General features: G+C 36.9%; 1 long non-coding RNA gene across 1 annotated transcript; it reads right to left on the reverse strand.

Moving 5' to 3' along the window:
• Positions 1 to 35303: 35303 nt before the first annotated feature.
• LOC137220897 (uncharacterized) lies at positions 35304 to 43041 on the reverse strand. Its single transcript, XR_010941837.1, has 3 exons — positions 42941 to 43041; positions 37022 to 37191; positions 35304 to 35762 (listed from the first exon to the last, which is right to left on the reverse strand). It is a non-coding gene; the product is annotated as an uncharacterized lncRNA (long non-coding RNA).
• Positions 43042 to 72089: the final 29048 nt, after the last annotated feature.

The raw sequence follows: 72089 nt of genomic DNA on the forward strand, positions 1-72089 counted from the left end.
AGCTGCTCATAGAATCTTATTTAGAGAAGCAATTCTTTTGCAGTGATTCTTAACCACACAGGTTTCTGTATTCCATGCGTGGACATGTAAATAAACCCATATTAATAACTTTTGACTTATATGTTCAAATACTCATAAATTCAATTTTCCATGAGAGGATATAAAGGAATTTTTAGTTGATTAGAATGTTCAAATGAGTATTAAAATCTTCAAATTCATATTCCTTTATTCTTTCAATATTTATTTACTGAACACTTATGAATTTCGAGGTAGTGTACTAAGTGCAGAAGGTATTGAATAGTATAGAGTTACGAATAGTAATGAATAAGATTAACTCTCACCCACCCCTTAAATGGATTTAGTATTATAGTGGAGAGACATGCACATTTAAGTAAAATTGTATTGAGCACTGCAGAGAGATGGAGGGTGCCAAAAGTTATACAGCAAAGGATTCTGGAGAATTAGGACAATGTATATGAGCTATTTATTGTATTTACTGGGAGAAGGGATGGAAATGGGAGGAAGGAGAAAGAATTGTGAAAGTGATACCATGATTCAGGTTTGCACAACTGTGTATAGATGGTGGTAATTTACTGAGCTGGGTGACAGTGGAAGAATGCCATATTTCTGTGGCAAAATGGAGAAAATGTTAAGGAGAGATGTGTACATATTGAGTTTAGGATGTCTTTAAGATATCCAAGTGACAATATAAGTAGCCTTTTGGAGTTCCATGATCTAGAGCATAGAGAAGGGGACTGGGATATATAAATGCATAGGTAGTCAACATGAAGTGACAGAAGGAGAAAAGCTCACAGAAGGGCAGAATACTGAGTGATTAAAGTCAAAATCTTCAGACTAAGCCTTCAGGAATTCCAGAATTAAAAAGCCTGATGGAAGAGGAAGATCCAGGAAAAGAGATTGAAGGAATACACATAGAAGTAGGAAGATGAACATGAAAGGATGGTATTGTGATACACAACGGAAGAATTTTTCAAGATGGTGGAAATTTTCTACTATGTTGAAGTTCTGAGAGTTAAGAAAACGAGAACTGAAAAGTAGAGTAGCAGTTCCTCAGTGATCTTTGTAAGAGCCCTGTGGCTTAGGGGCTGAAAACAAAGCCAAACTGCAATAAGTTGATGAGTGAGTAGCAAGTGAGGAAAGCAGGAAGATACAGAAATCCAGAGTGCAGATGGAATGATTTGCTTTAGATATAAGAGACACGTTCTTTTTTGTAGGAGGAAAAGTTGAGGAGAGATGCCAGATTCATTTTCAGTAATTTGTAAGTATGGGATCAAAAAGAAAATTTCCTGTCTGATGGCTTCTACTTTCTCTGTGTAGAAGGATATGTGATTTTTCTGAGAGTGATGGTGTATTATCAGATAGCTATTGCTGAGTAGCAAACAATCTCAAATCTTTGGGGCTTAAAATGGCAACCATTTATTATTCTTCATGAGTCTATGGAACCTAGCTGATCTGGCTAGGTCCCATTGATTTTGTCTGGGCTTGATCATGTGGCTGCAGTCAATTGCCAGGTTGGCTGCAGGCTAGTTGATCTAGGATGACTTTAGCTGAGACAATTCATTTCCCCTCCATGTTCTCTGATCCTACAGAAGGTTGGTCCAGGCTGTTCTAATGGTGGTAGCAGCATTCTAGGAAAGCATATTGTTATGCACTAAATGTATGTGTCCCCCCAACTCTCTTGGAATTTGTACGTTGGATCCCTAACCCCCAGTGTGACTGTCTTTGCAGATTATAGACATAATTAAGGTTAAATGAGGTCATAAGGTTAGACTATGATATCATAGGATTATAGTGTCCTTATAAGAAAAGATATCAGAGAACTTCTTCTCTCTTTCTTCACTATGTGAAGACACAGCAAAAAGGTGGCTGTCTTCAAGCCAGGAAGAGAGAACCTGAACCTGATCATGCTGGCACCCTGCTTTCAGACTTCCAGCCTCTAGTACTGTGAGAAAATAAAATTTCTTTTGTTTAAGCCACTCAGTCTATGGTATTTTGTTATAGCAACCCAAGCAGTCTAATATAAAAACAAAAAACCCACATATATCCTTTTGCAAGCCTCTGTTTGCTACTACCCCATTGGCCAAAGCAAGTTGTATGCCCACCTCCAGATTCCAAGTGGGAAAGATCCTCAAAATTACAGAGAGGACATTCATTGGAGCCATTATACAACAGATCCAACAGAGAGGGAAAAATGGATATAGATGTTTGAGTAGAATGGGCAGCGTTTAATTCATTCATTGTGGATCACAGAAAAACTTACTGATAAGAGGTATACATTAGTAATTTTTAGTTTGTAATGAGTCATACTAATCAAATTTGTGGTATGACTTTTTTTTTTCCAGGAATGCTTAATGACCCAGGTATATTAGTCAGATGGAGCTGCCATTTAAAAAATACCATAAACTAGGTGGCTTAAGCAACAGAAATTTATTTTCTCACAGTTCTGGAGGCTGGAAGTCAGAGATCAGAATGCCAGTGTGATCGAACTCTGGTGAGATCTTTGTCCTAGCTTTCAGACAGCCACCTTCTCATTGTGCGTTCACATGACCTTTCCTCAGTGTATGCACATGGAGAGAGAGAATGTCTCTCTTCCTCTTCTTATTATGCCAGTCCTGTTGGATAAGGACCCCATGCTTATAACCTCATTTAACCCTAATTGCCTCCTAAAAGCTCCATCTCTAAATGCAATCATGTTGGGGTTAAGGCTTCACCATATGAATTTGGAGGGGAAATGATACAGTCCATAACATCAGAGTACAGAAAATAGAAGACATGTTGTTGTTTATTGTGGGTTTTTTGTTTTTTTCCCAAGGGTTTTTTTCTATGATGTTGAAAGTACAGAGGTACAATGGAATTAATGTTATTGATTAGAGAACATTTAAAATACAAACTGAAAATGGAGGCAGTGGTGGATTAATCAAGCTGAAAAGACCTACAATAGGCTATTAGAATTAATGATTTGAGAAGTAGAGTGGTTTCAGGGATGACAAGACTCAGGGTATATTCATGGACATGGATCATGGAGGAGTTGAGAAAATACTGGAGATGAGGAGGTAATGGAACTGAGAAGCAAGTATGTGGAAAGGTTGTACATGTGTGTACAGAGATGTACATGTACAGGGTATCATACACCCTGATGGCAGGGACCTGGTGGGAGAAAGCCCATGAGGGATATCATTGTCTTTAATAAATAAAAGAAATGACTCGTAGGGATGTGGATAACACTGACTAGGACATTTCCCACACCTTAATTTTTCTAGATAATCAATCATGAGATGAACATACTATCTTAAAAATTATTTATGTGAATAATTATCTTACAATTTATAGGGTACAGCTCCCATAGTAGTATCTGTACAATGCAGCAGAGACAAAATACAAAGGCAGCTCAGTTAGACACTTTGGGTCCTAATTGTTTTCTGAGTAAATGTTTGATTTTAGAAGTACTCAGAGAAAAGAGATATATCAGCTCTTACCTCCAAATTTAAAGCCACATTCAGATAATCAACCAAAGGAAAAGACAAGATTCAGGTTGCTTGTCTTGCTATTATATCGTTTTTTATAACCTTTCAGCTGACAGATGGCCCCTGAATTTCTTTCCCCCCCCCCCACCCTTCTGCTTTGCTAAGTCGGTCTTCCATTCTCACATCCCTGAGATCTGGAGGGGCTCAGCTGTCTGAGTTATTTTTTGTGTGTTTATATGGCACCTCTCACTGCAGTCTTTTGGAAGAAGGTTAACCATCTTCAAGAAAGATGTCCTCAGTTTCTTCCCCGGCTGAAAAATGCTAAATACAGGAGCAGCCAAGGATAAGGGTAAAATCCTCTGGCCAGACCTTACCCTACACCCTCTCTATCTTTCTTTTCATATTTTTCAGTTGGAAATTATAGGACTTTTAAGTGACATGGTTTCTGATGGAACTTTCAAGATATTCTACCTCTTTTTATTTCTTTATCTACAGTTGCACAAAGAAGAAAAAGAGGCTGAGGTTCTGGTTACAACATAACATTTCTCTATTTGGGAGGACTTTTCAAAAGGCCTTGGGCAGAAATCAGTGTACCTTCTCCCCATTAATAAAACCATTATGAGGACCTCTGTATAACTCACTGTGTCATACCTGTTTCCTCTACTAGACTATGAGCCCTTTTGGGCAGAGTGCTAATCTTCTTAATCTTGAAATGACCCACAGTGGCCCAGTACTTGGCAACTCATAATAGTAGGCATTTATCGAATGTTATTATGTTCCAAAAACTATCTAAATACTATTATTCATTCATTTAACTCTCTCTAAAAACAAAAAGATAGGTACTATATCTCAGTTTTACCAATGCCAAATTTAAGGCATATTGAGGTAGAACTAACTAATCCACGTGGCACAGCCTTTAAGAGGTAGGACCAGAACTCAAACCCAAAGAGTCTAATTCCAGAATCTGTTCTATTCACTACACTATCATTCAACAAATATTTATTTAGCATGAGCCATGTTCTATGTCCTGTGCTAATCACTGAAAATCTTCCAGAATCTTGTGATACTTGTACTTATGGGGTTAGACGTACAAAGTGATTTATGTAAAAGAAAGTACAGATTGATATTGGGAGAGATGATGAATTAGGACTTTTTTTTCTAGCTGCAAACAATGAGACATCAAATTGACACTAGCTTAATTCCTAAGGATATTTACTGTTTACTTAAGAAGAAATTCAGAAGTAGGTGGTGTCAAGGTTACTTTTTTGGCACAGAGTGTCATCAGTGACCCAGTCTCCTTTGATCTTTCTATTCTGCCTCCCTTGGTGCAACTGTGATTTTCCTTTCATCGTTTTAAGATGGCACCTCAGCTTTGAATAAACATCACAACTGCAATTAAATTCACAGCCAGAAACTAGGAAGGATATCTTTTTTGTCATTTCCAGCTAATGTTTCCTTTATGTCTCATTAGTTTGGCAGGTGATAAAGGGGCTAGCACTTCTGTGATTAGATTAGATAGATCATGATAGGTATCTACAGCAAAACATGGTTGTCTTAATTAGAAAGAAAGGGGAGGGTGGTTGTTGAATAGATTCAATCATATCTACCATTGAAAAACCCCAAAACCCTAGTTGGATTTAACAATTATTGGAGAGTTGGGAATAGCTTCCTTTGAAAGAAATGACATCTCTCTAAGGTCGTAGAAACTGTTCAGTAAGAATACATGTTGAGGGAGAGAATTCTAGGCAAAAGGATTGTGTAAAAAGCCCAGAGTCAAGAGAAAGCTTAGCATTCTTGAGAGTATTGAGAAGTCTGGAGGTATTAAGAATGCCTGGACTAAAAACAATTAGAGAGAAGTCATAGGGAAGAGCCTCCATTTGCAGTCAGGTGTCATACTCTAGAGGACCTTATAAGTCACTTTAGGATTGGGAATTTTATATTAAACAGAATGGAAAGCCATTTAGAGTCTCAGAAAATAATTACTGAATAAATGTTGCATAAGTAACTAAAGACAATATTAGTAATATTTATAGTATTTTTTGAGGCATATCATAAGAGATTTCAGTATCTGTATTACTATTTTTTTTTCAAAACACGTATTTCTACCAGCCCTCTTAAAACACAGTTTATTCTGTGGCCCTTATGTAATATGGTATGATAAACAGTTATAATTTGTAGGGAAATTGTAAAGGAAATTTGTGGAGGAAAGAGACCAAGGCTACTTTAAAGGTAGGTCTCTCTCATTTTTTTTTCTGATTTCCTGCTAAAATCCAGTAGTAAAACCTTAATTCATTGGAAAGTTAGAGGGAAAAGGAGCTCTGATGTGGCCCATGCAAGTCAGCCTGCTGGGACAGAGAGCAGGATGGGAAGGATGGGACAGAACTGGAGCTAGATTGAGGACTTGAGACAAATGTGCCTTAAAACACTTGTGCTCTAGGTGCTTTTCTGATCCCATTCTTGTCCTAGCCCTGGGATTTGAGGGCAAATCTGGATTTTTAGCTACTTGTAGCCAGAAATGTCCTCACTAATGGAAACCATTTAGCATACTTGAGTTTGAATAGTTTATAGTTACATGCCTTCAGTTAAGTTACTCCACCCCCCTATACCTTACTGTCCTCTTGGATAAAATGCAGTTGCTCTGAAGGGTCATATGGAACAACTTAGGTAAAATGCTTTGGATGGTAGGTAGGTAGAACGCTATCGCTGTAATGCTCAGAAAATAGTACAGAGTATTAGCATTATGCTGATGATGGATTGGAATTCAAGTTTTACTCACACTTGCTATGTCTTTGTCTTCCTTGAAACTTGATGTCTTTCCAAGGGGTGTAGGTCACAATGGGAATTTTAAGCCACTAAAGCAAGTAGTGAGGAGAGATACTTTGGAATTGAGACGATGTTGTATGGGTTTTCATCAGTATTGCCTTGAGATATGACATATCCAGTTTCAGTCAGTAATGTATGGAAGCAGTGTTCTGGTTACTTAGAATGATTCAAAGAATATGAACATATTTTCCATCATTGGGAGCTTACAGGCAAATTATAAACACTAAGAATATTATCCTATGAAATAAAGCTGCATTCTCGGAATTTAAATTTTCTTTGAATTCTTCACAAGGCCAAAATGAGGAGTTTTAAAGCATAAAATGATTAATGTCAGCGTACACCAAAATCAAAGTTCAAGATTTAAAACATTTTCCAAATGAATAGGAGAATCTGGGGTTATTTAATGCACAATATAAGATGCAGCCTGTTAAACAATTTTAGAAAAGAAATTAAAGGCTGTACTATAATATACATAAAAATTCCATAATGATCTATCACAGTGCTTTGGCATCAGAAAGAAATCCATGATACTTAAGTTAGCTAAGAGTGCAGAGTTGGTGGAAAATGAACACTGTTACCATGGCAACGAGATTTGAGATTCACAAGGTGGGTTTTAACCTAAGGCTCCTGTCTTCAGAATGAATACATGCAAGTAATTAGATACCTAAATTGCTGAGACAGCATGTGAGAAACACAAGCATATTTAAGGAAAAATATCTCTCCCAAATATAAATCATCATCAGTTGTAAACAGAATCAGAATAATACCAGACTGCACTGAGCAGTGACTTCCATTTTATACTGTTCCATGTTGAGGTGTGGGTTCTTTCTTTTTATCTAGAGCAAAAATATTCCTTTTTGAAATTGTTATTGAACTGCATAAAATGTGACCATACAGAGAGTTTCCTTATCTATATAGTGAAAGCCTTAGAATATATGATGTTTCAGTGTCCTAATTAGAGGGATGCTGTTGGTTTAGAATTCCAGACTTTTTAGCAGTAGTTTGAAGAGGCCTCTTTCATTCTTCCTCAGTAGATTTAAATGTTCTTCCCTCAGTTGTTTGGCATGTGTCTTAGGCGTGGGATAACTTGGGGCAAGTGTGAAATACCTGTTCAAACTAGATTAAGCTAGGAAATAAAATAAACTTATTAGAAGAATTCAGCTGTTAGCATATGGATTTCAAGGCAAGGAAGTTCTGTCACATCTTAATTATGGCTGGGATTAGAACTGGAAAGTCATCTGCAACTTTGCAGTCTCTCTCTCTTACCATTATCATGTCTCTTCTCTACTTTCCTCTCTACGTTTGCTTTATTCTTTTCTCTCTGTTGCCAACTTTTCTTTTTCTGCTCTATATGCATATGAGGCCAACATGGTTGTCCCATACTGAGATCTGCACTACACCCCAATTCAGGTACCCAGTAGATGTTGTCTTGGGCAATGATTTCCAAATATTTCTTTGTGAGATCTGGAGCTATGATTTCCCTGCGTGAGGCCAGACAGCCACAGATAAAAAGAGTTAACCGATCAGCTCTCTTTGTTGCTAGTATACTTGGGCTCCAGGAACCAGCAAAGCACCTCACATACTCCTTAGGCCCGGTGCTGCAGACAAGGCATGCATGTGGCCATTCACTCCTGCTTAGAACACTGGCTACTCTTGCTTGTGGCCACTGCATGTTAAAACAAAATAGAATGACCTGTGGTCAGTGAATTCTATTGATGCAGATCATTCCAGGAACTCCCTAAAAGGATACTGAAATGTAAAAGTGATCTCCTAAGATCCCACTCTGCCAAAATAGAAGTCATAGCTGTGTTCAAGAATGGGCAATAAGCTCACCTCCACCCCAGGTTAAGAAAATTATTGACACCCATGATGCTCAACAGTTGTAACTCCATCAGTGAGCTGTTGTGCCTGTAGCTGCATTTAATGAGAACAATTATAAGAATGGAAATAATCAACTCCTGAAAACATCTAGACTATTTTGAATATTTTTTACTATTATTACAGATTTTCTGTGGGGTTTCAGGAGTCAAATGAAACTGCTACTGATAAGCTCAACTGTGTACAGCTCTAAGGAGGGTGCTTCACTGGAGAATATCTACAAGACTGTGTATCTGACCTTTATGGCTGGAGAAGGGGGCTCCCCCTTTTCTGTTGTCATGTGGGTCTCATGGGAGTGTCTCTTATTGACAAATATTAAACCAGAGCCCTATTGGCAAGTAGATCTGAACCACAGGCCCATGCAACTACTCATGCCCTAAGGACCTAATTAAACTGCATTTTAAATATTCCACTTCAACTGGGTGTTACAGTGCTGCTGTGAATTTCTGCCCTATGGCTTATTGATTATGATAGGCAGCTCAGATTGCAGAGTCACGTGATGTTCCACAGTTATAGGTTCACACTATCAAAGTCCAAGAGCAAACCAGAAGCTTTTTTTTTTTGCAAAAGGAAAATAGAAATTTGCAGAACTCATGACTTTGCCTCAATACCTACCAGTGTGTACTGTGTTGTTCTTATTAGAACTTGCCAGAGGGTCTATAGAGCATACACGGTTGTCACCTACACTTGTGGCATCATTGCATTTACTGAGTCTTACAGACAAAGGTGAAGAGCAACTCGTTCTGTAGAGCAGGCCAGCTGCAGGGTCTTTGTTAAAACAAACATGAAAAGAATCACAGGCAAATATGATCAAAAACTAATGTTATTCTAGTGCATTTAAAATTTTAACAAAATGCTTAATTTCCTAGAAAATTTTATAATTTACCAAAACTTACTTCAGAAGTAGAAAACCCAAAGTAGACCCATTTTAATTAAAGCAATAGAATTATTTGTTTAAAAACAATTTAAGAATATTGAAAAACAAATCAGGTCTATGTCCAGAGGTTTTATAGGTGATCATCTTCTAAATCATTTTCATCTTTTAAAAAATTAATCTATTCAAAGGAGTATTCTAGTTCATTTGTGAAATTATAATATTCTTTATATGAAAACTAGATAAGCATGGCATGATAGAGAAAAGTTATATGGCAATGTCAGATAACATATTGAGAAACACAAAAGCAAAACACTAATAAACAGAATTTAGTAGTGTATTAAAATACACTGGGTAAAGTGATGATTATCCCATAAAAATTTATTAGTAAATTCACTTCATGTGGAACGGCTTCAAGATGTCTTTTCAAATCTGGTCTTTCTTCTATTGACTTGAATTTGTACCTGGGATGTAGCAACTTACCTAGCAACTACATTTCCCAGCCTTCTTGCACTTAAGTGGTCAGTGTTTGCCAGTAGATTATGGGCTGATATGATTGGTCCAAGGCCTGTAGCAAAGTCATAGGGGATGCTGGAGCAAACTTGATTTCAAGAAATCAATGTGTGCAGATGGTTTTGCTAGTCTGGACTGCTTAACTTGGACTATTGCATGATGGAGGAAAATTACTAGTATTGATATGTATGTGACTAGGCACATACACACATATATACATGTATTTACTAAAATAACTTTAAATTATTTAAATCTTAACATATAAGTTTAAGATTTTTTTTCACATTTTTTTTTTAAAATTTTTAACGTCTTTATTGCAGTATAATTGCTTTACAATGGTGTGTTAGTTTCTGCTATACAACAAAGTGAATCAGCTATACATATACATACATGCCCATATCTCCTCCCTCTTCCATCTCCCTCACACCCTCCCTATGCCACCACTCTAGGTGGTCACATAGCGCTGAGCTGATCTCCCTGTGCTATGCAGCTGCTTCCTACTAGCTATCTGTTTTACATCTGGTAGTGTATATATGTCCATGCCACTCTCTCACTTCGTCCCAGCTTACCCTTCCCCCTCCCCGTGTCCTCAAGTCCATTCTCTATGTCTGCGTCTTTATTCCTGTCCTGCCCCTGGGATCTTTGGAACCTTTTTTTTCTTTTTTTTTTTAGATTCCATATATATGTGTTAGCATACGTATTTGTTTTTCTCTTTCTGACTTACTTCATTCTGTATGACAGTCTCTAGGTCCATCCACCTCACTACAAATAACTCAATTTCATTTCTTTTTATGGCTGAGTAATATTCCATTGTATATATGTGCCACATCATCTTTATCCATTCATCTGCCAATGGACACTTAGATTGCTGCTATGTCCTGGCTGCAATGAATATTTTGGTACATGACACTTTTTGAATGATGGTTTTCTCAGGGTATATGCCCAGTAGTGGTATTGCTGGGTCATATGGTAGTTCTATTTGTAGTTTTTTAAGGAACCTCCATACTGTTTTCCATAGTGGCTATATCAATTTACATTCCCACCAACAGGGCAAGAGTGATCTCTTTTCTCCACACCCTCTCCAGCATTTATTGTTTATAGATTTTTTGATGATGGCCATTCTGACTGGTGTGAGGTGATGCCTCATTGTAGTTTTGATTTGCATTTCAATAATGACTAGCGATGTTGGGCATCCTTTCATGTATTTGTTGGCAATCTGTATATCTTCTTTGGAGAAATGTCTATTTAGGTCTTCTGCCCATTTTTGGATTGGGTTGTTTGTTTTTTTGATATTGAGCTGTATGAGCTGCTTGTATATTTTGGTTATTAACCCTTTATCAGTTGCTTCATTTGCAAATATTTTCTCCCATTCTCAGGGTTTTCTTTTCGTCTTTTGGTTTCCTTTGCTGTGCAAAATCTTTTAAGTTTCATTAGGTCCCATTTGTTTATTTTTGTTTTTATTTCCATTTCTCTAGGACATGGGTCACAAAGGATCTTGCTGTGATTTATGTCAAAGAGTGTTCTGCCTGTTTTCCTTTAAAAGTTTTATAGTGTCTGGCCTTACATTTAAGTCTTTAATCCATTTTGAGTTTATTTTTGTGTATGGTGTTAGGGAGTGTTCTCATTTCATTCTTTTACATGTAGCTCTCCAGTTTTTGCAACACCACTTCTTGAAGAGGCTGTCTTTTCTCCATTGTATATTCGTGCCTCCATTATCGAAAATAAAGTGACCATAGGTGTGTGGGTTTACCTCTGGGCTTTCTATCTTGTTCCACTGATCTGTGTTTCTCTTTTTCTGCCGTACCATACTGTATTGATTACTGTAGCTTTGTAGTATAATCTGAAGTCAGGGAGCCTGATTCCTCCAGCTCTGTTTTTCTTTCTCAAGATTGCTTTGGCTATTCGAGGTCTTTTGTGTTTCCATACAAATTGTGAAATTTTTTGTTCTAGTTCTGTGAAAAATGCCATTGGTAGTTTGATAGGGATTGCATTGAATCTGTAGATTGCTTTGGGTAGTATAGTCATTTTCACAATGTTGATTCTTCCAATACAAGAACATGGTGTATCTCTCCATCTGTTTGTATCATCTTTAATTTCTTTTATCACTGTCTTATAGTTGCCCACATACAGTTCTTTTGTCTCCTTAGGCAGGTTTATTCCTAGGTATTTTATTCTTTTTGTTGCAGTGGTAAACGGGAGTGTTTCCTTAATTTCTCTTTCAGATTTTTCATCATTAGTGTATAGGAATGCAAGAGATGTCTGTGCATTAATTTGGTATCCTGCTACTGTACCAAATTCATTGATTAGCTCTAGTAGTTTTCTGGTAGCATCTTTGGGATTCTCTATGTATAGTGTCATGTCATCTGCAAACAGTGACAGTTTTACTTCTTCTTTTCCGATTTGGGTACCTTTTATTTATTTTTCTTCTCTGATTGCTGTCACTAAAACTTCCAAAACTATGTTTAATAATAGTGGTGAGAGTGGGCAACCTTGTCTTGTTCCTGATCTTACTGGAAATGGTTTCAGGTTTTCACCACTGAGGACAATGTTGGCTGTGCGTTTGTCATATATGGCCTTTATTATGTTGAGGAAAGTTCCCTCTGTGCCTACTTTCTGGAGGGTTTTTATCATAAATGGGTGTTGAATTTTGTCAAAAACTTTTTCTGCACCTATTGAGATGATCATATGGTTTTTCTCCTTCAGTTTGTTACTGTGGTTTATCACATTGATTGATGTGCATATATTGAGGAATCCTTGCATTCCTGGGATAAACCCCACTTGATCATGGTGTATGATCCTTTTAATGTGCTGTTGGATTCCTTTTGCTAGAATTTTGTTGAGAATTTTTACATCTATGTTCCTCAGTGATATTGGCTTGTAGTTTTCTTTTTTGCTGACATCTTTGTCTGGTTTTGGTATCAGGGTGATGGTGGCCTCATAGAATGAGTTTGGGAGTGTTTCTCCCTCTGCTATATTTTGGAAGAGTTCGAGAAGGATAGGTGTTAGCTCTTCTCTAAATGTTTGATAGAATTCACCTGTGAAGCCATCTGGTCCTGGGCTTTTGTTTGTTGGAAGATTTTTAATCAGTTACAATTTCAGTGCTTGTGATTGGTCTCTTTATATTTTCTGTTTCTTCCTGGTTCAGTCTCAGAAGGTTGTGGTTTTCTCAGAATTTGTCCATTTCTTCCAGGTTGTCCATTTTATTGGCATATACTTGCTTGTCATAATCTCTCATGATCCTATGTATTTCTGCAGTGTCAGTTGGTACTTCTCCTTTTTCATTTCTAATTCTATTGATTTGAGTCTTCCTTTTTTTCTTGATGAGTCTGGCTAAAGGTTTTCAATTTTGTTTATCTTTTCAAAGAACCAGCTTTTATTTTTATTGATTTTTGCTATCGTTTCCTTCATTTCCTTTTCATTATTTCTGATCTGATCTTTATGATTTCTCCTAACTTCAGGGGATTTTTTGTTCTTCTTTCTCTAGTTGCCTTAGGTTTATGGTTAGGTTGTTTATCTGAGATTTTTCTTCTTTCTTGAGGTAGGATTGTATTGCTATAATCTTCCCTCTTAGAACTGGTTTTGCTGCATCCCATAGGTTTTGGGTCGTCGTGTTTTCATTGTCGTTTGTTTCTTGGTATTTTTTGATTTCCTCTGATTTCTTCAGTGATCTCTTGGTATTTACTTGTGTATTGTTTAGCCTCCATGTGTTGCTGATTTTTACAGATTTTTTCCTGTAATTGATGTCTAATCTCATAGCGTTGTGGTCAGAAAAGATACTTGATATGATTTCAGTTTTCTTAAATTTACCAAGGCTTGATTTGTGACCCAAGATATGATCTATCCTGGAGAATGTTCCATGAGCAGTTGAGAAGAAAGTGTAATCTGCTGTTTTTGGATGGAATGTGCTATAAATATCAGTTAAGTCCATCTTGTTTAATGTGTCATTTAAAGTTTGTGTTTCCATACTTATTTTCATTTTGGATGATCTGTCCATTGGTGATAGTGGGGTGTTAAAGTCCCCTACTGGGATTGTGTTACTGTCCATTTCCCCTTTTATGGCTGTTAGCATTTGCCTTATGTATTGGGGTGCTCCTATGTTGGGTGAATAAATATTTACAATTGTTATATCTTCTTCTTGGATCGATCCCTTGATCATTATGTAGTGTCCTTCTTTGTCTCTTGTAATAGTCTTTATTTTAAAGTCTATTTTGTCTGATATGAGAATTGCTACTCCAGCTTTCTTTTGATTTCCATTTGCATGGAATATCTTTTTCCATCACCTCACTTTCAGTTTGTATGTATCCCTAGGTCTGAAGTGGGTCTGTTGTAGACAGCATGTATACGGGTCTTGTTTTTGTATCCATTCAGCCAGTCTGTGTCTTTTGGTTTGAGCATTTAATCCATTTACATTTAAGGTAATTATCGATATGTATGTTCCTATTCCCATTTTCTTAATTTTTTGGGGTTTGTTATTGTAGGTCTTTTCCTTCTCTTGTGTTTCCTGCCTAGAGAAGTTCTTTTAGCATTTGTTGTAGAGCTGGTTTTGTGGTACTGAATTCTCTTTGCTTTTGCTTTTCTGTAAAGGTTTTAATTTCTCCATTGAATCTAAAAGAGATCCTTGCTGGGTAGAGTAATCTTGGTTGTAGGTTTTTGCCTTTCATCACTTTAAATATGTCCTGCCAGTCCCTTCTGGCTTGCAGAGTTTCTGCTGAAAGATCAGCTGTTAACCTTATGGGGATTCCCTTGTATGTTAATTGTTGCTTTTCCCTTGCTGCTTTTAATATTTTTTTCTTTGTATTTAATTTTTGATAGTTTGATTAATATGTGTCTTGGCATGTTTCTCCTTGGATTTATCCTGTATGTAACTCTCTGCACTTCCTGGACTTTATTGACTATTTCTTAACCCATATTAGGGAAATTTTCAACTATAATCTCTTCACATATTTTCTCAGTCCCTTTTTTTTTCTGGGACCCCTGTAATTCGAATGTTGGTGCATCTAATGTTGTCTCAGAGGTCTCTGAGATTTTCCTCATTTCTTTACATTCTTTTTTGTTTATTCTGCTGTGTGGTACTTATTTATACTATTTTATCTTCCAGGTCACGTATCCGTTCTTCTTCCTCAGTTATTCTGCTATTTTTAATTTCATTTATTGTGTTGTCCATCCTTGTTTGTTTGCTCTTTAGTTCTTCTAGGTCCTTGTTTAAAGTTTCTTGTATTTTCTCCATTCTATTTCCAAGATTTTGGATTACCCTTTACTATCATTACTCTGAATTCTTTTTCAGGTAGACTGCCTATTTCCTCTTCATTTGTTTGTTCAGGTGGATTTTTACCTTGTTCCTTCATCTGCTTTGTATTTTTCTGTCTTCTCATTTTGCTTAATTTACTGTGTTTGGGGTTTCTGTTTCACAGGCTTCAGGTTCGTATTTCCCATTGTTTTTGGTGTCTGCTCCCAGTGGGTACGATTGGTTCAGTGGCTTGTGTAGGCTTCCTGTTGAGGGGACTGGTGCCTGTGTTCTGGTGGATGAGGCTGGTTCTTGTCTTTCTGGTGGGCAGGACCACGTCCGCTGGTGTGTTTTGGGGTGTCTGTGACCTTTTTATGATTTTAGGCAGCCTCTCTGCTAATGGGTGGGGTTGTGCTCCTGTCTTGCTAGTTGTTTGGCATAGAGTGTCTAGTGCTGTAGCTTGCTGGTCATTGAGTGGAGCTGGGTCTTAGCGTTGAGATGAAGAATTCTGGGAGAGATTTCGCCATTTGATATTACGTGCAGCCAGGAGATCTCTGGTGAACCAATGTCCTGAACTCAGCTCTCCCACCTCAGAGGGAGAAACACTTAACACAGAGGTAGTTACGGAAAAGTGATAGTCAACAGACCTTTTCAGAAAGATCACCTTTACCAAAGGTCCACATTCAGAAGTTGAGAATCTGGGTATGTATTTTCTCAAAATCATACATGCCTGTATATCCCCTACAAGTCTGTGTATCCTCAGGGGCAACTTCCCCTATTTGAAGATTGACTTCTAGACTAGGGCAGTGCTTCGGGTATTGTGATGTGTAGATCATGTACCCTAGAAATACCTAGGATGTTTGTTAAAAGTGAAGATATTGGAGATCTAGCTCCAAATTCCATCCATTAATTGTAGAGCTGAGGCCATAGAATCAAGTTTAATGCTGTCCAGGTAATCCTGATACCGGTGGTCTCTTCTAGTCCAAACACAAAAAACCAATATACAAAGAAACCACAATCTCTTTCCTACCTCTCAATACACATAAAAGGAAATTCAGTTCATAACTCCCAGCAATATTTCTCAAACATTCCATTCTTTCTTCCCAACTCCCTCATACTCAGACTAACTCTGTTACTTTTATTCACCACTGACATCTTCCGCCACCCAGCAATTTCACCAAACAATAAACATACCGGCCCCACCCACCTCCCATTCCTGGTTATGTGGATTGACCTCGCAGTGTCCTTCTCTTTCTCCTCTCAACTCTCTCCATTTTCATCTCTCATTTCTATGATAGTGCATCACAAATGCCCAAGACTCATGAGGACAAAAGTACATTTGCCTCCATGGGCAGACAACATGCAGTCTTTCTGATGCAGAGTGTAGTAGATTTGATGCCTTTCTGCCAGCTCCAGAAACCTCAGTGACTGAGAACAGCGTCGTGGAAGAAACCGTTCACAGATTCTAAGAGTGACATGAACCAAAAAATTAATATATGAAAATTCACAGGATCACTGTACCTTTCTAACTGCCCTGTATAAGTTAACTCCATGAACTTATGAGAGAGGTGTTTTTTGTTGCTCAAGTTACAAGACTTTCTTCTTTTTGATCAGAGCAATGTGCAGAGAGAAATAAAGGAAATTCAGTTTGGAAAACTGGGTTCATTTCTATGTGAATTGACAGAGCTTTCTCCTGAAGAGGAAAATAGACACGCAACGTCTTGCAGACTGTGTTCTCTAGATTCCATATCTAGTGTGAGAGGTTTATTTGGTCAAAGCCATGAAAGGAAAGGGGAGAAAGCAGGACGGGGCAAAGGGAGAAAACTAATTCCATGCAGGTCTGACAAGGCCTCAAGGAACCCCACTGGGATGAATCTCTAGGGTATATGTGGACAGAGTTATCCCACTGTGAGATGAAATGTCTGGGGCAGGTCTTTTATATCCCCACTTCTCTCAAACACCAGATGTGAGCTGCCCTGGGAAAGGTGAGAGCTGGGAAGAAGAGATTGCTCTCTAAAGCTGAGGAGTCCCCCGAAAGAGCCTACAGCTGAAGACTGCCCGCTGACTACCCTCCCCCAACTTGTCGGCAAGCACTTCCATGAAGGGGGATTTGGTCTGTGTGTCTCCAGCTTCATCTTGAAAAGGATCTGTAGAATGAAAGGAGAGGGACAGAGAGAAAGCCTGGAGTGGTTCTGAAAATGGAGATATGGGAGCAATTTTGAAAAGGGCATGAGAAAAGGAAAAAGTAGCAGTTATGCTGGAATGCCTTTGATTTAGGAAAGATAGATGGTAAAACCGAATGCTGGGATCTTGTGTACTCTATTCGATTTAATCGCCCATCAGCATTTTTTTTTTTTTAGAGAGACTTAAGCAAACATTTAAATTCCTTTCAGTTCCTTTTGGATCTGTGATAATGAGCATAGGCTAAATTCTAGCTTTCTATTGGTAACAAATGGATTGTCACTCCCTTGCTTAAAACTCTTCAGTGACTTTTCATGACCCTCATAATGTAATCCCTCCTTCCTAAAATGCCAAACAAGGTCTGTAGTTTTCACCTTCTGTCAGTTTTTACAATCCCTACTTCCTTCTCCTTCTCTGTCCTCTGTAGCCATAATGAACGCTTAGCTCGCATTCTCTCTTCCTCCTAGCTTTGCACACATGCGTTTTTTTCAGTTTGAGTCACTTCTTCTCACTTAGTTTCCTCATCTTCCAGGTTTCAACTTAAATCCCACCTCCTCAGGGAGCCTTTCCTGACCCCCAACACCCCAATTATACTCTCCATCACAGCTATATTTTGTCTTCCAAAACATTCATAATACTCCAAAGTATTTATTTATCTCAGTTCCTACTTTCTCTGAGCAGCTGAAAATTTTGTGAGGGCAGGGAGGCATCTCTTTTGCTTCTCACTTTATCTTAAGTGCTTTATGTGAGAAAGGATGTTTTTTAATGTTAGGGTTTTTAATCATAAGCAAGTGCACATGGTAGAGGATTCTAAAAAGAACTGCCGGAAGTATTGAAACAGAACTAAATTGTTGGTACTTTAGGTTGGACTGGAATATGAGTAATTACTATTATAATAACTGTGATCATAGTTAACACTTCAGTGATGCTTACTCCATGTTAGGTATTATTTTAATTCTCACAACAATCTGAGAGAGTCTGGTTATGTGAAATGATTATAACAATTCATTACATCTATATTTCGTCAGATGCAGGAACTAAACAACAGATGTTTTAATTTCACACACTGTGTAAGTATTACAGGCCAAAGATATGAACCCCGGCTCCCAACCCAATGCTCTTAAGTAATATTCCATTATACCATTTTATATTTGAGTTTGCCGTACATAATAACAAGAGAAGGGGACCATATTTTCTCCCTATCAGGATTGTTTTAGTTAAGAAACTAGAGGGTATATATTTCTGTGTTGTTTCCTGCTGAAAAATGGACTCCCCTCTTCATTTGCTCTTATATCAGATATCTGAATGTGCATTGAACAGTTACCCTGGTCAGCTGTTAGCTGACCTCCTCTTATTCACAAAGAGAATCTGCAGAGAGTATGGATGATTTAACAATGGCTTTTGAAGTTAGATACTGCCGAGATTGAATGCATGGGCTATAGCAGAGATTGACCTGGGTTCAGCTGTCATCTACTTTTGGGCACAATCTTTTGAACATATTTTCTCAGTTGTAAATAAAGATAATAATAATAGTACTATCACACTTTCAAGGTTACTTGAAGAATAAATAAACATAGTACTTGTCATTTACTTCAAATGGCAGAGAGAAAAAGCCTGTTTTATTTCTCTACTATCATCCAAAACGTTTCCATGCTACCTGTTGTAACAGCTTCAAACTGCTTGTTATAATCTAACGGTAGCTAGTTTTATTTATGTATACTCATCTGGATAATGGAATTTGAGCAAAATTTATCTGACTGATCATTTCTATGGTTCTAGTGACTTATAAGTTTATGGTTCAAGATGATGGTAACTAACCAGCGCAGTTGCTAATACTTTCATGCCCAAGGTAAAAGTAACCAGGGTCATCATAACCCTGCTTGATATTCATACCTAGCTGGATGTAAATTCAGTGTGGAACTTTGGGGTTTCACCAGGTCCTGATTAGTGTTTTTAAAATACTTCTGGTATTTTTCTGCTGTAAGCCCTGTGTTGTTTCCTTAGTGCTGATCTAGCCTAAGGCCAGCCAATCTCCAGTCAGAGCCCACAGCACACACTGCTCATCATCAAGTTTCTCTTTCCAGCTGAGCCTTAATGGCTCCTCCAAATCCTCCCAAGCAGCCAAACAACTGATTGGAGTTGGCCAGGAAACTACCTATCATCCCAGGAATGGGAATTCAGAGAAGTGATGTTAGTAAAGGCTAGAAGAATTAGATGAGGCTTATGATGGAGATCAGACTTCAGGCTTGAATTTTGAAGACAAGGGATAACGGAAGAATTCATTTCAGTATTCTGATCCTAGTCTGTACCACCATATAACATTTATGTTTTAAAATACGCCATTCTATTTTCTGGATGCCGATCCACATCTCCAGCAGCAAGTGCGTAAGACGTGTTTTATACTAAATTATTATTCGTGTGTTCTCACCCTAGCCAATTCAATTTTATTTTTCATCCCGACCACAGATGGGTTTGCTCATTACCAAGGATGAGAAAAAGAGGGAACGTACATGGCTTGTTCCTACTAATTTCTAGTGGTCTTTCAAGCAGCCAGCTCATATTTGCAACACTTGGGAAAAACAGATAAGAGCAGCAAATAAAGAAGTAGACAACATAAGGGACATTGGGAGTGATTAATATTGGAGATTTTAATTCTGTGCTTCTTAATATTTTAAGGGTCTCATTTCTTTTGGAAATGTTCATGAAGGCTATTGATTCTCATGCCAAGAAAGACATGCCTATTAAGACATTTAAAGTGTGTATATGATCTCACAGACCACTAGGGGCATCCATGAATCACAGCATAATAACCTCTGTGTTAGATTGTGGCTTCCCAGAATAAGACATCCTATTACTACTCGCCAGCAGTTGAACAAGGGCGTGATTTTTCCGGAAACATAGCACCTTGTAATGCAGAGGCCCCCAACCCCTGGACCATGGACCTGTACTGGTCCACAGCCTTTTAGGAACCAGGCCTCACATCAGGAGATGAGTGGCCGGCAAGTGAGCAAAGCTTCGTCTGCCGCTCTCCATCGCTTGCATTACCGCCTGAAACATCTCTCCCCCAACGCTCCCCCACGCTACTGTCCATGAAAAACTTGTCTTCCACAAAACCAGTTCCTGCTGCCAAAAATGTGGGGGACCGCTGTTGTAATGCATGTTGGATGTTACGTGAGCCAGAGCTTCCTCAAACTTCTATTCATCATTTTAGAGCACTGTTCTCCCATTTCAGCTACTTGCATTCTACTTTCATGATTTTACATATATCTGTATAAAATGAAAATTTTAAATAGTTTGTTTAGTATTTTTCTTTAAATTAATTTTCTAACAAATTATTTTCTATAAACTTTATATTCCTACAGTGAATGTAAAGTAGATATAACGTCCATATAGATTTTCATTCCCATAATGATCTTAAGAGAAATTATTATCACTGTTTTATAGATGTGGATACTGAGGTCAGAACATTGAAGCAACTTGGCTAATAAGTGGAACAAGTAAGATTCAGGTACAGATCTAACTGGCTTTAAAGCCTCTCTCTCAGCCACTGAGTTTATTACTTCTTTTGTTTTCAGTAGGCTATAAGATGAGATGTATAAATGAAGACATTTAAGGAATCTGGACAGATTGCACTAATAATTTGGCTATAAATTGACTTTCCCTCATAAAAAAGTTAGCAAAAGATCTCATAAGCATTTATATAAACACCTGAGCTTACGTAATTTTTACTCTTTCTTGCTTTCCTTTCTTATTACAAGAAAAATACTTGTATTGCAAGAAATTTAAAAACCACCCTCCAAAATATTATCTGGAGATAACCACTAATAACGTTTTTGTTTCATTGAGTTTTTTTTCCATCCATAGAGGGAGCTGCTATAATCCTATTTCATAAATTTGAAGTTCAAATTAAAGTCAAAATGCTTTTTTATTCACGTTATAATTATTCTTAGCATTATGCTGTATGACTCCTGCAATCACAAAGGGAAGTTCCATTGCTAAAATGTAAATACATAACTAAGAAGAAAATATACGTAGAGGAATGACATCAGCGAGATGGCAGTATGAGAATTTGTAGAGCTCATCCCCTCTCAGAAACATCAATTTGGACAACTATCCATGCATGAAGATACCTGTATAAGAGCTAAGGGTTCCAGGTGAGAGATTACAGCATCTAGATGGAGCACAGAAATAGGAAAAGATGCACTGAAGAAGGTAGGAAAGACAGTTTCATATCACCCCTGTTACCCCTCCCACAAGCCTGGACAGCCCAGTATAGAGAGAGACACCTCCTCCATGGGGGAGAGTGAAGTAAGCACCTGACCTCATTGGGGATCCCACACCAGGTCCACGGCAACATCACGCAGACTTGTTGCAGTCCCAGGATCTCAGTCTACCACAGTACTAGGTTGGCTTTCATGGTGCCTCGCATGGCCCAGGTTCCTGGTGGGGTCCCATGAGCCTAAGATTTCAGCCCAGCACAGCACCAAAGCAGCCCCCCAAACCTAGGCTCCAGGTAGGTTATTTGGAACCAAGCTCCTGGTCCAACCTAGCACCAGGCCAGTTTTTCCATGAGCTTAGCTTCCCAGCCAGATCACATGTACCTAGACCTACAGATAAAAAGATGTTCAGCATCACTAATGATCAGAGAAATGCAAACCAAAACCACAATGAAACATCACCTCGTATTTGTTAAAATGAGTGGGGCTTCCCTGGTGGTGCAGTGGTTAAGAATCGCCTGCCAAGGCAGGGGATACGGGTTCGAGCCCTGGTCCGGGAAGATCCCACATGCCGCAGAGTAACTAAGCCCGTGCACCACAACTACTGAGCCTGCGCTCTAGAGCCCGCAAGCCACAATACTGAAGCCTGCATGCCTAGAGCCCATGCTCCGCAACAAAAGAAGCCACTGCAATGAGAAGCCCGTGCACCGCAGCGAAGACCCAACACAGCCAAAAATAAATAAAAGTTTTAAAAAAATGCTATTATCAAAAAGACAAGCCATGACAAATGTCAGTGAGGAGTGGAGAAAAAGGAACTCTTGTACAGTGTTGATGGGAATGTAAATTGGTGCAGACACTATGGAAGACAATATGGAGGTTCCTCAAAAAAAATCAAAAATAGAACTAACATGTAATCCAGAAATTTCACTTCTGGGTATACATCCAAATAAATGAAATCACCACCCTCTTGAAGAGATATGTACACTCCCATGTTCATCGCAACATTATTCACAATAACCAAGACATGAAAACCACCTAAGTATCCATCAGTGGGTAAAGAAGATGTGGTATATGCATACAATGAAATATTATTCAGCCATAAAAATGAAGGAACTTCTGCCTTTTACAACAACATGCATGGACCTTGAGTGCACTGTAGTAAGTAAAGTAGGTTATACAGAGAAAGACAAATACTGTATGATCTCGCTTACATGTAGAAGCCAAAAAAAGAGCTGAATTCATAGAAACAGAGTAGAATGGTGGTTGCCATGTGCTGGGGGGAGGGGTGAGAAAACTGGAGAGATGTTGGGACAAACAAAGGGTATAAACATCCAGTAATAAGATGAAAAGTTCTGCAGATCTAAGGTGTAGCATGGTGACTATAGTTAACAGTACTGTATTTGTCTATTTGAAATTTACTAAGAAAGTAAATCTTAAATGTTCTGACCACACACCAAAAAAGAAAATTATGTGAGGCATTGCAAGTGCTAAGTAACCTTATTGTGGTAATCATTTCATAATTATATGTGTATATGTGTATACCTAAAACTTATACAATGACAATATATCAATTATATTTCAGTAAAGCTTGAAAATATATATAAAGATTTGAAAGGAAAAAATGTATATAATAAAATTACTTAAAATAATTTTTATATGGTACTTTCTCATCAGTACATTGTCATTTAAACAAAAATTGAATTACACTTTTAATTTTCAGACCCTTAGCCTGTTTTTTTTTAACTTCATATTTTGTATGGAATTTTTTCAGCTTTCTCATAAAATTAACTACTAGATGTAAATCTTGAAAACATCTTTGACTATTTCCCCAGGTTATGACCCAGAGGTCCATTTCTTGATCAAAAGGAATACTTATTTTAAAACCTTTTGATATAAGTGATGGGTCTGTTTATCTGTTTATTTATTGGCAACAACCTTTTCCTTTGGAATACATTCTTGTGAAAACGTTGGTTAAGGTTTCTTGCTCTGGCTTAGAAAAATAATGGACATGTGACTCAGGGCAGGTCAATCAAATGCTACATCTTTGAAAATGAAGAGTATAGTCAAAAAAACTAAAAATACTTCGACCTGGTTCATTTCATTTCAGCCTCCCTAAGAGATCTCCATTAGCTCATGCTTCATGTACTTCCTCCCAGTGTTTTTCTACCTCTGTCGGAACCTGCTCCCTTCAGTTCTAAGAACTCTGAGGTATCCTGCTAATGAAGTCGTATCTGCTTCAGTTGGCTAGTCAGTTTCTAATGCCTCAAACAAGAATTCTAAAGAACAACATTCATGTTTGTAAATTTCTCTCCAAAAAGATCAAACCAATTTCCATTTGCATCAGTAATATATGAAAGTGTTAAGGTAAGATTCTGAAAGAAATGGAGAATACCCAAATGACAAACTGGAACTGAATGTGTTTTCTTTAAAATTTGCTTGATCAGAAGCAACATTCTCTCTTCTTTCATCGAAACTAAGTAATTCCTGTCTTGCAGTTAACATCACAAAGAATGAAATCTCAACCTCAAAATTAGAAAACTCATTTTGTGATGGGGGCATAGTAGTTTCTTCAGCAAACACAAATGTGTTTTGCTGTGCTCTGTGGAGACTTTCTTTTTAACAGTATGCTTGAATCTCCTTTGGAGTTACTTTGAAACTTGTCCAGTCTTGCCAACAAGTGATTATCAATTAGATGTTTCTGTGAATAAACATCCAATTTACTGCAGTGATTTGCAGATACAATTTTACCCCTTTCTGTGCATCTGTTTTTATTTAACAGCATATAGCAATAATGAATATATAAGCATAAAAATAGCCAGGTATGTATTATTTTATGTGGTAATTAGGAAGCAAATCACCTGTGGAACTCATGGGATGATTGTTAGGGTCTATTAGGCTTGAATAATCCCATTTACATTTGGAATTAAATTTAAACATAGAACAAAGGATTAAAAGCCAAAAGAAAACACAGGTATTTAAGTATGAAGATGATATGGTTACTTACCTGACACTGAGGCTGAAGACAGTTGTTAAAAACAAATTAAGATATTCCCTTTCTGGAGAATGGAGGCAGAGAAAGAAACCTTTAATTAAGGCGTGGGTGTGGGTGGGGGGAGGGGGGAGGGATTCTTCAACAGCTGTAAACCCCTAAAAATAAACAAGTTGACTGATTCAACTCAAAACAGAGCAGATGGTGTTCAATAAAGGGAATATATAGTTACAATTATGAAGAGTAGGTATGCTCTCATAATTATCGGTAGAAAAAAAGCGTGTATCAGTTTGAAATGTTGGCAGTAATCAGGCAGGAAGAGTTTGTTACCATTTCAGTTGAAAACATTTTGAGCTATGGAATCAATTATCTACTGTGATCATTCCATTGAATGCATTCAATGGAGAAGGACTACGTGAGAAGGGATATGCATGTAGGTTTTGGCCTCAGAATACCTAGGTTCAATTATCAGCAAGTCAGCTAATCATTTCAAGTCTTAGTTTCCTAAAATGTAAAGTGGCAATGAATACAATTGACTTCAGTGTATTTTTGTGAAGTTTAAATGTGCACAGTGGTCTACCATGTAATAAGTAGTCCAGAATGGAAAACTCCCATTATCTTAAAACAATCATGTACTATTTTCTCTCATGCCATTATATTTGTATTTGACAAAATTCGATTGCTATGAATTAAAATATATGTTTCAAACCAAGCTATCTACTAATTTATATCAGGGTTTCTTATTAGTGACACTAATGACATTTTGGACAGTTCTTTATTGTGGAAGGTTTATCTTACGCACTTTAAGATGTTTACCAGCATTCCTGGCCTCTATCCACTAGATGCCAGTAACTGCCTCCCCCAAATGCACAGCCATGACAGTCAAAACTGTCTCCAGAAATTGCCAAGTGCCCACTGAATGAGAACCACTAAACAAAATCAAAATGCTTAGATGATGGTTTCGGGAGAGTATTTCAATGATATTTTTATTTTAATGACCATGTGTATGTGTTCACTACCTTAGATGAATATTTACTAAAATTTACTAGTAAATTAAAGAAATTGACTAAATTATGATATGACAGTAAACACCCATGGACACAATCAGTCATCTTTGAGGTACTGTTGTGTTTGAAGCCAAAGTGGAGAGTCCAAGGTGCACCATATGCTTAAGTCCTTTCCATTCTCATCTTTCATTACAGCTGAGATAGAACACAGATGAGAACACAGCTGAGATGAGCACAGTGAGATGAGCACTAAGAACCAACTGAGGTAAATTTTAAGTGTTTCTATGTGTAAGTGAAATGCTAACTTTCTGTCGTGGAACCAAAGCCAGTGGTTGTTTAGTAACATCATTTTGTATTAATATATTTTCAGTTACTGAACTTCTCTTTCTGGAAGTCACCTCTGCGCCAAGTATTGGGCTAGGGGTTGACAATACAGAGACATATTCACCAAAGTCTTTGATCGATAGTCTAATAGGGGATTCATCTATGTATCTTGCTTGACTATATCTGCAGGTACATTGAGGACTGCAAGACACATTAAATACATGTAAGATATTTATATAATACATAAGTGAATAAGTAAAAAGCAAAAGAAGAATTTCTGTGTCCACCCTTAGTCTGTCTCCTACTTGATCAAAGCATTCTGGCCATCTCTTAATTCCTGTAATATAGGTTTTCAGATAAAATTTACAATGCCCAGTTAAATTTGATTCCAGATAAACAACGTTTTGTTTTTGTTTTTACTGTATGTCCTGTACAACATATGAAACATACTTATATTGAAAAAAATTATAGTTTATCTGAAATTCAGGTTTAATTGTGCATCCTTTATTTTTATTTGCCGATACTGTCAACGCTACCTAAAATTCTTCAGTAAATTTTCTCTGTCCTTAAGCTTTCCCTCTTCCTAGAATGTTTTCCCCTTCCATTGCAACCTTCCTTTTTAAAAATTTACTTTTCCTTGTCATTTCATATTAATCCTTCAAGTCTTAGCATAAATACTGCATACCCAAGAAAATCTTTACTGCTTCACGACACCAAATTGGACTCTCTATATTATATGGCATCATAGCACCTTGTTCTTCATAATATATTTGATAATTATAATCAAATTATTATATGTGCATTTATTGGATTGCTGTGTTTCTTTCTAGCTAGATTTTAAACTCCTTGCCAGCAGGATCAGGATCTGTGTTTTTCAATTATTAGGAGCAGTCTCAGTATCAGTTATTATGAGCTCAAGAAGTATCTGTGGAATAAATAATTAGATGTGTTCATCTGGAAGAGATCTACTATTGGCTTGACATATTTCTATGTCAAGTGCTTATCAGATGTGATGGTTTTTTTCCTCTTCTAGCATCATAGTGAAGGTAGCCAAAAGGAGCTGAAAATCTGTGTTGGATGATCAGATGCAAATTTCAAAAGGGAAAGGATACTCAAAAAAATATTTCTCCCTCTTTCATGTCACTCTGTATACATGAGCCAACACCAACAAAAAATAGGAAATATTTATTGAGCATTTATTACATGTGAGGCACTGTTCAGGAAACTGGAGCCATAGTTGTGAACAACAGAGTCAAACTGCCTTTCCTCTCTGGAAGAGAGACAGGCATTTAAAGTAGTGCGTGTGTGCACGTGAGGGAGATGATTTCAGGAAGTGGTATAAGCAACAAAGACTATTAGAGTATGATAAGGTAGATGATGCCTATTTTAAATAGCATGGTCAGGAACAACCTCTCTAGAGGTAACACTTGAATAGACTCTTGAATGAATTTCGAAAATGAATGGAGATCTTCTTGCTGAAGAAACAACAAATAAATGCGTTCAGGAATAGGAATAAACTTGACACTTTTGAAGATGAATAGGGAGGCTTATATATCTAAAGTTCAGAGGGAGAGAGAGAGAGTGGTAGGCCATGATGAAGGGGAATTCTGTAGGAGCAGAGCATGTAGGGTCTATAGAGCATGAAAACCAATCTGATGGTATTTTACAAAGTGACAGGGAGCCATTTGAGTCTTTTGATCACAGAGTCATGGTTGGCCATTTCCTAGTTTCCTGCCTCTTTCCCATTTGACAGAAGACTGTGTGTGATTGCAGGTTGGTGTCTGTCTTGCATTCATTAAGGATATTTAGAGTCTAATTGGATATAAATATGGTTCCACAGTGTTAGTGAACTTCATGTTTTAGCTACACTTGGCAAAAACATAGGAGACAATGCTAAGGTATTTAGAATTTAGAACCAAAGAGGTGTATTTATACCTAAATAGATGACTGGGTAAATACTCTCCTTCACACCTGGATGTGAGCCTTCCTTATTTTCATAAGAGAAACCAACCAAGATGCGAATGCTGTTACTTCAGGCAGTGCCTTTGTAGACTAAACTTTGTCCTTCAAACACAGTGCTCACGTTAATTAGAACAGAACAGTAGGGAATATTAAAAGCTTAGGATAATGTGTAGGTTTACATCACCAAAATGCATCAAAGTGAATATTTGACAAGTTTCTCTTTATAACTGAATTGTCTTTTTTATTTAAGGGAGCACATTAAATACAAAGTAAAAGCTCTTTTTTTCTAATTTTTTCTACTGAAAATATTAATCTAGATTTTACCAGTCAATATAAAGGAACTTCACTAATTAAAATGAAACTGTTATTGAAGCCCCTGCTATTTGCTTAGCTTTGTGCTAAATTTTGAGGAAAATCTTTCTATGAATCCAGCTGTTACTTCTACCTGGAATTTTCTCTTTCTGATCCCTTCTCTAAGTTTTATCCTAAGAAACTGTATTTGTTTTTTAGGACCCAGATTAAGTATCTATTAATATGACCACACTGGGCAAAATTAATTGCCCATGTTTTATATTTTCACAACTCTTCGTCTGTAGAACTGATTACATCTTCCTGAATTCATCAATTCACAGATCTGTCACCTCCACTTGATTGAGAGCTTCTCTAGAGTTTGGATTTGAATGCATCCTCTCTATATCCTCAAATATTAACCTGGGTTTGGCATGTGATGTATTCGCAGTAAACAGCTGCTCAGTGAAGATCTGTGGAGGTAACACAGTAAAGATATAGTCCTTTTTTTCAAGGAGCTTCTGTCATATCTGAGGATGAAATTCTAATGAAATAATGAGAAAAACAGGTACCAAACTTTCTGGTTGTAGACATTCAGAAAAGAGATAATAGTTGTTGCAGAAAAACTTCATGAAGGAAGACAACTTGAGTGGTGGTCTCAAATATAGAAGGTAGAGGAGATTTAACAAGTACTGGTGAAGCTTGTTGTAATAATTGGTATATACATGCAATGTAACTGAACCAACAAGAAATGGCTTTGGTCCTGGGTAGAATAACAATTCATAGAGAAGGTATCTACTTAATTCAGGGTTCTAATAATTACACAAGGGCTCTTTACAGAATGTGTTGAGGGAAAAAATGGACTCCACAAAACACTGCGTAGATATTCCAACAAATAGTTTAAGTTAGGCTAAATTAATTAAATGGGCACTAGCAGTTATTCAGCAGATTAATTTTTCTTAGTGAACAAAAGCAAAAAAGTCCTTGGAGAGAAAGCTAGTTTCAGAGCAGGACAAAGAAGTAACTTCTTACCATCTGATTCCTTTTCTTTCTTGCATGGTAACAGCCATGCTTAGGCAGCCTAGATAATACCAGTGTACCAAAAATTAGATAAAGGGCTAAAGAAATCAATTAGTACACATTTATATAAAAATATCTTCTATTCATCTAGATTGGGTCCAGGGTTTTCGATTACTCAAAGCATAATGCTTGCTTCATGTTCACAGAGAATTCCCAGTCTCGGGAGGTGAATGAACACACGTGAAGTGAGAACAAGGCAGTGTTTATTATTGTGCTAGTTTGTATACTGACTAAATTGGCTGATCAAATTCTAGACGCTAAAGTTTTCTCAGAATAGATAATATGGATTAGTCTTTTAGAGAATGAGATGATGATGTGCCAGGTGTATGTGGGTTCCTAGAAAAACTAGCTTTGGCTAGAGCTAAGGGTAGATTGTGCTGTGGACATAATTTATATGTACAAGATTGGATTAAATAATGTGGAATGAAATTTTGGATGCTCTTCAAAAACAGGAAGACAAGAACTGATCTCCTTAAATGGCCGATATTACTTTTATACTCATGAAGAAAACTTGATTTGGGGTAGGTATAATTAGATTGGAACATTTTAAAAAATGTTTGAACTAACCATTTGTGGAAGAGAAAAGAGGGAAAATTATTTTTATTGATTTTTTTCTTTCTCCTTTTATGAATTTTTTTCTTTTTTCTCTCCTTTTTCTTTTTTTCCTGCTTTTTCTTCTTTGCCTCCTCCTAACCCTTCTCCTAGCTTGCTTTACTTTCCTCTGAAAAGTGATGATCAGAGCAAAAATATGTGAGATCTGAATATCAGTCTCAATTGCCTGCATGACAGATTTATATCAAATTACTCAGGTCAAAGATATTTAATGTGCCTTAGACACAGTGGTAAATTAGATTTTGAGCACATTATATAACATATTAGTAACTGAAAAAATATTTTTGAAGAGCATTTTCTTTTTCAAGAAAATTCACTTTTTGTTTTAATTTGTTATAAAATTGAGAGCTTCTGCATACGGTCACTTCACTACTGTAGCATTGTTGTAAAGTGCATTGCCTTCTTGCTTCTCACTTCTCTAGAAGGCTTAGCTGGCAATTGTCAAACAGCCAGAGGAAGAAGATGATTCTCATTACCATAGAAATGGCAACTGGTCAAGAAGAAAGTCTAAATCAGTGTTGTTGCCATGACATGTTGTAGTGAGGATTCATAGGGTGCACTTTTCATGGGCAGATGAATATGTGTCTGCTGAAGACTGGCCCTAAGGATGGCTGACGTCAGTCCAGCACCTGCCCTTCTGCAACATGCTGGGCCCTTTTATTACTGGAAATAACTCTGCTGAGTAGTCTGGGCTTGCTGGGGATAGAGCAGCCACTGTGTTCTTTTCCTCCTTCCCTAAGAACACAAATGACTGTGTTTACGAGAGGGGTCTGAGTGGAAAGCAGATTTCTCACTTCGCTTCTTTTTTCCATTGGGTTACATCCACACAAGAATGTGGGCAAAGTTAGCCCATGATCTCCAACACTCTGAAGTGTTTAGTGAATTTAAAGAATTCATTTAGAACTTTAGTACATGAAAATAAAAAGGATGTGGTTGGAGGCACTTGGAATGATACATGTCCTTCCTGTTATGGTTCCTGGTAAATCAGTGAGGGTCACCATCATCGAAGCTAATTTTACATGTAAGGTTCAGTGCCTAGGGCCATAGAGCTTTGAAAGACTTCTGAAAATATTGAAATAATGTATAAAATCTACATACGCATAGATACAAACAGAAAAATTTAAATTAATAACTGCTTAATTGTTTACAAATTGTTTTATGACAACTAGACAACTACAGTTCATTGCAATTCTTATATAGATATTAAAATAGTGAAGTATAATCAAACCCAATAAGATTAAAATCATAAGAAAAATGAATAATTTATCTTATAATAAAGTCAAAATTATAAAAATTAGAACACTTCAATTTCATTTATTATAATTATTCATGATATTTATTGGGTTTGTGGGTATATTTTAATATGCCTAATACAACACTGGGTATGGACTCCAAAAGAAGAAATATATGAACTATGAAGGTCCTAAAATGGACCTACCATCATCTATTCGCATAGAAATTTTGAGTTTTCTCTTTGCTGTGTCACTCATCTGTTGACTTCTTTTCATTCCCATGCCACTTCATCATTATTTATCATCTGAATCACCCCAACTGTTTAGTATTAGTACCTCCTGCCTCCAATTGTGCCTTTCTCTTATCAATCATGCCCGCTGCAGCTTAGCGTCATCCTCCATCCAGCTCTGACCTTGTTCTCCCTTCTCAGTGTCTCCCAGTGCTTGCAGAGTAAAATCCAACTTTCTTAACGTGATAAAAAATAACCTCCTGCTGTGATTTATGTCATAGAGTGTTCTGCCTATGTTTTCCTCTACGAGTTTGATAGTTTCTGGCCTTACATTTAGGTCTTTAATCCATTTTGAGCTTATTTTTGTGTATGGTGTTAGAGAGTGATCTAATCTCATACTTTTACATGTAGCTGTCCAGTTTTCCCAGCACCACTTATTGAAGAGGCTGTCCTTTCTCCACTGTACATTCCTGCCTCCTTTATCAAAGATAAGGTGACCATATGTGCATGGGTTTATCTCTGGGCTTTCTATCCTGTTCCATTAATCTATCTTTCTGTTTTTGTGCCAGTACCATACTGTCTTGATTACTGTAGCTTTGTAGTATAGTCTGAAGTCAGGGAGCCTGATTCTTCCAGCTCCGTTTTTCACTCTCAAGATTGCTTTGGCTATTTGGGGTCTTTTGTGTTTCCACAGCCACTATGGAGAACAGTATGGAGGTTCCTTAAAAAACTACAAATAGAACTACCATATGACCCAGCAATCCCACTACTGGGCATATACCCTGAGAAAACCATAATTCAAAAAGAGTCATGTACCAAAATGTTCATTGCAGCTCTATTTACAATAGCCCGGATATGGAAACAACCTAAGTGTCCATCATCGGATGAATGGATAAAGAAGATGTGGCACATATATACAATGGAATATTGCTCAGCCATAAAAAGAAACGAAATTGAGCTATTTGTAATGAGGTGGATGGACCTGGAGTCTGTCATACAGAGTGAAGTAAGTCAGAAAGAGAAAGACAAATACCGTATGCTAACACATATATATGGAATCTAAGAAAAACAAAAAATGTCATGAAGAACCTAGGGGTAAGACAGGAATAAAGACACAGACCTACTAGAGAATGGACTTGAGGATATGGGGAGGGGAAGGGTAAGCTGTGACAAAGCGAGAGAGTGGCATGGACATATATACACTACCAAAGGTAAAATAGATAGCTAGTGGAAGCAGCCTCATAGCACAGGGAGATCAGCTTGGTACTCTGTGACCACCTAGAGGGGTGGGATAGGGAGGGTGGGAGGGAGAGAGACGCAAGAGGGAAGAGATATGGGAACATACGTATATGTATAACTGATTCACTTTGTTATAAAGTAGAAACTAACACACCATTGTAAAGCAATTATACTCCAATAAAGATGTAAAAAAAAAAAAAGCTTGAAAAAGAAAAATATCCTCCTGATTATGGCCCAAATAACTCACCTCCCCAGACCCATGTGTCTCACTCCCAAACATTGTCTTCTCTTCTCCTTTTCCATAGACACTTTACCTTTTATTCATATTGAGTAAATAGTTTCTTATGTAATGAATACGTTTTGTTTTCTTTGGGCTTTTGCATGTATTGTTCTCTCTACTGGAAACTTATCCCTCACCATAATAGTGCACAGTGGATCTCCTCGTCACTGACATCTTAGAAATCATTTGTTCTCCTTGTCAAGATAAATTGGGTGGTTATTCTGTCAGCTCCCAAATCTCCCTTTTCGCTCCTTGAACCTTCCACTCTCCAGCCATAATACTCTACTGATTTTTCCCTTTCCAAGTTACACTCAGGCCTCCTTCTCTGTGTTCCTTTCACATTGTTTTCCTCTTTGGAATTCCCTAGCTCATTCTTTTACTATTCAACTCATATGCATTCTCCAAGGTCTTTAAACCATACTACCTCCAAGAAGGTGTCTCTGGTTACTACTCCCCACTGTAAAAAATTTCATTCTCAGAACACATAGCATAATTATCTGTTTAATTTACTCAACATTTACCATATATGTCTCTGAAACATCACTGGTGTCTTGTTATATATGATTATTCAGTGGTAGTATAAATAGTTCTGATATGAAAAGAATCAGTTGCAAGTTCTTTTAGGGCAAAAAGTATATATACGCCCAGTTAGCACCTAGCAGAATAGTCTGTTTACATATCAGAGGCTTGGTAAAAATTAAAATAATTAATTGAATGAATAAGTAGATAAATGACAAAATAATGATTTTGTTGAATGAATAATAGTGGCAAATGGGAAGGGGTGATTTTATCAGTTGAGAAAAAATTGTGAAAAGTTATTTAAAAATCAGATTATACGAGCCTTTAATAAATGTGGCTTTGAGAAATCACTAGTGGTAACTTGCTATGAATTCTTGACCAAAATAAAATTGACTGGTGAGAATCTTCTCAGGGAAAAAGTATTGCATACGTCAGATCAGTGTTCTGTGCACGTCTCCATATTCTCTTAGTTCGCACACTATTTTTATGAGTTTAGACTTTGTTTACATCTAAAACTGAAGGAATTAATATAATGCAACATCTGCTGATAGATTATTTAATTTGCCAGTATTTTAACCTCAGAACAAAATATTGTGGTGATTACCACCTGTTTTTGTGTTTCAGTCTGTAGAATAGTGTTGTAACCTTAGCCTTCATGTTTTATGAAGATGTTAAATAGCATACTGCTGTGTTAAACATACCAAACCGTTAATTAGCATCTTCTTGATGAGATAGAACATAGTAAATATGGGATAGCGCATAGACATTGTGATTATATATGCTAACTAATATAATTTATTTTGGGGTTAACATTTAAAAATATTAGAAATAATAAGAGAAATTAAGATCTGAGAGGGAAGTCACAAAACTCTGTTGTAGCTCTTATACTAACCCAGCCTGAGGCTGTATTTCCACATGATTTCAAAAAACAACGTGAGCAGTAAGAAACAAAACAGAAACAGAACCATAAAAAAGAAAATAGGTCAGCAGGTTTCCATTTCTGTGTTTTTGATGTTTTGTTTTGTCTTCACTACAGAAAAAATAGCTGAGTGCCTGAATTGTTCATTTTGCTGCCAGTTTTGTTGATAAGATGTTCCATAGCTTTTTGAATCTTAGAAATCAGCTTACTGGAGACTTTGTCTACTGTCTATAAACAGTGTACTGTCTACTATCCAAACAGCAATCAGTAGCTGCCCACCGAACATTCTTACTTATTCCATCCATACTGTATGGCTGTGCTGGCATGTGGCTGATTAGCTAGAAGCTACAATTCCCTGCATCTAGATGGGACCATATGACTAGTTCTTACCAATGGAATATGAGCCGTGGTGATGTGTTTTAATTCTGGACTAAGTTGATTAACAAAATTGGGCATGTCTTCTCCATACTCTTGTTCATTCTCCATCTTATTGCTGGATGCATCTCAAGCTCCTAGAGATGGTGGAGCCATAAGATTGAAGGAGTCCCTGAATTACTCAACTGAGAAAGGCTACTCACTGACCAGGAGTATCTGCACAGGAGTTATGTGAGCAAGCGATACACTTACATGTGTAAGTTACTAAAATGTGGCAGTGTATTTGTTATAGTAACTAGAATTATCATGTGACCATTAACAGTAGCATTGAGATCTTGATGGTGCCCTGGCTATTCACAATTAGATTTTTTGCTGCCAAATTTGATTGCATACTCCAAAGAAGTCTTAACAAATGCAATTCTAGAGTTAACATTCTTTTTAATCATCTGTCTATTCCTGTAAAAAAATACATATTCAGTGCTTTTGATGATAAAGTGCTATCAGTGCAGAAGTAAATAATTTAGGCAGTGCATCTGTTTCCAAGGGAAAACAAATATTGCCCAATTATTTACAATTACAGTAATTGCTATAAGGGAAACAAAAAACAGGAGCTATAAACAGGTAAACTCGATGTCCTACTCTAGTCGGGAGGGGAGGGGTGATCAGGTAAAGATTCTGAGAAAATGATATTTAAGCTGTTTAGAAGTGGGCCAGTTAAAGAGGGGTAATAGAGAAGGGAGACAAGAGAGAACAGAATGTGAGAAGGCCTTGAAACATGAAAAGGCTTGGTGCTTCGGAATTTTGTGGCCATGCCAAGATATTTTGTTTATCTAAGTAGTATGGTATCCCCTTGTCATAAGCATTATGTTAGCACTCAGTCAGAAAGCAGCTAGTATGTATGAATCTGTTGTTATGCACACAGCCGAATCCTTGGTAGAATAGGGGAGGTAAACATCTATAATGAAGGGTCCTGACACTCAAAGTGATACAGTCTGGCATGGAGTCAGTATGAATACTCACATAACAAAGAATAACACAGATATCACATAATCAGATTAGACTTCCTGTTTATTGCTAGCATACACAAACAGAGCTAAGGTGACTACTCTCCTGGATTTATGTACAGAATCTGGGACAAAAAACATTAAGTTTCTTCCATTGGGGTAACTAAGTGGAAATGCTGTGACCTTTGATTACCCATTGGTTGATGACCATGTAAAAGAGGCCACCACGCACAGAGAAGCAGAGCGGAGAGTTGGGGGATCAGGAGTGTAAGCAAGATGAGGGTCCTGCGTCAACGCCTGGATCCAGCTGTACCTAATGCCATCTCATCCTTAATTCTCTCCTTCCTTCTCCTCCTTATCCATGTTCCTCTTCCTTTTCTTCATCCTCTTCTTCTTTTGATTTTTTTTTTTCGGGTGAACTTTATTTATACCTTTTCTTCTTTAATCAGGTTTGAGTGTGTCAACTGAAAGCATACCCAGAAAAATAATGCCAGGTTCCACAGAGACCTATAAATCAGAAGAAGGAGCTTAGTAGTTGCAATTAGGCATAGAAAGTAAAGTTAGTTGCCACCTAAAGTCAAATTTAAGTATAAAATCATGCCATTCAAGGGGATGTTCCTCATATATGAAGTCATTTTAGTGACTATATCCCAGAAAAAGTTTTAGGATTAATATGACATACTTTATAAAAGTTGCTGAAGCATAGCAGTGCATCAAAGAAAAGCTTTGACTTATTAATAGTTACCTAAAACTGTATGTATCTTTCAATTAAAAACTCAGTAAAATATAAGAGCTGAGTCATTTGTTCCATAAAATATAAATGAATTACAGTCAAAAGCTTTCATTCTTTCCCACTTTTTTTAATGACCTACATACTGTAAACCAAAAATATATTCCTCCTGGAACCTAAGTCAAATGGACAGTAGTTTGACCAATTTATGTGGCATTTTACAGCTAACTTTTAATTACGACTCAAGGAGCGGTCCTGAAAGGTTGACGTCTAATGTATGGAGCCTTAGGCCATACCATAATAGGTTCCTACAGGAAAAGCCACATTTTGCTCAAAGAAGGAATCATAGTGAATAACATTTCACAAAAATTCAAACATAAGAATGCAAAATTGAAACGCTAATACCTCAAATGTGGGTGATGCCAAGCATTTTTCATAGTATAATCACGGTAACAGGGGAACAAGTTTTCCTGGCTAAATGAGGCTCCTTTTCCTATTGCCTATGAAGTACTGACTTTCAGAGTTTTCGGTACACTTTACGCTAAACCTCTTTGGGATATAATTCCCATCAAAATCACTCATTCAGAAATTAGATATATTGTGTATCAAAGGTATTACTACAAGAGATTATAGGCTGCTCTACTCAGAAAATTTAGCCCCGTTGGTGAATTTCACTGGAACTACCTCAGCAGCCATAGGATGAAAAACACACTATAAAAGGCTTTATCTTTAGGGAATCTGCCTCACCTCCACATTTCAGCCTTGCCAACAACTTTTTTCTGGACTTATTCCCAAACTTTGGCCTCAGATCTAGATTTTTTTTTTTTGCCTGTCTTCTCGGACTTTATCTGTAGAATAAACTTTTCTAAGTCAAGACACCCTCATGTGGTAGGCCTTTTTATATATCTTAGTCCACACTGGATACCCTTCCCCATTCTTGTCTCATAGAACCCTAACTTGAGCCCATATTTTTCAAACAGGAAAGCTTGAACAATTCTAGATTACTCCTAGAGACAGAAAACAAACCAAAACTGACCTAGGTGAAAAAAATAGGTGACTTGCATAACTTAAGAATACAAGGGCAAAGTAGAGTGATTTTTTTCAGGAAGGTCCAGAATCAGGATCTCAAGTGATGTCACCAGAACTCGTTTTTTCTCTGTGTTGTGATTTTCCTTCATTTCGGACCCATTCAGTCAGTCTCTTCCCCTGTGGAAAACACCAACACTATCAGACTTATATGTGGTCCTCTGAGTAGTTAGTCCCAGCATAAGAGAAAGTTTCACTTTCCTAAGTTCCAGAAAATCCAAGGATTCCTGGCTGGCTTTGGTCATGTTTCCATTCTGTTGTGGCCAGAAGAGAGAACATGCTGATTGGCCAAGACTGGATAATATACTCATAATTGGAGCCCAAAGACTGATAATAAGAAATGGGTGAATCCAAAAATTAAGGTCAGTGCGCTGTTATCAAAGGAAGGAAGGGTAGATGTTGATCAGGCAAACAGATCAAAACAAATGTCCTTTATAGACCCACTGCCATAACAGAAGGCACACCTAACTTCTCCTGTGATCAAGGCGTCATTTCTTTCTAGTACTTACTATATTTGATCCCAACTAGAAATTGCAGTGATTGCAAAGATTACAAATTGCAATGATTTGTAGGGCTCAGTCTTTTTCTTACTGCAGTCTCTATGGACCTGTGATGATTAATCCACATCTAAATGTATCTCTAAAGGAGTTATGGTGATTGTATAGTCAATCCCAAGAGAAGCATGTCTAGTTTAAACAGCCCAAATAATCACAGTGCCATTTCCCCAAATTCAAGGAGCCTATCCCTCAGCAGTGAACTGAAGCCAAACTCCTCCTGGGAGACTAAATGCAGAAAAGGAATTGATTTTGTTCGGTTTCTCACTAACATTAATTACCATTCTTTGATGTGCCTCAGATGCTCCTTGACAGTGAGATGATCTGCTTGTGGCAAAAAGCCATTCATTTCCATCTGTAATGAAGCTTGTCTTTGTCCTGGTTAAATACAGACTGGTTATGAGGGTCACATTATTTGAAAATGTGTTACCTGCCTTCAAGAGACAGATATTGATATGAAGTGATCTTTCTTTTTTCCTCAGAAGACAATTTGATAAATTTCAGGCATATATTTAGAGCACTTGTTGGCTTCTAATGGAATGAACTGGGGACACAAATTATGGCTTGGACTTCTATTACAGGATGTTAAGGGAACTAGTAGGTACATAATATATGAGTTTCATAAGATTAGCAAGCTGTGTCTTATCCATAATTGTACTTATGATAGTAGTGCCTGGCATATAACAGGCACTCACAAAATATTGGTGGGGCTTCCCTGGTGGCACAGTGGTTGAGAGTCCGCCTGCCGATGCAGGGGACACGGGTTCGTGCCCTGGTCTGGGAAGATCCCACATGCCGCGGAGCGGCTGGGCCCGTGAGCCATGGCCGCTGAGCCTGCGCGTCTGGAGCCTGTGCTCCGCAACGGGAGAGGCCGCAACAGTGAGAGGCCCACGTATCGCAAAAAAAAAACCAAACAAACAAACAGAAAAAATATTGGTGAACAAATAGATTACAGGATAAAATAAAATTCTGAAGCAGTCCAATTCTAAGTCATATTTAATCTGGTGAAAAATTAATTGAAAATCCTCTTTGAAATTCAGTACAACATGGGAAAAATAAACAGGTCACATAGCTAGAAGATCAATAAGTTGAACCCAGGTACGTTTGATTCCAGAGTCTACTCTTTTTTGTCTTTCATTCACTTTGTCAGCACAGCAGATTTTATGCCTAAGGGGCATGGACTCCAGGAATAAACTCTTGGGTTAAATTCCAGGATTCCACCACTCACTACCATGTGACTTTTGGAGGAGCTGCTTAAACTCTCTGTGTTTCAGTTTCAGCAACTGGAAACTGGGACTATTATGTGACAACTTAAAAACATATTTTTTAGGTGATTAAAAGAGTTCCTGACCGTAGAAGAGTCTACACATTTTCTTGTTAAATAAGTTCCAAAAACAAGTGCAATTTTTAGTCAAAACAAAAAAATTCAACGAAAGCAACCGGTGTTTTAAACAAAGGTCATTTTTATCAGAAGTTACCCCATATTTATTTTATTAGATCATACTCTAAATCAATGTCAAAGCCAAGAATATAGAGAAGACTTCATGATACCTGTAGCCTTATTTATAAACATGCTGGAAATGTCAGAGGGCTTTAGTATACATGGATACACCTGGTCATGAATTCCGTCCATTCTGATGATAGCTTATTTCAATTACTTTATAGAGTTCCTTGGGGTGGTTCTCTACCTTCTTTGCACACTCTTAATTCCAATATAGATCTCTACCACACTTCTTTGATACTGATGGTTTCCTGAGTAGAGCAAAATTTGAGTGCAGTCATATTATTTCCACAAATATTTGTTGGTTTTGCAAAGCATTTTAAAATTGAAACCGGGTATTCCTATATATAGGGTTCAGTTATCACCAGAAATTTCTCATTGGTCACTCTTCTCTGCTTCTTCCAGCCTTTCTTCGGCTCCTCTTATCCTCAAGATGCCACTCAGATTTTCCAACTTCTCTGTTTTAGCCACTTGCCTGCTCCCATAGTTTCTATGCCGAATAATTTAGATCTTTGTCCCTTACTTGACTTTGGACCTTTCTTTGCATTTTTGAAGATTGATTAATGTACTCACATAAGACAAGGGCAATGTGCTTTGAATTCTACACTTTATATCTGCAGAGGGTTTGACAGTTCATTCTTTCTTTAGTTTCAAGCAACCCAGGCTGGTTCTGCTTAATTAAATGAATGGAATTTACTGGAAGGATATGAACTAGTTCCATTTAAAAAAAAATTACAAAATCAAGTCTCCAATAGGACAGGATCTGGGAAGTCGGGACTAATGGAGAGTCTCAGCTATCTTCTGTTTTCTATCTCTCCTCCAGGCTCACATTCCATGGAGAGGATATTATTTGTCCTAGTTTACAAGAAGTATTCATTTATCTCCTGAGAGAAGTACACAGTCTTTGACAGTTCCACCTAGATTGTATCTAATGAGGAAAGTGTGGTTCCCCAGATAAAATCAGAGCTTTCTTATTAGAAGGTGGAGAAATGGAAGCTGGGCAAAAGAGCTGATATGTGCTACACTCTGAGTTTAGTTACTTAACATAAACCATTAACAGTTTTAGGTCACATTATGTTGAATATATTAAAATATGACATTTACTATAATAAAAAATGTATATAGGTTGAACAGATTCAAAATAACTTTTGATTTTTATGGCTCAGGTTTTCTATAAGCCAAACTGAATTTTCTGGAATAAGTACAGGAAAAAAACAAAGATTGCTAAGGAAAAAAAAATTCAATATAGCAGATTTACTCTAGATACTTAAAAGCATTAGGAAATTTTAAAAACAGCCATTTTCATTATGTCACATTATTCCTGCGATTCAAATAATAAAAGACCTAAATATTTGAGGATTATCATCTGTAAAAAGGAAAGAACAATCCCAATTTTTTCTCCTAGTTTTCTAGTGGAATTGTTATGAGAATATCATCCATTTTAAATGATTTCAACTACTTTCCATGGACTGAAAAAACAAAAAACCAAAAATACAACGTAGTATATATATTTTCCCAAAGGCATAAATTAGAGGAGGCTTCATCTAAACATCTGCTGTCTGGTTTATTTCCTGCCTTGACCTAACAAGTAGGTATGAGATTGTTAACTGATTTGGAATGTATATAGTTACCATCTACCATTCCCAAATGACTGCAGTATCAATGCTTAGCTGCCATTTCATTGTACCTTAATGTTTCCACTGGTATGTGCTAATCTAAGAGATACAAAGATAAAATACCTGTTTTTCCCCAAGGAGTTTATAATTTAACAAAAATATACAATAAACAAAAATGGCAATATAACATAAGAAATATTCTAATGGGTTGTATAGGTTAAAAGAAAAAAATGTTTATGTATACTTTTTTTTTTAATGGGTACTTAGGGGGAAGAGAACAAAGTTGTATGAGGCAGAGCTGAGGATAATTTTCAAGATATTAGACTGGGGATTGGTTAGCATGAGATCAATATAAAATTTTTGCCTATAAAATTAAGCTCAAAGTGATTATTTACACTAAATAATTAAGATAACTCATTGCTCAAAATCTTTTGAGTATTTAATCAGAGCTTCACTGTATATAGGACTTTCTGAAGGAGCAAATAATAAACTGCTTAGTAGGACTAATGATAAGTAATGTGTCTAATTTTAGGCTTAGCGTTTTAGAAAATAAAAATACAAGACATCCAGTTAAATCTGAATTTCAAATATATGATGAATAATTGATTTAGTATAACCATGTGCCATGTAATACTTGGGACATATTTATACTAAAAAATATTCCTAGTTATATTTGAAATGCAAATTTAAGTAGGTATTTTCTAGTGTATCTAGCAATCGTAGCCAGGCTGAAAAAAAAAAAGAATAGCTTTGAGATGTGAAAATGAAGCAAAGACTGAGAGGAAATGGTAACCAATGTGTATATCTCGGTGGGGGTTGGGGAAGTATTACGTAGCCAAAAGATGTTTTTCATCAAAGCAGTATTATTATCTGAAGACTTTATGATTTTTTAGTTACTTAAGTACAATGGGATATTTTATGCCACGCTTTATATAAATACCCTCTGTCTCTGAGAAACTTCAGGAAAAGTGACTTTCTGTCTATAGGTTTGAAAAAACATCCCAACTACGGCTTGGCATTAATCAAAATCCAAACTAACATAAATACCAAATTCTTCTATGACTCTATTGATTGTTTAGTCTTGGAAAGATTGCATTGTTTTATGTGGACTAAAATTCTGGTTGCATTAATTGTAAAACAGTTATGACCTTAGGAATCATATTATAATTCTCATAGAGCTTGAAATTGGTAATCAAAATCCTAAAAGTTTTTTTTTTTGATATATTTTGGAAAGTTCATAGACTTGTCATCCTGGTCAGAACAGATTTACTCTTGTACATGATTCCTTAATTTAAACAAGCTTTATACTGATGTCTTCAGTAATGAAATGAATGCAAGGAACTAACAGAAACTCTTCTGTGGTACTTTAATCTATATAGTGTCATTCCTTTAGATAGAAATCATAACCTAAGAAACTCCCTCTGATATCCTGAAAATTAATCTGTGCATGGACTATATGAGCAAAGAGGACTGCAGAAAAATAACCATTACATTTGTTTCACCGAATTCTTAACTGAGAAGCTCTTAAAAATCAGGAAAAACTGAAAACATTGTTTTTGTATAAGATTTCTTCTTAAGGGGTGGGAGCCTACATTTATACATTCTGTTTGGGTAAAGCAGTTCACTTCTACTCGCTTATGTTTAGCCCTTAACAATACTATGGAAGAATGTAAAGGTCATTTTTTATGCCTTGAAAACTGCTGCATAAGATGAAAATATGAAACCATAGAGCATATGAAACATATTTTCATAGAAAATATGAAAAAAAACTTTCCTAGAAAAATATGAGTATGTAGAATAAGATCTCCTTGCTATCATTTTTATGTATTTCTAAATATCTAAATAGTTCCTTATATACTACTTTAAATCAATACAATAATCACTATAAATGACATACCTCCAAATTCACTTCAGAAAACCTTTAGCAAAACAATTATATTACAGTCACCATTGAAAACAGTAATTATTTTCTTTTTCTTCCATAATTCTTTTAAAGAGAGTATGAGAGAAAGCCAAAGGAAATAAAATCATAAAACAACTTATTGTAGAGCCATGGCATTTTTGAACTAAAAAGAAACTCATGAATAATCCTTCCAGTTCTTCATTCAAAAACATATATTGAGTCCTGTCATAGCTTGAGCTGCTACAGAAAAATAACATAGACTGAGTAGCTTTAACAGCAGGCATTTATTGCTCACAGTTCTGGAGGCTGGGGAATCCAAGATCAAGGTGCTGGCAGATTTGATTCTTGGTGAGGGCTCTCTTTCTGTCTTACGAATGGCTGCCATCTTGCTCTGTGCTCACATGACTTCTCAGTGAGCATGTAGAGAGAGACAACAAGATGTCTGGTCTCTTCCTACGAGAGCGCTAGTCCTATTATGAGGATCTCTCCTTATAACCTCATCTAAAACTAATTATCGCCCAAAGGACCTACCTCCACATACTATCACATTGTGGGATAGGGCTTCAGTATATAAATTTGGGGGGCACTTAGACATTCAGTCCATAATAGGTGCCCACATAAGCAAGGAATTACTCTGTATACTAGATATACAGTACTAAACAAATCAGATAAAAAATTCAGTCCTCTACATACTGTATGATTTCAATTACATGACATTTGGGGAAAGACAAAATTGTAACAGTGATAAAACAATCCCAGTGGTTGCCAGGGCTTTGGAGACAGAGGATTGAATTGGTGAAGCACAGGGAATTTTTTAGAGTGTTGAGACTGTTCCATATGATACCGTGATAGTGGATACATGACATTATGCATTTGCCAAAACCCATAGAAATTTGCAGTACAAGGAGTAAATCTTAATGCGTATAAGTTAAAACAAAATCATTTAAGACATTGAGATTTCTCGAATAGAATGTGGAATGTGACCAAATAATCCAACTGTATTACGTATTTTATGAAACAATCTCACTGTAGGAATTGGAGGGGAGAACAACTACTGACCCAAGTAAATTTAGAAATGACTGAAGTCTGTAAGAATAAAGGCAAAAGAAACTTTACATAAGTACTGTTCTCTAGTTGATGAAATAGTTTCCCATGGGAGTATGAGTTAACAATTGTGATACGGTATACCTGTATACCAGAACTGAACAATTAAATAAATGGATGCCAGAGATTGAGGGGCAGGTTTCTCACTGCTGTAATGGAAGTTTACAGATTAGCATTGGGAAGAGGCAAGAATAATCTATGTGGTAACATATTAGAGAATGCTCCAGTAAGAAGCAGCAAGCTTTACACCCAGATTGTGTTTCTAATACCACTATGCAATAAAAGGAACCACTGTTTCTTAAAGAAGTTGTTGATTCTAAGACTGAGATGGAAGAAATACAGATACAGAATAAGCCTGAAACATCTTGTATTGCCAGAAAGCAAAGAAATGCTTTTTCTAAAAAATTGGTAGTATGTTCAAGGGAACTCAACTAAAAGAGCTACCAATGACAAAAGCTGAGCTAAATAAATAAATAAAGTATTGGATTATAACCCAAAGCATAAAATAAATATCAATGGATCTATGTAGGTATAAATAAGTAATTGAGTAAATAAATAAATGGAGGGGATAGGTGTAGTTAAATCTCCTGAGTAGAAGAATTCCAAATAATTTTTGTAGATACTCCACTCTGAAGGAGGTGGAACATAACTCCTTACTCTGTAAATGTGGGCCCTGCATAATGACTTCTTTCCAAAGTGTACAGTATGGAAAGGAAGAAAAAAAGTAACTTTGCAGTGGAGAAACCTAACAAATGCTACTTCGACCAGCTGATCAAGGTCAACATCAACAGTGATACGTCATATTAGTAGTATCTACCCATCATATGATATGATGAGAATAGCTTTTTACCTGTGATCCTCCTTTCCAAATCCATAACCCTAGTCCAATCAAGAGAAAAATATCAGAAATCTCAACTGAGGGCTATGCAACCAAATACTTTACCAGTATTCCTCAAAAATGTTAAGATTATCAGAGACAAAGAAAGTTTGAGAAACTGTCATAGCCAAGAGGAGCCGAAGGAGACATGAGGGCTAAATGTAATGTGATATTCTGGGTGAGATCTGGAACAGAAAAAGATTATTAGGTAAAAACTAAGACAATTAGAATAAAGTGTGGATTTTAGTTAATAATATGTATTAATATTGATTCATTAATTGTAACAGATGTGCCATATTAATGTTTAATGTTAATAGTAGGAAAATTGGGTGAGGGGTATATGGATGTCTTCTGTACTTACTATCTTTAAAATTTTTCTGTAAACCTTAACTGTTCTAAAAAACAGAATTTATTTTTTTTTTAATTTCTGCGCTTGTGAAGGTTATATATTTGTGGAAAGAGATAGAAACATAAATAAAAAATAAAATATATGATATGAGAGTTGGTGATAAATCCTGTAAAGAAAAATAGTGTGACAAGGAATGGAAAATATTGGCCAGAGTGGCAGTGAAGGATTTGCCTCATTGCTTATCCACAGATCTCTGTGGGGATAGAGCCAGGGGTTGAGCGATGACCTGGATATAACAGGCTTCTAGTAGTGAATGATGTAAATAAGATAAGAGGAATGATAAGTCCTGGGAAATCTCAAGGTAAATATTATTAGTGACACTCTAGAAGGGGAAGGAGAAGTAAAAGTCTTTACCAGGAAAGTACAGAATCGTCTGGGCACTCCTTCATTCCAGTCGACAATGTGGAACCAAGGGAAGAGGTGATTTGGAGCGTGTAGAGGGTTGAGACTCTTATTTTAAATGGAGAAGATCAGTGCAATTTGCTCCTTTTATAGATGAGAAATCTGAGACTGAAGAACTCAAAATAATCATCTCTTGCTCCCATACCACGATAGTAACAAATTTTGGACCGGCACCCAAGTTTCTAGATTTCTAAACCAAAACACTTTCTTGTACCCCAAATGCTTCCCCTTGTTGATGATGGTGAAATACACCAGAGGCATTTGCCCTTTGAGAATATTCAGATAAAGGAAATAAATATAAATACTTATAATAAATAAATATAAAATAAATACATTTGTTATGGCATAAATGATCAATAAGATCATACTTTGATTTATGTATTTTACTTGGGTTTCTGTTTTGAATATTAATTATTGAGAAAATTTTTGGTCTGAAGTGGTAAATACAGCCCTGACTTCAACTTATGAGTCTCAACTTGTGGAGTTAGCCAATTTAATTTTTGCTTCCTAGAATTTAACTTTTGCTTCCTAGACAGCTCAGATTCCATTTAGATTGGCTTATTGGTATTTAAAATTAGCTTCTCCATATATGTTAGGTTCTGCCATCCTTATGTAATAGCCACTTGAATATAAATAAACTCAAAAGTAAATAGAAGTTAGCTGATTCAAATGAAAATCATTTAATTGGGATATAGTCAAGATTTAAAAAACATATTGAGAACCTATTTTATGGTTGAGATTGAGTTGTATTCACACATGGCACCACTTTGATCCTTAGCACAAATACTTTACCCATAGTAAACATTGAATTAGTATCTGTTGTAGGAATGAATTGATTTTCTATGACATGTCCTTGTTCTGAAGCCTATTATGTGATAAATAAACCAATCCATTTTGTCAGTTCTAGAGTTCTTTTAGCAAGGTGAGTTCCCAAGGGAAAAGTAGAGATGAGTGTGTATATATAACATTTCTGTAAGTGTGTTTTATTTTAAATTAGAAAAAGAGAAGGAAATAAAAAAAACTTTGGTATGAAAGAAGTCAAAATGAATAGAAGGAAACTGAATGAGGAAGCTTGAAGAATAGAATTATTTGTTTAGATAAGAATAAAGCAGAAGAAAAATATCTGCACCAGCTTTCCTGGTTTTGAAAATGCCGTGTAGTGAAATTTACTTAATATTTTATCATGGGCTAAATCTACAATCTTAGATTTATTATTCTGAACATCATTTTCAATTGAATGGAGTATTAGGTGTAATAGGTATAAAGAAAAAATTATAGAATAGTTTAAAATGCAAGTGAAGATGCCAGGAAAGTTATGCTTTGTGAATTGTGTGTATGTGTGCTTTCTTATTCATGCTGTATTCACTACTTACCTTGTGTCTAAATTTCCTCTAAAAATAGACTGCCAAAAATCAACTTTCTGTCAGATTTGCAGTCTAGTTTTATGTGACTCAAGTTTTATTGAATATTCATGACAACTTAATAATTAACAAGATATATTTAGAAATCTGTTTTCCTTTTATTTAGATACTCCTTACACACTTATTCCTATAATCCATGAAGAAGAAAACTAAGTTTTTATTACACAGTCATGAGGCATGATTAATAACATAGTTGACAATATCAGCATTCAGAAGGTTTCAAATATCTTGAAGAAAAATATTGAACATCTCTTCCCCCAACCCCCCTACCCACAAAAAAATGTTAAACAAAAACACATATATAATATTAGATGGGGGAAATTTGGCTTGACAGAAATCCATAGTAATAAAGCACAGGCTTTTAGATGATGATAACCTCAGTAAATATTGACAGTGTGAAATGATTCTGAAAACTCCTAATACAACCTTGGGATGAATAGAATAAACAGAGCAAAAAAGAGGAATATCCCATTGTGCTTCATGCTAATGGACACAGTGTCTAATTTTTTATAAGAGCTCTTTAAAAAGGATGTTGATCAACCAAACTGCGAAGAAAACTGGAGACGTTCTAGTAAAGAATGTCTTTTATTTAGAGGATATTTAGAGGCTAAAACCGTTCTTCAAATCATGGCTGTGTGTTAAGAGCAATTAAATTTTATTAACTACTAAAGCAAATGATGGGATACAACAAGAAATTTGGCTTCAACTTAAGAACTTTATGTCATTTTGTTAGTCTTCGGATGGTATAGTTTGCAATACAAATTAATGAGATCCATCACTTAAAGAAGACTCACTGTTAAAAATATTTTCAAGAGTATCTTACTCTGAACAACCCTATATCAACTCGAGCCTTCATGGCTTTTTATACGACTCCTCGCAACAATTGCCTTTATGCCCATGCTCTGAGGAATATATTCCTGAGTGTCCTCATTTATTTTCAAGAGTAATACATGCAGTCTATTCATTCCTAATGTTTTCTCTTGTTTTGGTGGATCAAGTGACCAACTGAATATGGGGCTAATTAAAAAAGCACAATGTATGGACCCCAGGACTAGATTATCAAACCAATGGTAGCATTAAATATACTTAGTATGGAAGGCAGATTTTAAATTTTAATTAGAAGCAGAGGCTATGGTACCTCTGTTTTCTGACAATTGTCTAAGCTACAATTAAAATAAAAAGTCATTTTACACACGCCTCTTAATAAAAATGTTTGCTGGTCAACACTACCTCCAATTGCTGTATCCCGCTGTTATGAAAATTGAATGTTGTTGTACATGCAGTTTGTCCCGAAGTTTATAATTGTCACCATTTCATCACGGCTGATTATAAACTGCTTGTTGTGCCTAACAGCAGAGTGCAAGGATGACACTAATTAGAGCATTACTTTTAGGGTAGAAACAAGGAAAGAAATCATTGTAATGTAAGGCACAACACACATTTGGTAGCAGAGGGTCATTTCACATTCCTAACAGATGCTGCTTTTTTCTGAATTTCTTAATGCAAGTGAACAGTCCTTTGAAAGTTGTTGCTAGGTTGGGAAAGAAAAGAGGCCTTAAAATAAATCTCTGTGTTATTCAGTAAACCTAAATTCAGCTATGGAAATATAGAAGACTCATCTACATGTTTTACATAACAAAACAACTGCAGCATCAATATGTATGTATATGTATAAAGAGATAGATAGGTAGATAGATAGATATAGAGTCACAAACCTTTCATATATTGAATAAGCAGACCACAAGAAATAATAATAATAAAATAATATAAGTTAAAACCAAGGCAATAGAGAGACGTGGAAGTGAGGCTTAAAAACATATTTGCAGAGATTATGTTGGGAAAAGCAGTTCTAAAGATAGAAATCTGGAAATTACTTCCTTTGGGAAAAGTACTTAGCACCTTTTGCAAAATATAATAATTCTCTAACTTTTTAATCAAAAGAATTTTCTCTTCTAGCTGACAAAGAATTGTGAGGACTACTATTTCCAGTTCCTAACCAAGGCACAGCGAATTTAATGATTGTCATTCCAATGTAGTGTGATTTTTTTTCTCCTCTGAGAAAAACTGAAATTCTAGGTGTCAACACATCATCAAGTCTGCCTTGCAGGAAACTAGGTGCTGGCCTGAGCTATGCAATAAATAAACAGCTGCCATATTCAATTGATTCTTAAGAGAACCAAAAGAAGACTTTACAAATAAAGATGGCCATGCATGTAAGTGACATCATGAACATAGGGCTATTCACATGAAAAATGGGACCAAAAGCATAAAGGAAAGAACTTTTCCTCTTACTGGTTTAGAAAAAGGACTGAAATTTCTATCTTTGCATGATACCCAGAAATTTATCCTCAGTCGGTCATTAGCTTCTGTAATAATATAAGAATGAAATAAGGGCTTTCCTGGTGGCACAGTGGTTGAGAGTCCGCCTGCCGATGCAGGGCACACGGGTTCGTGCCCCGGTCCGGGAAGATCCCACATGCCGCGGAGTGGCTGGGCCTGTGAGCCATGGCCGCTGAGCCTGCGCGTCCGGAGCCTGTGCTCTGCGACGGGAGAGGCCACAACAGTGAGAGGCCCGCGTACCACGAAAAAAAAAAAAAAGAATGAAATAATTTTGTAGACAGAAAAATACAGCGCAAATATTTTGTGCCTTCTGCAATGAAGAGGTGGATTCAATTTCCCCATGTCGAGTTGGGACTGGTCTTGTGATGTGCTTTAACCAACAGACTATGGCAAAGTGGTATTATGGATCCAGTAGTCTAGACCTCAATTGGTCTAGCATTCAGTTTCATCCTTTTTGGTTGTTGCCGTGAGGCACCATATAAAGAAGTTGGTCTAGAATACTGGAGGGTGAAAGGCATGAGGAAGGGACTTGGGTTTCCTTGGTCATCAGCCAGATCAATGCCAGACAAGTCATTGATGCCATCTTGGGTCTTCTAGTCCAGCCAGCTCTTGAGCAGTATGTAGTCACGTGTGTGAGCACAGACAAAATCAGCAGAGAAGCCATCACGCTAAGGAACGAAATACAAAATAATAAAATGTTGTTTTAAGCCATAAGTTTATTACACAGCAATAGATAATTGAAATATAAATGGTTTATAAGATTAAGTTAGAGGTCATTTCAGAATTCTTTGAAAGTGGCTTATCAGATAATTATAACAATATCAGTGATAACAATTTCTCTTTTTTAATAGATATACATTTGATGAACAAAGTTAGATGTGTTGTTTTCTGAGCACACCCAGTATGTACTAGTTTGTTGATGCCAGAAAACTGATAACAATAGCAACTGCATTTTTCATTTATTTGCTTTTATTGTATAGATTAGCACAGTAAAATTGACCTTTATTTTGGTGAGCAGTTCTATACATTTTAACACATGAACAGAAAAAATCAGGCATTCACCACAAAAATCAGGATACAGAACAGTTCTATTACCCCCCAAATGTCCTTTCTGCTATCCTTTTATACTTAAAACCCCATTCTTTCCCCCTGGAAATCACTGATTTATTTTCAGTTACTATAATTTTGTGTTTTCAGGAATGTCATTTAAATGGACTCATACTCTGTATAAGCTTTTGAGGCAGATTTCTTCCATATTCTGCATGATATTCATCTTTAAGCTCCATCCGAGTTTCTGTGTGTAACAGTCATTCCCTTTTATTCCATTGTATGCATGTACCACAATTTCTTTATCCTTGTACTTGATTAATAACATTTGTGTTATTCCAGTTTTTGATGCTTATGAAAGAGTAGCTATAAGCCTTTGTGTACAGGATGTTCAGTTAACATTAGTTTTTATTTCTCTATGATACATACCCAGGAATGAATTGCTAGGTCATACAGTAAGTGTATTTTTAACTTAATAAGAAACTTCCAAACCATTTTCCAAAATATTTGTGCCATTATCCATTCCCACCAGCAATGTGAGAGAATTCTCAGTGCTTTGCATCCTTGCCAGGATTTGCTATAGTCAATATTATTTCATTTTAGCTATTATAGTCAGTATATAGTGGAATCTAATCATGGTTTTAATTTGTATTACCCTATGGCCAATGATGTTTAACATCATTCATGTGCTCATTTGCCTAGGTATACTTTCTTTGGTGATTCAAAAACTTTGAGGAATTTCTTCTTGGGTTTTTTTGGGGTTTTTTTCTTCCTTACATTAGTACTATAGTAAAGTTGCAATGGAGAACACTGTTAGAAGAGCGTGATAACCAGCTTCAAAGATTTCTCCAAAGCCCCCCACCATCTGCTAGTCACACTTTTGGGTGGTTACCTCATAGTGGTTTGTATGACCAATAGCTATAGTTTGCTGACCCCTCATCTTTTTGATTGTTTCCATCTGCACTTGAACAGAAGTTTATTCTGCTTTTGCTGGAGTGTCCTGTAAATGTCAATTAAGTCTAATTAATCCATAGTGTTGTTACACTCTTCTATATCCCTGCTGATCTTATGTCTACCAGTTCCCTATAATACTGAGAGGAAAGTGTTGAAGTTTTCTCCTATAATTTTTATTCGAGATGTTTCCTGTTTTGTAAGGTAGGATTGTATTGCTATAAACTTCCCTCTTAGAACTGCTTTTGCTGCATCCCATAGATTTTGGGTCATCGTGCCTCCATTGTCATTTGTTTCTAGATATTTTTTTATTTACTCTTTGATTTCTTCAGTGATCACTTCGTTATTAAGTAGTGTATTGTTTAGCCTCCATGTGTTTGTATTTTTTTCAGATTTTTTCCTGTAATTGATATCTAGCCTCATAGCATTGTGGTCGGAAAAGATACTTGATACAATTTCAATTTTCTTAAATTTACCAAGGCTTGATTTGTGACCCAAGATATGATCTGTCCTGGAGAATGTTCCATGAACACTTGAGAAAAATGTGTATTCTGTTGTTTTGGGATGGAATGTCCTATAAATATCAGTTAAGTCCATCTTGTTTAATGTATCATTTAAAGCTTGTGTCTCCTTATTTATTTTCATTTTGGATGATCTGTCCATTGGTGAAAGTGGGGTGTTAAAGTCCCCTACTATGAATGTGTCACTGTTGATTTCCCCTTTTATGGCTGTTAGTATTTGCCTTATGTATTGAGGTGCTCCTATGTTGGGTGCATAAATATTTACAATTGTTATATCTTCTTCTTGGATCGATCCCTTGATCATTATGTAGTGTCCTTCTTTGTCTCTTGTAATAGTCTTTATTTTAAAGTCTATTTTGTCTGATATGAAAATTGCTACTCCAGCTTTCTTTTGGTTTCCATTTGCATGAAATATCTTTTTCCATCCCCTCACTTTCAGTCTGTATGTGTCTCTAGGTCTGAAGTGGGTCTCTTGTAGACAGCAAATATATGGGTCTTGTTTTTGTATCCATTCAGCCAATCTGTGTCTTTTGGTGGGAGCATTTAGTCCATTTACATTTAAGGTAATTATCGATATGTATGTTGCTATTCCCATTTTCTTAATTGTTTTGGGTTCGTTATTGTAGGTCTTTTCCTTCTCTTGTGTTTCTTGCCTAGAGAAGTTCCTTTAGCAGTTGTTGTAAAGCTGGTTTGGTGGTGCTGAACTCTCTCAGCTTTTGCTTGTCTGTAAATGGTTTAATTTCTCCTTCAAATCTGAATGAGATCCTTGCTGGGTAGAGTAATCTTGGTTGTAGGTTTTTCTCCTTCATCACTTTAAATATGTCCTGCCAGTCCCTTCTGGCTTGCAGAGTTTCTGCTGAAAGATCAGCTGTTAACCTTATGGGGATTCCCTTGTGTGTTATTTGTTGTTTTTCCCTTGCTGCTTTTAATATGTTTTCTTTGTATTTAATTTTTGACAGTTTGATTAATATGTGTCTTGGCATATTTCTCCTTGGATTTATCCTATATGGGACTCTCTGTGCTTCCTGGACTTGATTAACTGTTTCCTCTCCCATATTAGGGAAGTTTTCAACTGTAATCTCTTCAAATATTTTCTCAGTCCCTTTCTTTTTCTCTTCTTCTTCTGGAACCCCTATAATTCGAATGTTGGTGCGTTTGATGTTGTCCCAGATGTCTCTGAGACTGTCCTCAGTTCTTTTCATTCTTTTTTCTTTATTCTGCTCTGCAGTAGTTATTTCCACTATTTTATCTTCCAGGTCACTTATCCGTTCTTTTGCCTCAGTTATTCTGCTGTTGATCCCATCTAGAGTATTTTTAATTTCATTTATTGTGTTGTTCATCATTGTTTGTTTCATCTTTAGTTCTTCTAGGTCCTTGTTAAATGTTTCATGCATTTTCTCCATTCTGTTTCCAAGATTTTGGGTCATCTTTACTATCATTATTCTGAATTCTTTTTCAGGTAGACTGCCTATTTCCTCTTCATTTGTTAGGTCTGGTGGGTTTTTATCTTGCTCCTTCATCTGCTGTATGTTTTTCTGTCTTCTCATTTTGCTTATCTTACTGTGTTTGGGGTCTCCTTTTTGCAGGCTGCAGGTTCGTAGTTCCCGTTGTTTTTGGTGTCTGTCCCCAGTGGCTAAGGTTGGTTCAGTGGGTTGTGTAGGCTTCCTGGTGGAGGGAACTAGTGCCTGTGTTCTGGTGGATGAGGCTAGATCTTGTCTTTCTGGTGCTCAGGTCCACGTCTGGTGGTGTGTTTTGGAGTGTCTGTGGACTTATTATGATTTTAGGCAGCCTCTCTGCTAATGGGTGGGGTTGTGTTCCTATCTTGCTAGTTGTTTGGCATAGGATGTCCAGCACTATAGCTTGCTGGTCGTTGAGTGAAGCTGGGTGCTGGTGTTGAGATGGAGATCTCTGGGAGATTTTCACCATTTGATATTATGTGGAGCTGGGAGGTCTCTTGTGGACCAGTGTCCTGAAGTTGGCTCTCCCTCCTCAGAGGCACAGCACTGACTCCTGGCTGCTACACCAAGAGCCTTTCATCCACACGGCTCAGAATAAAAGGGAGGAAAAAGTAGAAAGAAAGAATTAGTTGAAGTAGAAAGAGAGAAAGAAAGAAAGAAAGGAAAGAGGGAAGGAGGGAGGGAGGAAGGAAGGAGGGAGGGAAGGAAGGTAAAAAGAAAGGAGATAAAGTAAAATAAAATAAAGTAAGATAAAATATAATAAAGTTATTAAAATAAAAAATAATTAAGAGAAAAAAATTTAAAAAACAAACAAAAAAAAACGTACAGATAGAACCCTAGGACAAATGGTGGAAGCAAAGCTATACAGACAGAATCTCACACAGAAGCATATACATACACACTCACAAAAAGAGGAAAAGGGGAAAAAAATCATAAATCTTGCTCTCAAAGTCCGCCTCAATTTGGGATGATTCGTTGTCTAAGGAGGGAAGGAAGGAAGGAAAGAAAGAAAGAAAGAAGATAAAGTAAAATAAAGTTATTAAAATAAAAAATAATTATTAAGAAAAAATTTTTTTTAAAAAATGGTCAGATAGAACCGTAGGACAAATGGTGGAAGCAAAGCTATACCGACAGAATCTCACACAGAGGCATACACATACACACTCAAAAAGAGGAAAAGGGGAAAAAATAATAAATCTTGATCTCAAAGTCCACTTCCTTAATTTGGGATGATTCGTTGTCTATTCATGTATTCCACAGCTGCAGGGTACATCAAGTTGATTGTGGAGCTTTAATCCTCTGCTCCTGAGGCTGCTGGGAGAGATTTCCCTTTCTCTTCTTCGTTCTCACAGCTCTCAGGGGCTCAGCTTTGGATTTGGCGCCACCTCTGCGTGTAGGTCGCCGGAGGATGTCTGTTCTTCGCTCAGACAGGATGGGGTTAAAGGAGCCACTGATGCGGGGGCTCTGGCTCACTCAGGCCGGGGGGAGGGAGGGGCACGGAGTGCGGGGTGAGCCTGCGGAGGCAGAGGCCGGCATGACGTTGCACCAGCCTGAGGTGCACCGTGTGTGCTCCCGGAGGAGTTGACCCTGGATCCCGGGAACCTGGCAGTGGCGAGCTGCACAGGCTCCCCGGAAGGGAGGTGTGGACAGTGACTTGTGCTCACACACAGGCTTCTTGGTGGCGGCAGCAGCAGCCTTAGCGTCTCATGCCCGTCTCTGGGGTCCGCGCTTTTAGCCGCGGCTCGCGGCCGTCTCTGGAGCTCCTTTAAGCAGCGTTGTTAATCCCCTCTCCTCGCGTACCAGAAAACAGAGGTAAGAAAAAGCCTCTTGCCTCTTTGGCAGGTCCAGACTTTTCCCTGCACTCCCTCCTGGCTAGCCGTGGCGCACTAACCCCCTGCAGGTTGTGTTCACACCACCAACCCCAGTCCTCTCCCGGCGCTCCGACCGAAGCCCGAACCTCAACTCTCAGACCCTCCCGCCCCGGCGGGTGAGCAGACAAGCCTCTCGGGCTGGTGAGAGCTGGTCGGCCCTGATCCTCTGTGCGGGAATCTCTCCGCTTTGCCCTCCGCACCCCTGTGGCTGTGCCCTCCTCCGCAGCTCCGAAGCTTCCCCCTCCGCCACCCGAAGTCTCCGCCCACGAAGGAGCTTCCTAGTGTGTGGAAACCTTTCCTCCTTCACAGCTCCCTCCCACTGGTGCAGGTCCCGTCCCTATTCTTTTGTCTCTGTTTAATCTTTTTTCTTTTGCCCTACCCAGGTACGTGGGGAGTTTCTTGCCTTTTGGGAGGTCTGAGGTCTTCTGCCAGTGTTCAGTAGGTGTTCTGTAGGAGTTGTTCCACGTGTAGATGTATTTCTGGTGTATCTATGGGGAGGAAGGTGATCTCCGCATCTTACTCTTCGGCCATCTTCCCGGAAGCCTGGCTCTCCTATAATTTTGTGTTTGTATATTTCTTCTTTTAGTCAAACTTTGCTCCGTATATTTTAAAATTCTGCTGTTAGCTGCAATTACATTTAAGGATTTTTTTTTTTTTTTTGGTCTTCTTGGTTAATTAACCCTCTTCCCTCTTATCATTGGGTAATGTCCCTCTTTGTCCCTGGTATTTTTCTTTGCTCTGACAATTACAGTTTGATATCTATAGAGTCACTCCAACTTCCTTTTGATTAGTATTTATACGGTATATCTTTTTTCATTCTTTTACCTTTAACTCATTTACATAATTATATTTGAAATGAGTTTCTTGTGAACATAATACTTGAATATTTTAAAATCCATCTCTGTCTTTTAATTGGTATGAATTAACATTTTGTAGTTTAATGAAATTATTGATCCACTGCACTACATGTTATTGTGAACTAAATTGTGTTCTCCTCAAAATTCAGATTTTGAAGCCTTAGTTCCCAATGTGGCTGTATTTGGAGACAGGACCTATAATAGAAGAAGGTAATAAAGGTTAAGTGAGGTCATAAGAGTAAGACTTTAATCCACTAGGGCTAGTGTCTTTATAAGAAGAGGAAGGGACCCCAGATCTCTTTCTCCCTCTCCATGTGAGCACAAAGGAAAGGCCATGTGAGGACACAGCAAGAATGCAGATGTCTACAAGCCAGGAAGAGAGCTCTCAATAGAAGCTGAATTTGCCAGCACTTTGATCATGAACTTCTAGTCCACAAACTATTAGAAAATAAATGTCTGTTGTTTAAGCCACTCAGTTTGTGGTATTTTGTTATGGCAGCCTAGGGAGACTAAGGTCTACCATTTTATTACTTGTTTCCTCCTGTTTGCTTGTTTTTTAAAAAAAATCCCTGTTTCTTGTTGTTCATCTTCCCTTTGGGTTATTTAAACATCTTTTAGTACTTTATTTTGATGTGTCTGTTGTTTTTTTGACTGAAACTCTTTCTGTATCTTTTTAAGATAGGGATTACAGTATACATATTTTTAAGCCTGTCTATGGTGTCAGTGTTTTACAACTTGAAGTTGAATGTAAAAATCACCATATAGGTCTTTTTACACCTCTTTATTTCATGGTTTTCTTATGTGTGAATGTCTATGTACATTAAAAACCCCAACCATTATTCTGACACTGAATGGTGTGCTGCCAGTCAATTCTCATACTAACCACCAGGAATTAACATCAGACTCCACTGGTTTAAAGACATGATCTCCAATAAGATTGCTTCTACTTCAGAGACCACTACATTTCAGGATTCCCCAGGCCACTGACACTTCTAACGAGCTGTGAATTCAAGGGTTCCCATGACCTCCTCAGGTTAAATAATTCACTAAAATGACTCACAAAATTCAGGAAAGTGCTATACTTAAAATCACAGTGCTATTATAAAGGGCACAGATTAGAACCAGACAAATGAAGAGAAACATAGGGTTAGGTTTGAAAGAGACCCAGGCACAGAGCTTCTATACCCTCTCCCCAGGAAATCAAGGCAAGTTATGCAGTGTGTTCACCAACCAGGAAGCTCCATCAAACTTTGATGTTCAGAGTTTTTATTGATGTTTTATCACATAGGTATAATAGATTGAACCACTGGCCATGTGATTGAACTCAGTCTCCAATATCTTTGCCCTTCCCAGAGGTCAAACTGGCTCAAAGGCTCAATCCTCTAACCACATGGTTGGTCTTTCAGACGTTGCCAGTATCATTCTCAAACTGTCTAGGGGCTTGTCATCTCATTTTCAGAAGCAATGAAAATGTAATCCAAAGGGTAATCCAAAGGGGCTCATGAATGGCAAAGACACTCCTATTACACAGGAAATTCTAAGGGTTTTAGGAGTCTAGTGCCAGGAACCGGGGACAAAGACTAGGCAAATTCTTATACAATAATCTTATATTTTTTGTTTCAACCATCACATATACTGTACAAATCTCAAAAGGAAAAGAATAAGCTAATATATTTACTCAAATATTTACCATTTTTGTTGCTTTTCTTCATTCCTCTCGTTCCAAGTTTGTTTTGTTTTGTTTTTCCTGGTATTACTATCTTTATATCTTAAGACTTTCCTTTACTTATGCTTTACAGCAGTTTCATTGGAAATAAATTATCTTAGTTTTCCTTCATCTGATATGTCTTATTTTGCCACTGTTTGTAAATATTTTTACAATTGTAAAATTGCTGTTTCACTATATATAACATGTCCTTTCTCTAGCTGTCTTCAAGAATTGTTCTTTATCTTTGGTTATATGCAGTTTGATTATAAAGTCACAGGAATAGGTTTCTTTGAGTTTATTCTGTTTTGAATGTCTGTGCTTCTTTGGGTCTTTGAGTTTATACTGTTTTGAATGTCTGTGCTTCTTTGGATCTGTAAGTTTGTATCTTTCTCCACTGAAGGAGAATTTTCAGCAGTAATTTTTTAAACTATTATTTCCAGTGCTACACTCTTTCTCCTATCCCTCTGGAACTTTAATGACACATATTTTAGATCTCTTGTTATTGTCCAATAAGTCCTTATTTTTCTTTTAATTTTTCTGTTCCCCAGATAATAATTGAATGATGTTGAATAATTTCTGTTGCTCTGTATTAAAATCCACTATAATCTCCATCCTGCAACTGAGTCATCCAGTGAATTTTATGTACTGAGATTTTTATTTCTAAGATTTACTTTTTGGTTTTTTCTTTATATCTTCAAATTTGTTTTGCTCTGATTTTCTACTTTTTAAATTTTGTTTCAATCATGTTCACAGTTCTAGCAAGTTCACAGCTTGCTAGACTATTTTTTCCAGTTTTATTAAGAAATAATTGACATGCATAACTGTATAAGATTAAGGCATAAAGCATGATGGTTTCATCCACATAGATTGTGAAATGATTACCATAACAGGTTCAGCTAACATTCATCTTCTCATATAGGTACAGTAAAAAATGAAAGCAAAAAAAGGGAACAATTTTTCTCCTTGTGATGAGAACTCTTAGGATTTACTCTCTCAACAACTGTCCCATACAGCAGACAGCTGTGTTCACTGTAGTCATCATGTTGTTCAGAATCCTTCAGTATCCCTAGTACTTATTTATCTTATGGCTGGAAGTTTGTTCCTTTGGACCAAATTCCTTCAATTCCCTCACCCCCACCCCCACCCCCATCTCTAGTAACTACAGTCTGATCTCTTTTTCTATGAGTTTGGGGTTTTTTTAGCTTTTGATGTTGTTTTTTTTTTTTCTTTTTTTTTTCAGGTCCCATATACAAGTGAAACCATACAGTATTTGTCTTGTCTCTCTGACTTTTTTCAGTTAGCATAATGCCTTCAAAGTCCATCATGTTGTTGCAGATGGTAGGATTTCCTCATTTTTTAATGGCTGAATAATATTCCAACGTTTGTGAATGTGTGGGTGTATGTGTGTGTGTGTGTGACAACTTCTTTATCCATTCACCCATCAGTGGACACTTAAATTCTTTCAGTGTCTTGGCTATTGTAAATAGTGCTGCTATGAATGTGGGAGTACCGATATAATTTTGAGTATTTTCATTTCCTTTGGATTGAAGTGGAATTGCTGGATCATTTGGTAGTTCTGTTTTTAATTTTTTGAGTATCCTCCATACTGTTTTCAATAGTGGCTAATTTACAATCCCACCAACAGTGCATAAGGATTCCCTTTTCTCCACATCCATGTCAGCAGTTGTTATCTCTTCTCTTTCTGATGATGGCTCTAATAAGCATGAGGTGATACCCCACTGTGGTTTTAATTTGTATTTCTCTAATGACCAGTGATGTTGAGTGTCTTTTCATGTACCTGTTGGCCCTTTGTATATCTTCTTTAGAGAAATGTCTATTCAGATTATGTGCCTATTTTTTAATTGGGTTATTTGGGGGTTCTTCTCTTGAGTTGTGTGTGTTCTTTATATATTTTGGATATTAACTCCTTGTCAGATATATGGTTTGCAAATATTTTTTCCTATTCCATAGGTTTTCTTTTGCTGGGTAGAACTCTTTTAGTTTGATGTTGTCCCACTTGTTTATTTTTTATTTTGTTGCTTGTGCTTTAGGTATCATATCCAAAAAATCACTACCAAGACCCATGTCAAGAGGCTTTATTACTGTGTTTTCTTCTAGGAGTTTCAGGTCTCAAATTAGAGCCTTTAATCCATTTTGAGGTAATTTTTGTAAGTGGTGTAAGATATGGATCTAGTTTTATTCTCTTACATGTGAATATCTAATTATCCCAGCACCATTTATTGAAAAAGACTGTCTTTACTGATTATTCTTGGCCCCTTTGTCAAATATTAGCTGACCGTATATCCTTGGGTTTATTTCTGGGCACTTGATTCAGTTCTATTGGTCTATTTGTCTTTTTTTTTTAATGCCAGGACCATAGTGTTTTGATGATAAGAGCTTTGTTTTGTAGCTTGAAATCAGGAAGTGTGGTGCCTCCTGCTTTGTTCTTTCTCGGGTTTTCTTTGGCTATTACGGTCTTTCGTGGTTTCATATAAATTTTAGGAGTGTTTTTCTACTTCTTTAAAAATTGTAAAAAATGCCATTGGAATCTTGATAGTAATTGCATTGACTCTATAGATGGCTTTTAATAGTATTGACATTTCAATTTCTTTAAAATATTTGTCAAGTAATTTCAACATTTGTGACATATTATCATTGTTATCTGTTGATTGTCTTTTTCCTTTTGATCTGAGATTTTTCTAGTTGTCTGTATGCCAAGTAAGTTTGGATTAAATACTAAGCATGTGGAATATTATCATATGAGACTGAGACTTCACTAATTTCTAAATGTGGTATATTTGTTTTAGCAGGTAATAGACCAGTTTAGATTCAACTGTAATTTCCAACTTGTGGTTTTCAAAGCCATTGCAGTACTATTCTGATCTGTCCTGGGCATATATCACCCAGTCACCAGTCTTGGACCTGGGCAGTGGTCTGTTAATTCAGTTCTTAGTATCTTTAGTATGCTAAATAATGTCAGATTTGTGTGTGCAGCTTGGGGTGAGCATAGGAGATGACAGAAACCTTTCTTGGGCTACTTTCCCAAGTTTCTGCCTCTCTTCAACCATCCTAATATTTTCTCTTTCCCTGGGGCTCCTGTTTTTGGTCCTACGACCAAAAAGCTGAGGCTGTATTTACCTTGTTCCTCCATATACTTTATCAACTGATCTCATGTGGGGGCCAACCAACAGATGAGAGGGAATAAAAGCAACAAAGGATAGACGCCATACTCTTAAAGCCATAACTCTGCTGATCCAAGAGGAAAATTTCCCTAAACCAGAGTTTTAGTTTGTGTGGTTACTGCTGTCTACAGCTGTTGAGGGCTGGGTTGTAGGAGAAAAGAGAGCAGGAAAAACCAAAGGGATGTATTTCCACAATCTTCTCAGGGTTAAACTTCCTTTTCCACTATGGAACCAGAGCTAGAGGATTTTAACTAGAGTTTTCTCTCTCTGTGCCTCAGTGCCCACTTCTGGCACATTGAATTCAGGCTGGGGGTTGCCAGAAGGGAAAAAAAAAAAGTAGACTCACGGATATGTCAGTTGTATTCAAAATTTGATCTTCCTTTCCAATCTCTCTGCTACTGTCTACTTTCACAGCAGTCAAATAGCTGTTCATGCTTTCTGTCCAGGTTTTATAGCTATATTTAGTGGGAGAAAGAGAATGGAGTAAGCTTATTTTATCTTACTCAGAGCCTGAGCCTAGTCTCCTTGATAACAAATAGAGTGGATTTCATGTGACAGGTCCTATGCTAAGTGATTTATATAGATGATCTCTTTATCTCTGACAGTAGGCCACTGAGGTTGGTTCAGTTTTACCAATGATGAAACTGAGTATTTGAGAGGCCAAATAACTTGCTCATGGTCCCACTGCTACTAAGAGCTCTCTGTGCTCAGACTCCAGGCTTATTGAGTTATAGAGCATAAAGCACTTTCCTGGAATAATTTCATCTGGGGCAATGGCCCAAATTGAGGATGGGATCTTGGATATAAAGAAATTTGTGTGAAAGCTCTGAGTAGGACTTGAAGAAAATTACGTAAGTAACATTGAAGACTAATTTGCCTCTTTCATTATTTTACTTGGCTCTAATCCTGCTGTCAAAGTCTTTCCAAGGTTAGAACTGTGGTTTTTCCTTGCAGTGAGAAAATGTGCTCTAAGACTTCTTAAAGCTCGAGAAGGCTGAGGGCAAAAAACCTGCAGCAGAGATTTTTAAAACAGAACATTGAGATGGAGAAAAGCAATGAAAGACTTCCCTGATCACTCTGTCTTTAGCTTTTACAATAGCTACATATTTAGGTCTGAAGAAATGTTACGGACATTTAGCAACCCAGGATCTTGTTCTAGCATGTATATGATGTTTAAAAGCTCTTAAAAAGCATTTTATTCAGTTGATAAACCTTTATCATCTGGAATTGTTTTAGACATCTGAGATTTCCTCAAGGAAGTATTTTGCCAAGAAAATACCCAGGGGAGGCCAGAGGCCCAAGAAATGAAAAGTTAACATAAGTTGAGAGATAATTAAAAGATGAATACGTTTTAAGATAATCTGATCTTGACTTGGGACCTAGTGATACCTGTCATCATTTGACATCATGAAGTATGCAGTTTCATATATGGTTCTGTGATGTTATTTGTTCAGTGCAGTTCCTTTTTTTTTTTTTTTCCTTTGTAAGCAAAGGAACCTGCAAATAACAGCAGCAAACTGAAGCAAAGGAAAAAATTGCCCAGATGCAGCAGCTGTATGGTAGGAACCTGTAAACAACAAGTTTATAATCTAATTCCAAGCTCTCCCACTGGACTGTAGAGTTAGATGTGACTATTTTTGGATTCCACCTGTTCGCTTTATTCAATTTGTTAGTTCAACAATGTTGTTGAAAGTAAGGTGAAGTCCTGTGACAGAGACTGTGGTCACACAGCAGAAAATGAATTTTCTTAAGCTGTTTGGAAATAGATACACCTCCTAATTAAAGCTTCCCAAAGCAAGGTCATTGGTATTGGAGCCATTAAATGAGGGGGCATGATGGAAAGATCGCCATAGCTCATAAATCAACATCTGTGATTTCTAACTCAGAGATGACTTACGTAGTCAAAATACATTCAACTTTGTTATAACTATTCACACATTTTTAACTGGATGGTAATTGTATTAGTTTGTTAGGGCTACCATAACAAAGTGCCACAGAGTAGATGGCCTAAATGATAGAATTTATATTCTAATAATTCTGGAGAAAATCTGAGATCAAGGTGTCGGCACAGTTGGTTTCTCTGCTGCTCCCACTCTCTTTGGCTTGTGTATGGCTATCTTTTCCCCGTGTCTTCCCCTGGTTTTCTCTCTAAAAACCATCTGTGTCCTAATGTCCCCTTCTTATAAAGATACTGGTCATCTCAGACTATGGCCCATTTTAACTTAATTGCACCTTTAAAGACCTTATCTCCAAATACAGTCACATTCTCAGGTACGAGGGTGAGGACTTCAGCATATTAATTTTGAGGAGACACAATTCAGCCCATAAATAGATATTTAGATTTCATAAATTATTGTATATAAATATACACATATTGATAGATATGTAATCATATACACCCATATGTGTATGCGTATACGTATGTACATATGTACATATGATATGCACGTGTATGTGTGTGTGTAACTCAGTAGAGAATAAAAACCACTGTACTAAATTGCTTTCTTTTAAAATTGGAAGATGTGGGTACATATAACTTACATTTACACAAAGTAACAATTGGTTAAGTCATTTTTACTTGGTTTTAAAACTTCTCTTAGCTCTAGCCAATTTTTCTCACAAGCTATGGCATTTAGAAAGACAGGTAGAGAAGCCTGTGACTCTGTTGTGCCTGAGGACATCTGCTCCTGTGTCAGCATAGCCTCCACACCCAGATTCCATCAGTTATTTAGGTTTCCTACCTGGCCTTTAGGCAGCTGAGTTTATAACAGATGCTCTGACCACTTACAGACCATGTCACTTCTGCCAACTAGCCTGATTTCAGGCTTTCTCTTCCTGGAGGGAATGAATGGTGTTTTTGATTTATTGCCTAACACTTAGAAGTTTCTGAGGGCATGGCTTAGTTAAAGTTTATAGCTCAACCTCAAGTAAAAAAGATTCAGTATCCTTGATGTTTGCTTGTTTGGCTAGTTATCCCTGAAAGCATATCTTCACACATAGACTGGATCTAAGTGTTTGATATAGCTGTATCAATGCAGTTGTCAATTAAAACTGTCTATATAAAAACAATTGAAAAGTAAAATTTTAAGCCAAACTCCTGTAGTTTTCTAACTTATATTATACCATTTAATTAGCTATTTCATTTATTTATTTTTAAATAAATTGACCAAAGTTGTATGCATAACTAGCTATGTTTTTGGAAGGAAATGAAAAATACCAGTAAAAGCAGGTTGTTTCTGTGTTACATAATTTTGAAAAAGCTATTTAGGTGATTGAATTTTTTCACTCCTCCCTGAATTGGTACTGTGGGATAAATATGACCACAGTTACTTACGCAGTTTACGTTCTGTGAAAGCTGGAAATTCACGAGTACTATGACCAATTATGAACAGATTCAGATAATTCTCAAAAGAAGAGGCTTTCGAAGTTTTAACTCACATGAACAGTCAAATAATAATAAAGGTCCCTCATTTTAACCTCAAAAAATATTTATGATGTTGCTAATTTAGTGGAATTCTAGGTTTGATCTGCCTTGGATGAATTTCATAGAGACAGAATTTATTCGTCAAGTGATTCACACGCCAGGATACATCATTCTAGGGTTCCTCGGGTGGTAAACTACTTGTGCATTTTAAACAGTCAAATGATGCATACACAGCTCAGGTGCTCTCAGAGCTGGTGAAAAATGAAAATATTAAATGATAAATGAGTGTATTAAATCAGATATTTTCCTTTCTACCTACCATCTTTCCTTTCTGATTTTAATCTGTTATTGTTATTGTTATTACTTTCTGATAATCTTTCAGCAAATACTAGATGGCCAGTCAGCCCCCTGTTCTCCCTTTTATTCGGCATCTGTTGCTAGTATCTAACATTTGCATTTTGACAGAATTATCTGGGAGAAAATCCAGTGGAGATTCTATTTATCCTGCCTGAGCATGGCTTGCATTTTACCAGCATCCACTCCTACTTTTGTTTATTAAGTTTTCTCACCCTAGCCATGCAGATTGGCCTTAGCAAACTGTGAGATATAGTTAGGCAGGCAGCAAAGCCAAGCCTTTAGTTTGGTTTTCCAGTTGTCACTTCCAGTGGGCCCACAAAATGCTCCAAAGATGCCAGTTTAATTCTGCAATGACCTATGCTGCTTGTCTTATTTGAGAACTCACCTCTCTGAAAACTTCCCATGACTTTGGGATATAGGGATGATTACCATGGCCTAAGATAGCTTCACCTTATGCCTGTACCTCTTGAGCAAGCTGAAAGTCAAGTCTGTTTCCTTTCTTATTGTGCCACTGAGCAGAAAGCTGCCAGTCCACCATGCTACTGTGACTGACTAAAGCCCAGGGCAAGTGTGTTTTGTTAGAAATGGTATCAGGAGATGGGGTATGGAATAAGAACCAGATCTTGTTTGAAAGAAAGCATTTCTTAGTGATGTTGACATGGGCCCAGAGGCTCTGACAAAGAACAGAAACGTGACCTTCATGATTTGGTAGGCAGCCTGGCATCTGTCTTGGCACACTCTAGAAAGATGCCCTGAAGAAGTACAAACCCTAAACTTCCCCCTAGGACTGGCTGGAAATACAAGTCTTCACCACTGACTTTATGCTAGGTGGTCACCCCATTTTATTTTTGCCGATTAATTAACATCCAACTTAATTGCCAACTTGCCATTCCTAAATTCATTCACAACCTTAGACTATTTGATTTTTCCTCCAATCCCCCAGAGTTTTAACCTCCCAAGGGCTCCAGCCCCAGATGACAGTTCTTTCTCTCCCTTATCCCTACATTTTTTTGTGTGAAGCTGGTGGTTTGAAATGAAAGGTGATCTTGAAAAGAAAAAACAAGCTTCTTTACAGTCTCAGCAGCATCTCCAGTCAGCTCTTCGGTTCTGATTCAAGGTGACTGCTTTTTGTGTTGCATTTCTTATCTTAACATTCTGTTTCAGGAGCTGCCAGAACATTCATTTCATTTTTAAAATGAATGCAGAAATTCCCAAAGCCTCTACAGGACCAGTGAGGCTTACTAATTAGATTCATTAAACAGTACTCAAGAGCAAAGGGAATTTGTCTCTTACTCTGTGTTTCCCCCTCCCCCCTCAAGATTACCTCTCCCCACCACTTTATTAAATAGTATGTTGTACTTAATGGTCCCTTTGGCTAAAACATCGGTTCACAAAGTGTTGGCTCATTAGACTTTGTGTCAGTGCCACTTGGTTAGTGTCAGTGTTTCTCATCCTATGGCTGCATCTGGTATGCTGTTATTCAGGGAGTTATAAAGTAGTCAAAAAATATGATTGGCATGATGTCTAATTCTGGAGCTATAAATGTACTAGAGGAAATAGCATAGAAAACCTTCTTGAGGATTCCTTTTATTTTAAACAAGAGTAAAAAATTCTGTTACTGTATTGGCTTTTAAAAATTCGCGTAAAGTAAAATTCACCTTTCTTATTGTACATTTCTGAGTTTTTAACACATCCTAGACTTATGTAACAAAAACACAGTCAGGACACAAAATAATTCCAACTCCTCAAAGAATTCCCTTGTCTCTTGACAAAGTCTGAGTCCAGGAGATCCAATCATAGAGGGACCCCCATGCTTTCTTTAGTTTTACCTCCAGAAACTTTACCAGGTTCTCATAGTGAATGTTGGAAAAAAATCCCCTCATACCTCCATGCTTCTGGCAGGGAGAGAGGAAATCTGACCATTTTGAAATATGCCGAGAATTCTGTTCTTCTCAACAAGGCCTGCCTCAGGAGAAGCTAGTTAGCCAGAGGCTACGGTGCTTGAGTTTTATCAGAGCCACACCTACCTTGGGGAAGAGAAATACCCAACTCCAGCCCACTCTAACCATCCTGTCCCGCCTAAGGTGGAGAGAATTGAAAAAACTGAGAAGCACTGGTGAGCCTCACAGTCCAGGCGCACCGGCCCACCAAACTGAGACCTGATCACGGAACTATAGAACACTTCCTCTCCCTGGACACGTTACCACTACATTACAAAGGCTTATTTCCTGAAGTTCCTTTTACCTAGTACAGCTTTCAACAAAAAATTACAAGACATACTGAAAGGCAAAATATGCAGTTAGAAGAGACAGAGAAAGCATCAGAACCAGATTCCGACATGTCAGGGATGTTGGATTTATCAGAATGAGAATTAAAACAACTAGGATTAATATGCTAAGGGTTCTAATGGATAAAGTAGATAGTATGCAAAAACAGATGGTCAATATAAGCAGGGTGATAGAGTTCTAAGAAAAAAAAAAAAAAAGAATGCTGGAGATCAAAAAACTCTGTAACAGAAATGAACACTGCTTTTAATGGACTTATTCATAGCCTGAACATGGCTGAGGGAAGAATCTCTGAGCTTGAGGATATGACAATAGAAACTTCCAAAACTGAAAAGCAAAGAGAAGAGAGTCTTAAAGAAGAAAGAAAGAGCAGAATGTCCAAGGACTGTTTGACAGCTACAAAAGATGTAGCATATGCATAATAGGAATATCAGAAGGAGAAAAAAGAGAGAAAGGAACAGAAGCAATTTGAAGCAATAATGACTGAGAATTTCCCCAAATTAATGTCTGACATCAAAGCATAGATTCAGGAAACTCAGAGAATACCAACCAGGAAGAAGGCCAATAATAATAATACAGTCAGGTATATCATATTCAAAGTTTAGAAAGCCAAAGAGAGTGAAAAAATCTTGAAAGAAGGAAAGAACATCTTTTCTATAGAGGAGCAAAGATAAGTATTACATCTGACTTCTCAGAAACTATGCAAGCAAGAAGAGAGTGGAATGAAATATTTAAAGTGTTATGATTAATGATCAAACTATTTTTCCTGAGTAGCTGTACCATTTTCCTGCCAGCAGTACACTTCCAGTTGCTCCACTTACTAACCAGCATTTGGTATTATCAGTGTTTTTCATTATAGCCATTCTAACAGGTGTGTAACAGTATGGCATTATGGTATTTATTTGCATTTCATTAATGACTAATAATATTCAGCATCTTTTCACATGCTCATTTGCAACCCATATATCTTCTTGTTAAAGTGGCTGTTTAAATCTTTTTGCCCATGTTTTGATTGGGTTGTTTGTTTCCTTATTCTTGATTTGTACAAGTTACTTATATATTCTGAATATCAAGTCCTTTGTTGAACATGTGAGTTGAAATATGTTTAAGAATTTTTTGCCTAACTGAAGGACACATGATCTATTTTTTCCCTACATTTTCTTCTAAGAGTTTTAAAGCCTTACATTTTACAGTTTATTCTACAATCCATTTGCATCAGGCATGGGTTGTGATACTTTCTTTTCTTTTTTCTTTTTTTTTTTTTGGTAAACAAATGTCCAAATGTTGAAGCAGTATTTGTTAAAAGTACTCTCCTTCCTCTATTGAATTGCCATTCCTCTTTGTTAAAAAATCAATTAATCATATTTATGTAGGTTTTTCCCCCCTAGATTTTCTATTCTGTTCATTGATCTATGTTACTGTTCTTTTTCCAGTAACATACAGTCTTGATTGCTATAGCTTTACAGTAATTTTTTTGGCTGGCTCTTTGGCCTTTTCATATAAATATTGAAACTAGTTTGTATATGCCTACAAAAAATCCTGCAGGAATTTTGATTGGGTTTGACATCTTAATTATGTTGAATCTTGCAATCAATGACCACCATATATTTCTTCACATTTTTTATCTTATTTGATCTTTCATCAGCATTTTATAGTTTTCAACATATACTATGCATATGTTGTTAGATTTATACCTAAGTAATTCATTTTGGGGGAACTTATGAATGGAACTCTTAAAAATATCTGTATCTAACTGTTGATAGTATGTAAAAATATTATTGATTTTATTATGTTCACATTATATTCTGTGATTTGCTAAACTCACTTATAAGTTGTAGGAGCTCTTCTACAAATTGTTTAGGATTTTCTACGTAGAAAATCTTGTCTTTTATGAATAGGGACAATTTCATTTCTTTCTTTCCATTTCAATGCTTTTTATTTCTTTTCCTTGTTTCACTGTGATTAATAGAATTTCTGCATAATGTTGAATAGGAGTGGTGAGAATGAACATCCTTGCCTTGGTCTTAACCTTAAGGGGAAGCATTCAGTCTTTCACTATTAAGTATAATGTTTTAGGTTTTATGTAGCTGCCATTTATCGAGTAAAGGAAGTTTCCTGCTTTGCTGAATTTTTTTAAAATCATGAATGGATATTGATTTTTGGCAAATGTTTTATTTCATGTACTGTGCTTTTTTCTTTTGAAGCCTGTTGATACGGTGGATTATATTGATTGATTTTCTAATATTGATTTTTAATACTGCATTCCTGAGATTAATCTCACTTGGTCATGATGTTTTATGTTTTTTATGTATTGCTAGACTGAACTGCTAATATTTTGTTGAGGATTTTAGTATCTATGTTTATGATTAATACTGTAATGTGATTTTATTTTCTTGTACTGTTTTTGTCTGGTTTTGGTATGAGGACAATCCTGGCATCATAAAATGAGTTAGTGTTTCCTTTTGTGTTTTCAGAAAGATATTATGTAAGATTTGTGTTATTTTTTTCTTTAAACGTCTGGTAGAATTCACCAGTGAAACCATCTAGACTTAACATTTTCTTTCATAATGGGTTCTAACCATGAATTCAATCTCTTTATTAGATTTAGGACTATTTATATTATCTCTGTCTTCTTGAGAGAGTTTTCTCAGTTTATATTTTTCAAAAAAGTGCTCCATTTTCCTCATTTTGTCTGTTTATGTTGATAGTGTTTTCTGTGGAGTGAATGGTTGTATCTCTCCCAACTCTTACACTGAAACCCTAATTCCAGTGTGATAGTATTTGGAGGTGCAGCCTTTGGGAAATAATTAGGTCACGAGGGTAGAACCTTCAGGAATGGAATTATTGCCTTATAAGAAGAGATCATGAAAGACAAATACCGTATGCTAACACATATATATGGAATTTAAGAAAAAAAAAAATGTCATGTAGAACCTAGGGGTAAGGCAGGAATAAAGACGCAGACCTCCTAGAGAACGGACTTGAGGTTATGGGGAGGGGGAAGGGTGAACAGTGACGGGGCGAGAGAGAGTCATGGACATATACACACTAACAAACGTAGTAAGATAGATAGCTAGTGGGAAGCAGCCGCATGGCACAGGGATATTGGCTCGGTGCTTTGTGACAGCCTGGAGGGGTGGGATAGGGAGGGTGGGAGGGAGGGAGACGCAAGAGGGAAGAGATATGGGAACATATGTATATGTATAACTGATTCACTTTGTTATAAAGCAGAAACTAACACACCATTGTAAAGCAATTATACCCCAATAAAGATGTTAAAAAAAAAAAAAAAAAAAGAAGAGATCATGGAGCTAATTAGCTCTTTCTCCATTATGTGATAAAGCAGCCATCGTAAACTAGAAAGAGGGTCTTTGCCAAGAATCTGACCATACCGGCCCCTGATATGGGACGTCCAGCCTTCAGAACTGTGACAAATAAATGTATGTTGTTGATAAGCTACAAAGTACTTTTTTTTTTTTTTTTTTTTTTTTTGTGATACGCGGGCCTCTCACTGTTGTGGCCTCTCCCATTGCGGAGCACAGGCTCTGGACGTGCAGGCTCAGCGGCCATGGCTCACGGGCTCAGCCGCTCCACGGCATGTGGGATCCTCCCGGACCGGGGCACAAACACGTGTCCCCTGCATTGGCAGGCGGACTCTCAACCACTGCGCCACCAGGGAAGCCCAAAGTACATATTTTTGATGTTTGATATATTTTATAGCAGCCTGAGTTGACTAAAACAGTGTTATTCATAGTATTCCCTCATTAAATTTTAGTGTCTGTAGAGTTTATAGAGATATTCCTTCTTTCATTCCTGATACTAAAACTTTATGTTTACTAATTTTCTTGGTCACTGGATAGAGTTTATCAATTTTATTGGTGTTTACAGAGAATCAGCTTTTGACTTCATTTTCTCTATTGTTTTTCTGTTTTCAGTTTCTTTGATATCTGCTCATATCTTTATTAACTTTTTATACATACTTTGGGTTTATACTGCTCTTTCTTTCCTAGATCCTTGAGGTATAAAATTAGTGATTTGAGACCTTTATTCTTTTTTCCAGTATATGCATTTAATGCTATAAATTTCTATAACTCCTGACTTTGGTGCATTCCACAAATTTTGATATGATATATTTCACTTTCATTCAGTTCAAAATATATTTGAATTTATCCTGAGACTTCCTCCTTAGCCAAGTGATTATTTAGAAGTATGTTGTTTAATTTTCAAGTATGAAGGGGTTGTCCAAATATATTTCTGTTGCTGATTTCTAATTAAATTCCATTATGGTAACAAGATAAAGTTTGCATGATTTCCTTTTTTGGTTAATTTGTTAATATTTTTTTCTGTGACCTAGAACGTGTTCTATTTTGGTGAGTATTTCATATGCATATGAAAAGAATGTGTATTCTCATTTGTTGGGCTGAGGGTTCTATAAATGTCAGTTAGGTCAAGGTAATTGAAGATTAAAGCTTCTAATTCTGATCTCACTTCTGATCACCAACTGAAAGGTTCTGGACCCAATTCCAGCATTTGCAGGGGTGGGTTTTTTCCCCATACCAAACAATTTTCCAGATACCAGCTGGGTGTCCTACAATTCAACTTAATTCTGACACTGTCTAACTGAAGATAGCATCAGATCCCCCATGTTAAGAGCTCAGTCCTATGAGACTGCCCCCCACCAACTTCAGATGCCAATTGAAAGTCCAGGTCCAGGTTATAGATTGGAAGTTCCAATGACTCTCTCCTCAGATTCAGTTAATTTGCTAGAGCAGCTTCCAGAACTCAGAGAAACATTTTACTTACTAGATTACTGGTTTATTATGAAAGGATATAACTCAGGAACAGCCAGATGGAAGGAATACATAGGGCAAAGTATGGGGAAACGGCACTGAGCTTCCATGCCCTCCCTGAGCACACCAGTCTTCCCAAATCTCCATGTGTTTACCCACCGGAAGCTCTGCAGATTCTCTCCTTTTGGTTTTTTAGGAGGCCTCATTGCATAGGCATGATTGATGAAATCATTGGCTCTTGGCAACTGATTCATTCTCCAGCCCTTCTTACTTCTCCAGAGGTCAGGGGTATGGGACTTAAAGTTCCAACCCACTAATCACACGGTTGGGTCTCCTGGCAGTCAGCCCTCATCCCTAAGTGTGGTCTAAAAGTCATCTTATTAATATAAAAAAAAGACACTTTTTTTGTATTTATCAACTTTATTCTAATTTTAGAGTCCT

Source organism: Pseudorca crassidens, chromosome 3, assembly GCF_039906515.1.
Source record: "Pseudorca crassidens isolate mPseCra1 chromosome 3, mPseCra1.hap1, whole genome shotgun sequence".
NCBI lineage: Eukaryota > Metazoa > Chordata > Mammalia > Artiodactyla > Delphinidae > Pseudorca > Pseudorca crassidens.